Here is a 72,089-nt window from a genome sequence, read left to right as displayed (position 1 = left end):
TACTCGTTCAAATTTTACTGATCATCTTCATGTTGCTCTGCGCCGGAGAAGTCTTACAACATTCATAGACGATGTTCTTGAGAGAGGAGAAGGGATCTCGCCAGCGCTCATGAAAGCGATTGAAGAATCCATGATTTCAGTAGTGATTTTGTTCGAAAATTATGCGTCCTCTCGGTGGTGCCTAGATGAACTAGTGAAGATAATTGACTGCAAGAAAGGAATGGGGCGAAAGGTCTTACCCATTTTCTACCATGTGGATCCTTCTGACGTTAGAAAACAGACTGGGAAATTTGGGGAAGCATTTGGGAAAGTTAAAGAAAAATTTAAGCAGCGCTTGGACATTGTGGAGAAGTGGAGCACTGCTTTGATGGAAGCAGCCAATCTATCTGGATGGGATTCCAAAAACTACAGGTTAGTGTTTTTAGAATTAGACCAAACTGGTCGGTTGGACTGGTTAAATCAGGAATTAGACCAGGAAACTGGTTTGGTCTAATTCGATTTATTTATTTTTAATTCCCTCTTGAAAAATAAAAAATTTTCAAAATCTAAATTTTTATTTAACCAGTTTTTTTACTTAACTAAATTGCTTAAACCTTTCAAAACCTTGAAATAGTTAATAAATCGATTCAATGATCAATCTGGTTTTAAAGCCATTTCTACAGGTAATTTCTCGTCACAAGCATGCCTTTGGTTAATAATGTGCCAGATAGCTCATTTATGGATAAATACAACGAGTGTCCTTTAGATAGAAATATTTGCTAAAATTTAAGCAGAGCTTAGACGTTGTGGAGAAGTGCAGCACTTCTTTGATGGAAGCATCCAATATATCTGGATGGGATTCCAGCAACTACAGGTTAGCGTTTTCACAGTTGGAGCAAACCGGCCGGTTGGACTGGTTATATCGGAAACTAGACCAGGCAACTGGTTTTGTTTAATTCAGTTCATTTATTTTATCGATTTTAATTATCACTAGAATATAAAAAATTTTAAAATTTAAACAAATTGCTTGAACCTATCAAATTTCCTGAAATAGTTTGTAAATCGATTCATACATGTAACATCTCATATGATAAGTGTAAATCTAGATACCTCATTCAAAAATATAATGTTGGTCCTTTAGATAGATATATTTGCTGAAATAAGTGTAAATCTAGATTTATGTTTCAATAGATAATATATAAAGTTTTATTTATTTATTTATGATAGATATATTTTTGGGCTAATTTTCGAGCACTGAAATTAAGTTCGAATTCAAATGCCTTTGAAGTTTTCAAGTTTCTTTGTATCTCAAATTAAACTCATTATTACTTTGCTTTGTTTATCATGTTTTGCAAGGCTTGAATCGAAATTAATTGACAAAGTTGTCAACCAAATCATGAAGAAACTGTATCCCATCTCCTTTAGTGCTTGTCATGGTTTAGTTGGGATTGATGCTCACGTCAACAAAATTCTACCATTATTATGTATTGAGACAGCAGATGTTCGTTTTATAGGAATTTGGGGAATGGGCGGCATAGGAAAGACAACCACTACTGATGTTCTTTTTAGTCAAATTTCTGATGAATTTGATGTTTGCTACTTTCTAAGTAATGTTGGGGAAAATGCAGAAAAGAATGAATTACTGCATTTACGACAAAAACTTTTTTCCGAACTTGTAGGGGACAAACTTTTAAGCATACAAATGCTCCATGTGCTTCCCACTATTGTTCTGGATATACTTAGAAGAAAGAAGGTTTTCATTGTTCTCGATGATGTCAATGATTCAGAGCAGTTAGAGGCTTTAGCTGGATATCATGGTTGGTATGGTTCAGGAAGCAGAGTCATAGTAACAAGCAGAGACAAAGAAGTACTTGTTGGTGGAGTTGATCAAATATATAAGGTTGAGGGATTAAATTATTGTGATGCTCTTCAATTATTGAGTGTGAAAGCCTTTAAACAAGAGCATCCTCCAGAGGAGTTTATGAAGTTCGCAGAAAGGGTGGTAAACTATGCTAAAGGTGTTCCTTTAGCCCTAAAAGTTTTGGGTTCACATCTATGCAAAAGATCTCCAAAGGAATGGGAAATTGTATTGAAAGAACTAAAAAAAATTCCGATATCCAAAATTCATAAAATATTAAAAATAAGTTTTGATTCGCTAGAGCAAACAGAAAAGGCTGTATTTCTTGATATAGCATGCTTTTTCAAGGGCCAAGATAAAGACTGTGTAGAAGATATACTAGACGGATGTGATCTTACTCCAAGTTTGGGAATAATTCGTTTAGTGGAAAAGTGCCTCGTAATTGTTGTTAATAATAAGTTAGAGATGCATGATTTGATACAAGAAATGGTTCAACATATTGCTCGGCATGAACATAGTAGATTATGGGAATTCACAAAAATTTGTGATATCTTAGCAACTGAGAAGGTAAGACATGAAAAATCTTTTTTAATTCATTTGTCCTGTATACTTATAGCTTTTTATTCTTTGTATTAGGTGAACAAAGCAGTGGAAGGGATATGCTTGGATACTTCTAAAATGGGAATGACATGCTTGAATTCTGCAACCTTCTCACAAATGCCTAACTTAAGATTACTCAAATTTTTTAGGCATTCAAATAAAAAGGACTCAACTCCTGAAACCTTCATACTTGAATCTGCTTAAAAGAATCATCTGCAGAATCTTCCTAACAAGTTGAGTTTACTACATTGGGAGGAATATCCTTACAGTTCTCTGCCTTTATGTTTTTCCATGGAGAACCTTGTTTTACTCAATTTGGAAGATAGCGACGTTAAACGACTTTGGCATGGAGATCAGGTATGCTTTAAAATATTGATTTTTCAATTTGACCAAGAGAAAAAAGGCATAAATACTGACTTGAAAGTTGAATTTGTTGTGCCAATGTGCATGCCTTAACTTTAAAATCTCATTTAATGGAAAGTACAACTTTTTATATGTTTTTCTTTTGTTCACAGATTTATTTTGTTGGAATTTTTTTACTAGATTTTATGTAAACATTATGTTTATTGAGCAGAAATCCAATTTAAAAAGGTTATATTTTATGATCTAAGTTAGAATACTCTTTTACATAAAATTGTTCAGTAACAATTAATGCTACAATCATTTAAAATTAATTTTATAAATTTTAAAATGGTAAATATTTAGTTAAAAAAATTATTAGAAATTGATTGAAAAACAAAAAGTACTAGCAGTTCTAACATAATTATTACTGATGAAATTATATATGAGTTTATTCTTTTTTTTTTCCTCTTTGAAAGTTTGCATGTATATACTTTTCTGTTTTATCATGTGTAGTGTCCTCAAAAGTTGAAGTATCTCTATCTTTCTGGATCGAAGAAACTAGCCACCCTCCCAAATCTCTCCTCGGCTACAAACTTAGAGCGAATAGATCTTAAGGCGTGTGAGAGTTTGCTTGAGATTCCCTCTTCAATTCAGTTTCTCCACAAACTTAATTATCTTAATCTTGATGACTGCATAAATCTAAGGAATCTTCCCAGTCTCCTTCATTTGAAAAATCTGAAGGAACTTTCTCTGTCTTTCTGCATAAATTTGAAGAAAATGTCAGAAATTCCGAGTGGTATTAAACAGTTAGATCTAATATGCTGTGGAGCGGAAGAATGGTCCGCATCTGTTCAATCTTTCGACACTCTTAAATACATGCATATCTCGATGTGCAAAAACCTTAGAGGCCTTCCAAGCAGTTTGCATTTGACTTCTGTTGAGACACTTAAACTCTTCAGATGTTCAAATTTAAACAAGTTCCCTAATGTTACTGGATATCTAAAAAGAATACTGTTAGAAGAGGTCGCAATAGAAGAATTACCCTCAACCATCGGATGTCTCTTTTCACTTGTTGAGTTGAAACTGGAGAAGTGCAATAAGCTAGAGAGTCTCCCAGGCAGCATTTGTGAGTTGAAATGCCTTGAAGGGCTTTTTCTTAGGGGCTGCTCAAAACTTGGTAGATTGCCTTCGTTATGTGGTTTGTGCTCTTTAACACATTTATATCTAGATGACACTGCAGTTTCAGAAATCCCCAGCGACATTTTCTCTTTATCATCTCTAAGATTATTGAGTTTAAACAACTGCAAAAGACTCCAACATTTACCAGAGCTTCCAGAGCGAACAACAGTGCTCCAAGCGTTTAATTGTACATCACTAGAAACTGTGAAATCACCTTTGCCCTTCGCACTTGTACCAAAGTGCAATGGTTGCAGGAGGCAAAAAGGAATATTCAATTATTGCAATTGCTTCAATTTGGAGCATAATACACTTGGCAACATTTTGACAAATGCACGACTGAGAATTGAAGAAAAGTTTGTAAGTCTCTATCCTCCCCTCTTTCTAATAAAACCCAAGGTTTCTTTTCTAACTAATTTTTCTTCTTTTTTATTCCCTTTCACGCAGGGTTTTTCAGAATTTATTGATAGTTTTCTTGTTGGTTTACCTGGAACTGAAATTCCAGAATGGTTCAGCTATGAGAACCTAGGATCTTCAATAGCTTTTGTGTTCCCTCCCAAATGCATTAATGCTAAGTACCTATATTTGGCTTTTTGTGTTGTTCTAGAATTCAAGGTTCCTCTTGCTATGGAAAAGTACAATAATTTCGTGCTTGCATGTGAATTGCATCTGAAAAATGCTGATGGCAATGAAGTGCCCTTAATAATGGTTGCTCCTAAGATTTATCATGATAATGTGCATTTCGGGGCCGCCATTGAATCAGATCATGTGTTCCTTTGGCACAATCGTTACTGTATTAAACGATGGCTCAAACACAATTGTTCTGACGTCAACAAGCTTTCGATTGAGTCTGAGTTCAAAGTAGACAATTTGCATAAAGGTAATGCAAGGCATATTGATTTAGTAGAATCAAAGGTGAAAAGATGTGGAATCCACTTGTTATATGCTTTCAAGGATGAGGAGTACCAATGCAGCCCCAGCACAATCCAAACCAAGCTCTCTTTGCAATATTCATCAGCCGTTTCTAATTTTATGCAACAAGTGAGAGGAAACACTGGGTTTTTGAATGGCTTTTGTTTTATTCTTTCGTGCAGTTTTTGGTTACTCTCCTTTTGGGTGCTGAAGAGTTTTGGTTCTGCGTCCTTGTTTTAGGCTATTTGGTCAGCGGCTGCTCTTTATTTTTTACTGGTTTCGGCTCCTCTTTGGTGGATCCGGTTTTGATAATTTGATCTCTGCATTCAGCTTGTTTCGGGTTTCCATTGCTGTACTGCAGTTGCTTTTTGTCTCTGCTTACTGTTTACTCTCGGATGGGGTTGCTGATGCTTTTCTTAGTCTCTGTTGTTCGTGCTTTGTTGTTCAGTCTATCTTTTGGTTCTGCTGTGGTCTAGCAATTCTGGTTTTTTGCTGTTTGTGCTTTTTGTTCAATCTATCATTTGGTTCTGCTTTAATTCGATGCAGCAATTTTCATTTTTTTTGTCTTGGTGTTTTTTTTTATTTTATTTTATTTTTATATATCATGCCATTGTCTAGATTGAGTATGTTGGGGGAGCCTATTTGATGCAGCATGCAGCGCAGAAAGAGATCGACATACAATCAAACCTTTGAAAGTAAATAAGATCTAGGATAAAATAAAGTAAACTGGCTTTATGAAGAAAAAAACTTTATTGAAATAAATCTTAAAAAATTTGTTCATGATGAAAATACTATGAGTATTTATAGAATTCTAAATCCTAATATAAGTAGGAATGAATTAAAGAGTTTTAATCTAAATAGAAAACATATTTAAAGACCTAAATTAAATATAAGTAATATTTTACGGTCTTAAATAAATTCAGAAATATAAAGGAAATCTATCTAAAAAAATAAAAAATCTCATTAGAATTAGGAATACTTGTGAAAATAGGAAAACATAAGTTTTTGGATCTGGTGTGGATTTGAGCATCGTGTTATTTACCCACACTTTAGAGAAAACTTGATCTCGAATTTTAAAGTGTGGAATAATAAAAAACTCCATTGAAAGATTATACTATATCTTGTTGAATGGTATGAACAATATTGACTTGAATAAAATTGAATTAAAGATCTTTCACGTTATCCTTTGCATCTATCGGAATATTTGGACAAATAAAATCAATGAAAGTAATGTGAATTAAAGGATTATAAAAATTTTCAATCTCCATTGATTCTTTCATTGCTGATTGTTCTTCAAGTTCCATTGACATCTCCAACACTCCGTGCACTTCTTTATGTATTTTAACTTCTTCCTCTGGAGTAGATGGTTCAAGAAATTCTAGCTCAAACACATCATCCACCATAGCGAAATGCAATATAACTAAAGTTTTAGTTTCTTCAATTTCAAATCCTTAAAGCTTAGAATCTTTAGCTTCGAGTTGTTTTTCTAATGTAGGTTTATATCTTTGTTCTTGCTTCAAATCTTTAACACCTTTTGATGTCTCAATAAGATTTGCTTCTATCTCCACATTCTTTGTTTCTGTTGAAGTAGACAATTTCTGAACAACACTTCGCCAATATTCATCATTAGTAACAAATGTTCTTTTAGAATTAAAGAAAACAAAATCATAATTAACTTTACTATAGTTAACTCCTACGACTTGATTCAATTTATGGCTTCTCTTATCAATACCACAAATTCCCAACAAGTGGTGAATCTCTTGAGGTTGATGATCTATATACGTATTTAATTGTTTTATAGTGTTTGTCTGCTCTTTGATTGCTCGACAAACAGCATGCAACCCCTGATCATGTGATGAGGTTGATTGCCACCACTACCACCAGTATTGGCCATCGTAATGAGGGTAAAATCCCTGCTCTGATGTCACCTGACACAGCGTGCAGCGAGTAAAAGGATTAACACACAATCAAACCCTTAAAAGTAAAGAAAATCTAATCCAAGATCTTAAAATAAACACAAGACTTAATCCAAAGTTTAGAATATAAAATAAAGCAAAATACTTTTATGAAGAAGAAAACTTTATTGAAATAAATCTTGAAATAAATCTGAACTTGTATATAATAAAAATACAATGAGTATTGATAGAATTATGAATCCTAATCTAAGTATGAATGAATTAAAGAGTTTTAATCTAAATAGAAAATATATTTAAATATCTAAATTAAATAGAATTAATATTTTAGAATTCTAAATAAACTAGGAAATATGAATAAAACCTATCTAAAAAAATAAAAATCCCATTAGAATTAGGAATTCTTGTGAAAATAGAAAAACATAAGTCTTTGGATCTGGTATGGACATCCATTTTAAGTTTTTCTTGAATTTCTATTAATAAAATTTCCACTTGTCTAAAAAAAAAAAAGATGGGAAGCACAGAGACCAGCCAGAAGAGAAGATCCAATCAGGCCAATATCATTGCAGATGGCAGATCTGATAAAAGATTGAAAGAATTTTGATTTGTTTACTCTTCAAATGCTTAGGATGAGACTGATCAGTAGTTGCTACTATTATTGTCACAACCAACCTTGCTATATCAGGAAACATATATAACATGAAAAACCTAATATATCTATATTACAAATCCTATCACATGGTATCAAGTTAACCAATTCTTTTATGATATAAAATGAGCTTTTAGACCCATCCCTTCTTGGATAGTTTTATTCATTGCTCCCCTCAATTAACAAACCTTCTCCCTCACCATATTAGATGTAATGGCCTCCAATTTCAGGCTGCTAGAGTGGAGAAGTAGGTCTTCAATACTTTCAGGCTTGTACCATTTCCAATCCTCGAATAGGCAAACAGCAACATTTGCCACTCGAGTTAATTTTTGTTACCTTAAACAATTTGGTTTTCCTAAATGGACTAAGTGAGGATTTGGGGAGCCATAGAGATCAAAATCACTTTGCCAAGTATAGTTCCCCTTGATATAGGAGCCACAGGAGGATGGAGATCATTAGTAGATCAAATTGGCCTAGGTGGCGATACCATTTGAATTTGCACCACTTAAGGAATTACAGGAGCAGAAGGGTCTTTGACCCTAATCATCTTAGATGGGGGAGGATTCATCCTACTAGCTTCAATAGCTTTCTTTCTTTTCACCTCTAGAATAATCTAGGTGGTCTCCTTGTCTTATTGAGACTTCATATTCTTATCAATTGAAGAGCCCGCCATCCTTGCATAAGAAACACAATCAATAAGCACCGGTGATTAGAGGTTAAGGATTAGGAAAATTACACTTTGTGGGTCCGAACTCAGCTAGTTCCATAGTGGTCTTAGTTTTAGCCACATAAGTGCTCAACCACCAATTTAGTTTAGCCTTCACCATATTAGAAACCATATATCAATCTCTCTTTGAATGGTAATGGTCTTTGAGTTCAACCATAGAAACTTCTTCGACTAAGTTCACTTTAGGAACACCCTTATTTTTTATCAATTATGTAATTCCAATTCCCTAGGATTCCTTCCCACCCATTCCTTTCCTTATTGTGGAGAATAAAAAATTGTCCTTCCTAGTTCTTAAGTGAAAATGGGAGCTTAGAAAATAGCTGGCAGTTTGGGCGAGCTTGAAAAAAATCAAAATTCATCATTCTTCTTAGCCTCCTCATTTTTCTTTGTACTTAGACGATATAGATTGGCAAAAATCATCTTCGTGACTACAACTGTTTAGCTTGATACATTTCTTAAAAGCCCACCAATAATTTTCATGAGTTCAAATGGAGCTAGATGATCGACAACTGATGATATTGAAGTATCTGGATGTAAAAAGGATCTAAACACAATCTCAAGCCAGCCTTTAATTGTTCTTTATATATAATGATCCGATCTCCTCCTTCGAAGTGATGATCAACCCTTAGGTATCACCACAACCTTCAGCCTCATAAAGTTCTTTGAGGATAAAGTAGCTCGTCATCAGCACTGACAATTTGATCGAGCCTATTTCCTAGGCGATCTCATCTATAACCAGGGAGCTCGGCTGCAGTTTTTCTTGAATGCCTAACCCCACCCCTTATAGCAACATTTCTTACTTTTTTATAGCTATCTGTCTTTTCAATGGAATCTGTAGACTCAGGTGCCACTTCATTACTGTTGCCAGCATTGGCGCTAACCTCCTCTACTGTAGTTTTTTACCATGAGCCTACTACTACTTTTATCCTCTCCAGCTTGTCGTAGCTTCGAGACTATCTCATGAACATACTTGCTTAGGTCTCCTAGTTGTCCGTCTCATTCATTTTTGTTGAAAATAAGGAATACAGAAAGAAAATAGTATGGAAAGTAGTTTTTACCCTTGATTATGCTTGACAGAGCCTTATTGGAAACATAATAGAGAAGAATAGAAATTTTTAGAGTATAATACCAAGTGAAAATACAAAGCAAACCAAAATGAAGTTTTTTTCTCACAAGGTCACATTTATAGGTGCTGCAATTAATGCATGAAATTTGAAATCTGTTGCCAAAGTGTCTCGAACACCAAAATGAGGCAATTTGGCGTTTTGTGTTAACAGAAATAGCTGCTCACACCATCAATATCATCATAATAGCTCAACACGTGTCGCATCACTCTCGAGGCACAATTGTCCACCATACTAAACCTAAAGAGTCTAATTAGAAGGGACTAATTGTGACAACCCTTACCCGTCTACAGTATAGCCGAGTAAGATATGTCACACAGTGTACCAGAACACCCTATTTTATTTCAATCATTTTTATCCTTCCTAATTTTTTTTTTCAAAGTTATGAAGTACAATTTGTGAAATATAGTTCATTTAAGTCATTTATTGAAATTATAATTTATTTGAGGTTCCTCAAATTTTATAGAAAATTCGGCAGAGTACCGGCTAAAAATAGAGAAAACAGTTCTTCGGAACCTGTGAAAAACACTTCCAATATTTTCAATCAATCCCAAACTCCATTTCATCAACAAAATCTCAATATGTTTTTCAACAACATTTCCATTTCTTAATCATTCATCTCATATGATAATCATGTAAAAGTCATAAATAAATATTCACTTTTTCATTCATAAACACAATTTCCACTATTTACATTAATACCAAAATACATTACATAAGTTTCAATTACATATGAGAAAATAAAAGTTAATTACAAAATATCAAAATAAAACCTAGTGTTCCACCAATGCACTGATGATGATGAGGTGACACGGACACTATGCAGAGCTGCAGATGGTCTCACCCAGTCTGTGGTCTACTGGGCTCTCGATCGGTCTCTCCAGAACCTACGCGTGGCAAAAGCAACGCGCTAAGCAATAATGCTTAGTGGTGCCAATAATAAAATAAAAAGAAATAACAGAAAATAAATATGCAGTGAATGTATTGATGTCTCATTGCAAATAAATTTTCATTGAGTATTTGTAGTCTTACTTATTTTGTACTTGTTATATTCATTATTTCATTAAATTTATCCACTTTCATTTTTGGTTGCCCAAGTAACCTATCTTTGGGATCGGATGGATAAACGGGTAAACTGGCACTAGGTATCAAGTACCTTGGGCCGTCACACCATCGGTCACATATGTATCTCCCGGTGTGCAACAGAACAGCTAATAAGCTGTAATAACATTAGGCACAAGGCCAAGTCTCAACACAATGTCAGAATGGCTAAAAGCCATGAAATCACAGAATGGCATAATGCCATGTGCAGTACTGCTAACTGAACCCTATTGGCATGCCAAGCTATCCAAACCAATATTGTTAGATATACTAGGGCATTTCACACTTTTAAGTTTCACAATTTTTGGAATTTAAGTTTTAGTGTTACTATTCCATTCATTGGTCAACAAAAATGTTGACTTTTGTATAGGCAATAGGTACATTGGTTTTAATATCATCAACATACCACATTTTGCATTCAAAATTTGTTGGTATTGGTTGCCAATACCATTTCTAAGCTTAATGTTAGTTGGGCAGAATTTTCAGTTTTTATGCCTTGTTTTACTATTCCATTGGTTAATTTTGCAGTGGAAATTTGGCAAAATGATCAACATAAAAGTTGTTCCTTATTTTGTCTAGTTGAATTTCCTTTTTTGAATAACTCCATTTGGAGTTTTGTAGCTCAAGTTATGGTCCAAAAACCACAACTGGCCGGATTGAAATTTTCTGGATTGACCATATCTACAGTGCAGTGAACAGTGACTTCAACTCACTTGTTGGATAGGTTCTGGTAATAATTTGGGTTAGATTTCTTCATGAAAGTTGTTGGTCTATATCTCAGCTTATTGTGGATAAAATTTCAGGTCAATTGGACTATTCTATACTGAGTTATGGCCAAATGACCAAACACTGTTCATTTGGTCATTCTGCAGAAACAGACTGCAGGTCATCCGGATTGGGGCAAGCTTTTGGTCCACTTGGTTTGGTCTTATGGGCATGGTTTCTTCACCAAAGTTGTGCCATTATGTGTCTAGTTTCATGTCCAATTGGCCAAACACCAATTGTACCTCTACAATTCAAGTTATGGCTGCCCAAACCTGCTGGACTCATGTCCAATTCTGCAGGTCACCTAGGGCAGCCACACTAAACCCAAATCCCATCACTAAACACACTTTATTTCTTGTTTACCCATAACCAAATGGTCACTAATTGACCATTAAAACTTCCATTTACCATCAATATGGCCAAACTCTAATATAGCTCAAAACCCTAATTTTCAAATATCCATTAATGCACATACATCAATTCAACATACTTAATGATGTTTATGTCTCATACTCATGTTCAAGACCACCCATATACAACTTAAATTCATTCAAAACTCATTAACACTTCCATCACTAAGGCTGCCAACAAATTTTAAGTGGTCCATGCATGGATATGTTCTTTTAATTTCATGAATTTCTAACTAAATCCATATACCTAACTTCAAATTTAAAGAGAAAAATGGAGAGATATAGCACTAACCTTAGTGGCAGAATTTTCTCTTGACCCAACTTACATTTTTGCCTCACTTTCTTTAGTTTTCTTGGCTGCCAAACACCTTCCCAAGAGGTAAGGATAATTTTTAATGAAGAGAACTTAAGGTTTAGTGGTGAGAATTCAAGGTTTGGAAGAGAGAAAATGAAAGGAATTTTAATGGAGGAAGAAAAGGTTCACGGCTGGAAATGGGAAGAAGAAGAAAGCTGGATTTTTCTTTCATTTTCTGCCCATTTTATTGATTTTAAATGGGTTAAGGACATGTGTCACAATATGATTAGTCATTGGGGTTTTAATGACATCATAATGATGTCAAAATTCTCATTTATTCCATTTTCTTTTCTTTTTTCTTTTCTACTCACTTTCAATTCAATTTTTTAGCAATATTTATTCATATTTTATGTTATAATAATTATTTACTTAACTGGACAAGTCGGCCAAAAATCATCTCTGAAGACGAAATGACCAAAATGCCCTCCGTTTGGCTTATTGAGCCAAAATTGTCTGTACCGATTGAAAAATTTTTCTAAATATTTTCTTGGCATTCTAATGCCATAGGAACCTCAATGACCCTTCTCTGGAGTCTCAAAAATTATTTTATGAATTTTTCCCCGGGTCTAGGGCTCCTAGTTGCGAGAACCGCAACTTCCCACTAGGTTACCCATCGCTAGGGCACCGGCTCATTTAACTTGGTTGTATTTTATTTCTAAAATTTTTTCTAAATTTTTCTTATTAATATTTGAGTTAATTATAGTTCCTCACTTTAGTTTAAATATTTTTCCGGACGTTCTAGCTATCCGACCAACATCGGTCACCGAATGAGAATGTATGGAGTTGCTACAGGGAGGGTGTTACAACTCTTCCCCTCTAATTTAAATTTCGTCCTCGAAATTTACCTGATGCAAACAGTTGAGGGTACTGTTGCCTCATCATCTCTTCACTTTTCCAAGTTGCCTCCTCGGTGTTGTGGTGCCTCCAAAGCACTTTCACTAGTGGAATCTGCTTATTCCTCAACTCTTTCACTTCCCGAGCCAGGATCCGTATGGGTTCTTCTTCATATGTCAAATCTGGTTGTACTTCAATTGCTTCCATGGAGATGACATGTGAAGGATCTGAGCGGTATCTTCTTAACATAGATACGTGGAACACATTGTGGATCTTGTCCAGCTCTGGTGGTAAAGCTAGCCTGTAGGCCACTGGACCCACACGTTCAATGACTTCATATGGACCAATGAACCTAGGGCTTAACTTACCTTTTCTTCCAAACCTCAGTACCTTCTTCCACGGTGACACCTTGAGGAACACTTTGTCGCCAACCGCATACTCTATTTCTTTTCTCTTCAGGTAGGTATAAGATTTCTATCTATCTGAAGCAACCTTCAGATTGGCTTTGATTAGTTTTACTTTCTCCTCAGTTTGTTTCACCAGGTCTGGCCCTACCAGTTTGTCTTCGTCCAATTCAGTCCAGCACACTGGAGTTCTACATTTCCTCCCATACAGTGCTTCATATGGGGCCATTTGGATGCTAGCTTGGTAGCTATTGTTGTATGCAAATTCTGCTAGTGGAAGATATCTATCCCAACTTCCCTCAAACTCAATGACACAACTCCTCAGCATATCCTCAAGGACCTGACATATATTTCATGTTATTATTATCATTTTAGTTCAATATTTGTATTAATTCAATTGGTTTCAATTATTTACCTGGATTACTCTTTCTGATTGCCCATCCGTTTGAGGATGGAAAGCTGTGCTAAAGTGGAGTTGTGTACCCAAGGATTCATGCAACTTCTTCCAAAATCTTGATGTAAACCTTGGGTCTCGATCAGATATGATGGAAAGTGGAATTCCATGCAATCTAACTATCTCACTGATATACAATTCTGCTAACTTCTCCAATGAGTAGTCAGTCCTAACTGGCAGAAAGTGTGCTGACTTCGTCAATCTATCTACTATCACCCATACTGCATCATGCTTCTTCTGGGTGAGAGGTAGACCACTTACAAAATCCATGGTGACCCGATCCCATTTCCATTCAGGTATGCGTATAGGCTGTAGCAATCCCGATGGAACTTAATATTCTGCCTTGACTTGCTGACATGTCAAGCATTTAGTCACATAGTTAGCTATGTCCTTCTTCATACCAGGCCACCAATACTGAAGCTTCAGATCATGATACATTTTTGTACTTCCTGGGTGCATAGCATAAACACTGGTATGTGCCTCTTTGAGGATATTGGCTTTCAATTCCGCATCATCTGGTACACATAATCTTCCTTTGTAGTACAGACACTCATCTGTTTTCACTTCATAGTCAGTTTCTTTCCCTTCTAGGATTTTGCTCATAATAGCCTTTAGCTTCTCATCTACCTTCTGCCCATTTAAAATCTGCTGTAGCAGGTTTGGCCTCACTTGTAACTCAGCCAAAATAGCTCCATCTCGAGCCAAGGATAGACGGGCATTCAATGATCTCAAAGCTGTGATGGATTTTCTGCTCAAAGCATCAGCAACTACATTTGCCTTCCCAGGATAGTAGTCAATTACACAATCATAATCCTTCAGGAACTCAATCCATCGCCTCTGTCTAAGGTTGAGCTCCTTCTGAGTTGGCAAATATTTTAGACTTTTGTGGTCTGTGTAAATGTAGCACTTTTCACCATATAAGTAGTGCCTCTATATTTTCAGTGCGAAGATAATTGCTGCAAGCTCTAGATCATAGGTAGGGTAATTCTGTTCATGTGGCCTTAGCTGCCTGGATGCATAAGCGACCACCTTCCCCTCTTGCATCAATACACACCCTAACCCATTATGAGAGGCATCACTGTAGACCACAAAGTCCTTTTCTCGACCTTGTGTGCACACCGTGCCTCTATCAACATAGCCTTCAACTTCTCAAACTGATCGACACTTGTCATTCCAATCAAATCGACATTCTTGTGTAACAACTTGGTCATTGGAGCGGCTATTAAGAAAATCCCTTTACAAATCTTACGTAATACCAAATAGCCCCAAGAAACTTCTGACCTCAGTTGTATTCCTGGGAGGCTTCCATTCCATCACTGCTTCTATTTTCTTGGGATCCACTCTAATCCCATCAGCTGACACTATGTGTCCAAGGAATGCAATCTCATTCAACCAAAAGTCACACTTGGACAACTTAGCATACAGCTTCTTTTCTCTCAGGGTTTGCAGAACAATCCTCAAATGTTCATCATGTTCTTCCCTGGTCTTGGAATACACCAAAATATCATCAATAAAGACCACTACGAACCGATCTAGGTATGGATGGAAGATACGGTTCATAAGGCCCATGAATGCTGCTGGTGCATTTGTTAGGCCGAAGGGCATCACTAGGAACTCATAATCGGGTAGGTTGATGCAGATGTATGAATGAGTGGATCCTGGATCCACCAATGCATGCACAGATGTATCGTAGAGGGAGAACGTACCCCTGATGACGTCCGGGGCATCTTGCTCCTCCCGAGCTCTCATGGCATAGGCTCTGGCAGGTGGTCTGTCCTCAGGCCTCTCTGCTGGCTCAAATGCAGGCCTCTGTGATGGTCCCACTGCGTCAGATTTGCCAGATTTCCTACCCCTTTGTGGTGCAGGAGCAGGTCTGTCTGCTTGTGTTGAAGCAGCTATAGTAGTTCTGCGTGGATAGTTCCTCAACTGATGCTCTGTCAACCCACACCTTAAGCAGGCACCAGTCACTCTCCAACACTCCCCCTTATGCCACTTCAGACAATGTGGACATGCAGAAGATGCTGGGGCTGGTCCCCTAAACCCCGTCCCTAGAGAGCTGCCCACTGATGGTGTGGACTGACCTCTCCTAGGGGTGAACTGTGGCCTGGGCCCCTGAGACTGACCCTGACCTTGTGGTTGACCTGAACTCTGTGCAGGTGGACCTTTGAACTTCTTTCCAGGTGCAGGAGATGAACTAGATTGACCCGGGCCCCTCTTCTGCTGTCTCTCTCTTCTAGTCTGCTCACTTATTCTAACCTTTTCAACTTTTATTGCAGCTTCCACTAACTTGGTGAAGTCTGTGATTCCCAAGGCAGTAATCATGATCTTTATATTGTCATTTAATCCCTCTTCAAATCTCTTACACCTTTCAGCTTCATTAGGGACTATCTCCCTTCCATAGCGGCTCAATCTGACAAATTCTTTTTCATACTCGGCCACTGTCAACTGTCTCTCCCTCAGGTTAATGAATTCCCTTCTTCTCTCTTCTAGGTATACACTACCCACATATTTCTTCTTAAATTCGGAGAGAAAGAAGTCCCAAGTTATTACTTCTGGCTGTACTTCACTGGACACAGTATCCCACCATTCATATGCATCATCTTGCAATAGAGATATGACAGCTTCTAGGTTTTGCTCTGGAGTGCAGTGGAGTTGTTTTAAAACCCTTCCTGTTCTGTTCAACCAATTTTCAGCTGCAACAGAATCATCTTCTCTCTTGCCAAAGAAATCCACTGCTCCAAATTTTCTTAGTCTTTCCAGGTGTGATTTCGGTTGTGGAGGTGGTGGTGGTGGTGGCATTACCCCAGCCATTTGTTTGAAGAATTCGGCCATTTGCAGGAACACGGCTTGTGGAGGTTGAGCAGGCTCTGATGGAGCTGGTGGAGCAGGTTCTCCCCTACCCCTAGTCTCAGCTGGTGCAGGTGGAGCATGACTCTCCACTTCCTCCTCAACTGCTCTCTGTGATGTAGGGTCCATATCCTATTCAAAATAACAAAGACAAACAGATCTGCATTAGTGTCACCTCGACTCTTACAAATGCAATGCATGGTATGGACTCGATCTAGGCCCAGAAATGCCTAAACCGTGCTCTGATACCACTAAATGTGACACCCCTTACCCGTCTACAGTACAGCCGAGTAAGATATGCCACACAGTGTACCGGAACACCCTATTTTATTTCAATCATTTTTATCCTTCCTAATTTTTTTTTTCAAAGTTATGAAGTACAATTTGTGAAATATAGTTCATTTAAGTCATTTATTGAAATTATAATTTATTTGAGGTTCCGCAAATTTTATAGAAAATCCGGCAGAGTACCGGCTAAAAATGGAGAAAACAGTTCTTCGGAACCTGTGAAAAACACTTCCAATATTTTCAATCAATCCCAAACTCCATTTCATCAACAAAATCTCAATATGTTTTTCAACAACATTTCCATTTCTCAATCATTCATCTCATATGATAATCATGTAAAAGTCATAAATAAATATTCACTTGTTCATTCATAAATATATTTTTCACTATTTACATTAATACCAAAATACATTACATAAGTTTCAATTACATATGAGAAAATAAAAGTTAATTACAAAATATCAAAATAAAACCTAGTGTCCTACCAATGCACTGATGACGGTGAGGTGACACGGACACTATACAGAGCTGCAGATGGTCTCACCCAGTCTGTGGTCTACTGGGCTCTCGATCGGTCTCTCCAGAACCTACGCGTGGCAAAAGCAACGCGCTAAGCAATAATGCTTAGTGGTGCCAATAATAAAATAAAAAGAAATAACAGAAAATAAATATGCAGTGAATGTATTGATGTCTCATTGCAAATAAATTCTCGTTGAGTATTTGTAGTCTTACTTATTTTGTACTTGTTATATTCATTATTTCATTAAATTTATCCACTTTCATTTTTGGTTGCCCAAGTAACCTATACTGGACGACTGGACTAGATAAACGGGTAAACTGGCACTGGGTATCAAGTACCTCGGGCCGTCACACCATCGGTCACATATGTATCTCCCGGTGTGCAACAGAACAGCTAATAAGCTGTAATAATATTAGGTACAAGGCCAAGTCTCAACACAATGTTAGAATGGCTAAAAGCCATGAAATCACAGAATGGCATAATGCCATGTGCAGTACTGCTAACTGAACCCTATTGGCATGCCAAGCTATCCAAACCAATCTTGTTAGGTATACTAGGGCATTTCACACTTTTAAGTTTCACAATTTTTGAAATTTAAGTTTTAGTGTTACTATTCCATTTATTGGTCAACAAAAATGTTGACTTTTTCATAGGCAATAGGTACATTGGTTTTAATATCATCAACATACCACATTTTGCATTCAAAATTTGTTGGTATTGGTTGCCAATACCATTTCTAAGCTTAATGTTAGTTGGGCAGAATTTTCAGTTTTTATGCCTTGTTTTTACTGTTCCATTGGTCAATTTTGCAGTGGAAATTTGGCAAAATGATCAACATGAAAGTTGTTCCTTATTTTGTCTAGTTGAATTTCCATTTTTGAATCACTCCATTTGGAGTTTTGTAGCTCAAGTTATGGTCCAAAAACCACAACTGGCCTGATTGAAATTTTCTGGATTGACCATATCTACAGTGCAGTGAACAGTGACTTCAACTCACTTGTTGGATAGGTTCTGGTAATAATTTGGGTTAGGTTTCTTCATGAAAGTTGTTGGTCTATATCTCAGCTTGTTGTGGGTAAAATTTCAGGTCAATTGGACCATTCTACACTGAGTTATGGCCAAATGACCAAATACTGTTCATTTGGTCATTCTGCAGAAACAGACTGCAGGTCACCCGGATTGGGGCAAGCTTTTGGTCCACTTGGTTTGGTCTTATGGGCATGGTTTCTTCACCAAAGTTGTGCCATTATGTGTCTAGTTTCATGTCCAATTGGCCAAACACCAATTGAACCTCTACAATTCAAGTTATGGCTGCCCAAACCTGCTGGACTCATGTCCAATTCTGCAGGTCACCTAGGGCAGCCACACTAAACCCAAATCCCATCACTAAACAAACTTTATTTCTTGTTTACCCATAACCAAATGGTCACTAATTGACCATTAAAACTTCCATTTACCATCAATATGGCCAAACCCTAATATAGCTCAAAACCCTAATTTTCAAATATCCATTAATGCACATACATCAATTCAACATACTTAATGATGTTTATGTCTCATACTCATGTTCAAGACCACCCATATACAACTTAAATTCATTCAAAACTCATCAACACTTCCATCACTAAGGCTGCCAACAAATTTTAAGTGGTCCATGCATGGATATGTTCTTTTAATTTCATGAATTTCTAACTAAATCCATATACCTAACTTCAAATTTAAAGAGAAAAATGGAGAGATATAGCACTAACCTTAGTGGCAGAATTTTCTCTTGACCCAATTTAGATTTTTGCCTCACTTTCTTTAGTTTTCTTGGCTGCCAAACACCTTCCCAAGAGGTAAGGATAATTTTTAATGAAGAGAACTTAAGGTTTAGTGGTGAGAATTCAAGGTTTGGAAGAGAGAAAATGAAAGGAATTTTAATGGAGGAAGAAAAGGTTCACGGCTGGAAATGGGAAGAAGAAGAAAGCTGGATTTTTCTTTCATTTTCTGCCCATTTTATTGATTTTAAATGGGTTAAGGACATGTGTCACAATATGATTGGGCATTGGGGTTTTAATGACATCATAATGATGTCAAAATTCTCATTTATTCCATTTTCTTTTCTTTTTTCTTTTCTACTCATTTTCAATTCAATTTTTAGCAATATTTATTCATATTTTATGTTATAATAATTATTTACTTAACTGGACAAGTCGGCCAAAAATCATCTCTGAAGACGAAATGACCAAAATGCCCTCCGTTTGGCTCATTGAGCCAAAATTGTCTGTACCGATTAAAAAATTTTTCTAAATATTTTCTTGGCATTCTAATGCCATAGGAACCTGAATGACCCTTCTTTGGAGTTCCAAAAATTATTTTATGAATTTTTCCCAGGGTCTAGGGCTCCTAGTTACGAGAACCGCAACTTCTCATTAGGTTACCCATTGCTAGGGCACCGGCTCATTTAACTTGGTTGTATTTTATTTCTAAAATTTTTTCTAAATTTTTCTTATTAATATTTGAGTTAATTATAGTTCCTCACTTTAGTTTAAATATTTTTCCGGACGTTCTAGCTGTCCGGACCGACACTGGTCACCGGAACAGTAGAATGTACGGAGTTGCTACAGGGAGGGTGTTACACTAATGATATAGTCCATCCCTAATTCTGATCTAATTCGACTTGATCCTTATTAAGCTGGCATGCTTGCTTGACCCAACCTAACAAAGATCGGTTACTCTAATTAGGAAGACCATGTGTAGATTAACCAAAAGACATTGTTTCCAAGCATAAGGAGATTGGTCAAGACCCCAACTCATTATGGCATGTAATGATAACTGCGATCACCGTCGAAAATTGCACTGATAGGATATGGTTTCGTAGCATACGAAAGCTAATAACATGGCATTAACTAACAAAATTCCATGTTTAGCGCCACATTATTTCTCAACATATCATAAATAAGCATTCGGTGCCTACACAGGTATATTTTACATTGAACTCTATGCTTTCATTGTTACATTGTTTTCTAAAAGCATTGTAAAAGCACTATCTAACTTGGGCATTAGAGTGACTGCCATTAGGTCGCCAACCTCACCCTATTTTTGATTTCAGGTAACTCAAGATTCAATCACGATCATTTGGTGACCGAGAATACTAGGCAACATCAAATGGTTTTAAAAATACTAAAATTTATTTAAGTAGTGCTAGATCTAAATGGCATTGCAATTGCAGAAATCCCCATTGACATTATATCTTTTCATCATTAAGAACTTTATATCTAAACAATTGTAAGAGACTCCAAGGTTTGCTAGAGCTTCCATGCCAACTACAACATTTTAGTGCAATAAATTGTACATCGCTAGAAAGTGCAGTATCAACTTCATACGTTGCACCTATGGAAGAACACAAAGAAGAGTGGGAAATTATTATAGGATCAATTATTCTAATTGCATAACTTTGGATCAGAATTTACGTGACAACAATATGGCAGATGTGCAGCTCATAATTGAAGAAAGAGTCATGGCTTACAGTACAGCAAGCCTCTCTTTATTCCCTCTCTCTCTTTCTTGCCTTCCTAGTAAGGCCTATATATTAAGATCTTATTTTCTTTTCTTTTGCATCCCCTTTTCATATTGAAGAGTTAAAAAGAAGATTTCTCTAATTCTTCTTTTGGTTTACCTAGAAGTGAAATTCTAGAATGGTTCAGCTATCAAAACTTAAGATCTTCAATAGATATTTTGCTCCCTCCATCTTGCTTTAATTCTATGTTCTTAGTTTTTTTCTTTTTGTGTTATTTTGGAATTCAAAGATACTATTTCACTAGATTATTGTTACACCTTTACATGTGAATGCCACTTCAAAAACTCTAAAGGTAACAAAGAGGTTGATATCAGTGGTATTTTATGGCCTTCGGAGGCTGTCCTTGAATCAGACCATTTGTTCTTTTAGCACAATTGTAATTCAAGTTGTGAGCTAAATAATTGGCTTAAACAAAATTGTTGCAATGTCAACAAAGCCTAATTTTGAGTTCAAAGTGAAATTGGAACTTCTCAAAAGAGTTTGTTCAATTAAAGCTGAATATGTGTGGAGTCCAACTGTTGTATACCAAAGATGAGTCACAAGAATGCAATCCTTGCATCATCCAAGCTGAGCTATTTTCAATCTAGATTTCCTAGAGCGAGTGATAGAAATAGACATCAACAACAAGAGAAGTAGGGAAAACTACTCCCAAATTGACCAAACCAATATTAATTATTGCATATGGTGATCCTGTTCCCAAGGCTCCACAAAATAATTCTTCTTAGCTTCTTTAATTATATGAAACTTCACATCACCTTGCTTGATTCTCCCATACTTAAAATGACTTCTTGCAACTGAAACAACATATTTTTTTATTGCTGGAAACATAAGAAACTTTAGCTTGCTTAACTAAACTCTTATTGAACCAAATAACTTGATTTGTTCTTGAGGCAATAACCATTCTCCTACCGTTCTCATTTTGAAATTTTGTAGCTAGTTTAATCTTTTTGAACTCCTCCTTGATTTCATTGTAGCAAACATCTAATTTTGAGTCTTTAACATCAAAAATAGCATCAGAAACAACTACTTTGCACCACCCTTCTTTTGTTTCAACACCTGCAGAATCACTTTTTTGTACTAAAATTTTCTTTTCACTTTCACCTTTATCACAATCAAGTATTTCATTAGCTACAACACTAAATACATCATATTTCAAATTTAAAACAAAGCTATTATTCTCCAATCTTGCTTCAATAGCCTTATAGTCATGTGAGTCATAAATGGAATGAAAATCCATTTTAAATACCATAGAGTATCCCTTCTTTATCATTTGTGCAATACTAAGAAGATTTTGATCAAGCTTTGGAGTAAGCAAAACATCAGAAATGAGCTTCATACATTTCTTCGTTTGGAGTGAAATTGAACCTTTTCCTTTAGCTTGTACAATTTCTCCATATCCCTTTCTCACTTTAGTCTTGACAAATCTATCCAAAAAGTTGAAAAAACTTGCATCATTGGCCATGTTATTTGTATAGCCACTGTCAACATTATAAATATATTTTTTTGTTGACTCACACACTTGAAATGCAACAAATAAAGATTCTTCAGCTTCTTGTTGATCTTCACTGAAATTGGCTTGTTGAGCAGGTTGCTTTTGATATTGATTTTGCTTTGCTTTCAAAAACCTTTCAATTTGACCTTGCTTCTTGCAAAAATTGCATTAAGCCCTTTTCTAGTATCTATTTTTACTATGTTTTGTCTTCCCATAAGTACCACAAGGTGGAAATTTTCTTTTCCCACTATCATCTCTGTTTTTTAGCTTCATTCTCCTTTGTGCTTGATGAAGTTTTTTTCTTTATTCTTGGCTCAAAAAGCTTAGAAGGCTCCTTCAATAACTTCTTCATTTCTTATTGAAGTTCTTTGCTCTTGAGCCTAAAGTTCGCTAATTAACTCTGCAATTGTGAGTCTCTCCACATCCCATGACTTTTCAATTGCAGAAATTTTTGTTTCAAACTTGCCTGGCAAAGAAATCATAATATTCTCTACATTTTCCATTTGGAAAATCTTCTCAAAAAAGCCTCATTTGTTTCATAGTCTCCATTAATTTGGTAGAGTATTTTTTATTGATTCACCATCCTTCATTTTGAGCATCTCAAATTCCCTTTTAAGAGTGTGCAATTTGACTGATTTCACCTTTTCACTCACTTGGAACTCTTCTCTGAGCTTATCCCAAGCTTCCTTGGCTATTTAAGCACCAACTATTCTTGGAAAGATTGAATTTGAGACAGCTTGATGAATAAAAGTTAAAGCCTTGTATTTCTCGGCACATTCATCACTACCATATTTGATTTATGCCAAGGTTAGATTTGGTGGTAAAGGTGTTGGATCTCTTCTAGTATCTACCACGTCCCACAAGTCATGAGCTCTAAAAAATGCTTTTATTTTTACGGCCCAAAAATCATATTTTTCACTTGTAAAAATAAGTGGAGTAGGAAATAAACCATTGCTAGAGGATATTTTGTGGATAACCTCTCAAATTTTTGGTGAAACAACTCTCAAATCCCTCTTAAAACTCACAAAGATAGACATAGGCCCCTTAAGATGGAAGCTTTAATACCATTTGTTAGATTTTCTCATAGCAAACTTACAAAGAGAACAGAGGTTCTCTACCTCACACAATATAAGATTGAAAATGCATAATTCACATATTGATTTCATTAGATTAGGCTGCATATATAGCAAAAAAAATATTATAAAAAGCATGGTCCATATCTACTATAGCAAGTTTCAACTTCTTTCTAATCAATCTCTTTAAATCAAGGAGAGACATACAATTACACCTAACAAATTTGACAGTAGAACTTTAAAGATTACAAAAAAACAAAAAGTGATCTTACGTCTTGTAGAAAAATCTCAAAATTTTAACACATTGCAATACTTTTATTAACCTTGATATCAATTACTGCCCGAATCACATCATGTTTCCGCAGATTATAGGAAGTTCAGAAGTATTGCCCTCATCAAATGGTTGTCATGATTCACTTGTCGAGTTCAATTTGGGCAGATGTGAAAGGCTCAAGAGTCTCCCAAATAGCATTTGTGAATTGAAATGGCTTGAGGCTCTGTATTGCTACCTATATGCTGTATCGACATCTTCCAAATTTGGGCATTAACTTTCTGATCTGTCGAGTCTCATTTGTTTTGGGCATTAACTTTCTGATCTGGTGAGTCTCACAAGCCCATCTCGCGACTACAATGGCATTTTCCATACTCACGCTACGCTAACCCCAACCTTCTCAATCTCACTAGTTCGTTTCTAGAGTCGTTTACGACACCAGCCCTTTTCTATCTCTTGTGATTTTTTTATTTGGAGATGTATTGGTAATTTATTTTGATCTGAAGTGTTGGGTTTGCTTTGAAATCTAAAGATTTATGTTTGATTTGTTTCAATTCTTGTGATCTGTAATATTGGGTTTGTTTTGTTTTGGTTATTGAGATTTGAAGAACCAACGAATTGAAATGAATTGAACCAATTTATTTTGGTTTGATTTGACTCAATTAGTTCTTTACTTTGGTTGGATTTTATTTTCAATAGAAGATAATTCGATGCTAAAAACATCTTTTTAAATCTTCATTTCTTGAAAAAGTCATTTGCATGTACGTACCAGCATTTATCTAAAGCCAACATTTCAATTTTCTCTTCTAGCCTCTAAAGGACACCACTCATCTTTTTAAGCCTATAATAACTCATCTTCCTTCTATAAACAACAAAGCAATCGCTGCCAACGTGTTCTCAGCAATCCACAACCGCTTTTTCTTTATGAGCTTGATTATTTTCCATTGAAGCAAAGTTATCTATCTGAAAAATCAATTTCTAATAATTCTTAATATGATGTTTGGAAGAAGACTAGAAGAAAGCAAACGTTTTATAGAATTAAATGAAAATCCGAGTGATGAGAGTGAAGGTACAGAGTTGGTGGAGCTACAAAAATTTCATTGGAAAGGCAAATCAAGGGTATTCATTTGGTTACTCGAATTAAATCAAACTGAATTTTTTACTAACTAATTTTTGAATCAACTCTAAAATATTAATCGAATTAAATTAAAATTGAGAGAAAATTTAACTTAATGGAAATAAAAAATGTTCAATATTTATAATTATTTTTATTTATACAAAATAAAAAATAATATTTATCATTAATAAAAGAATAATTATAAATTAAATATTATTATTAAAATTATAGAAAATCATTTAACATCAAAATATTATGCCAAATTCTTGCATATAAAATTCATAATAAACCCTAAATAGTTAGACTATATGATATAATAATATAATATTTAAATAAAGATAGAAAAACTTACTATTTAGTGAATTTTACCACTAATCACCATCTGGTCCACGTATTTTGAAAATTGAATGATTTAGTCGTGACTTTGCTTCTGTTAAGGTCCTTTCGTCCATTCTATAGTCTTACTAATTTCAGTGGTGGTCCAATGAGAGAGAAAATTTTTAGACGATGAAATTACCCTTTACTTACTTTCTCTCTCTCTCTCCCCCTTATTCTCTTTTTGTTTTTATCTGTCAATAAAAATAGTGTACATTATTTATACAAAAAAATTAATTAGTTTCTTTAAATTACTAAATAATTAAGGAAAATTATTTCTAAGAAGAATTCTAAATAATTAAGGAAAATTATCTCTAAGAAGAGAAAACATAAAAATGATGTCTAAAAAATTAAAAAATATATATAAATTAAGATTTAGTCTCCACATAACAAAATTTATATTTTTGTTTGAGAACATATTGTTCAAAATGTATGAATCAACTAATTAATTTCTCTAAAATATAATTGCTAAATAATAATATTTTTTAAAATACAGGATGCCCTAATGAACTCACCTACCGTGACCAATTAAAATTTTTCTTTTTTTTGAAAAAAAAAAGAAAATTAATTCTTCTACATATATGAGATAAAACAATGTCATATAAGCTTCCTTTGAAATAAATCATTTATAAGAAAAGAATTCAATTAAATTCTCATAAAATCATATTTAAATTTTATTTTTTTAAAATAATTTTTTTAAATTAAAAAGAATTAGTATTAAAATTAATAAAAAAAATTAATTAAAAAGAACCAGTAAACCTTTGGTTAATTAGATAAAAGTACATTGTGGTTCTTTAGATAGATATATTTATTAGAATAAGTATAAATTTAGATTTGTATGTTAATTGAAAATGTATAAAATTAGGCTTTTATACCTCTGCGTTGCATGAATATAATAATTGTCGTTATGTTAAAATAAAGCAGCATCTCAAAATTGATAATTTGTTTATCTAAGTTAATATTAATGGAATCCCAATTAGCTCATGCTATTCAAAAATTGAGGAATTCAATCGTCTGTTGTCAAATTCAATTATTGTGGCAAGCTATAATTATCTCTATTCATCTTCTTAGTTTTTAAAATTTTAAAAAATAAAATAAAATAGGAAGTTTCAATAGAGATTAACACAGTTGATATGATAAAAATGACTTAAATTTAATGTTGAAAACTGCAAAACCAATATCATAACTTGACTACACTCCAATCAACCAAGTGCCAGAAGAATATATATTTGTGATATCAAAGCTCACAAATCTCTCCATTTAACAATATTCAAAGGTATGCACAAAGAAAAAAGTGTCATCAATTAACCTTTTGGAAGCATTTTATCAAATATGTGATGCCAGTACGTGAGAGTTGATAGCTTATGCTGTCCTCTTCTATGCAAGTGGTTTCATTAAAGTCAATAAACCATTCTATTTATAAACTGTGTCCGTCATATATAGTCAATGTTGTAATATTATTAGGAGAAAATGGGTAAAATAGACAAATCTAATAGAGTTTTATGTATATACAGATTATATAGGTATAGATTTCAATACAATATGAATTCTAATGCCTTTGAAATTTGCCAAGTTTCTTACCCATTATTACTTTGCTTCTTTTATCATGTTTTTGCTAGGGTTGAACAAAATTAATTGCCAGCCTCATTAATTGAATTATTTTTTTATTCAGAGAAAGAAAAAAACTGAACTGAATCTTTTAGGTTTAATATACATAAAATTATTAATATTTATAATATAATTTCTGATTACATTAATTTTTATAAAATTAAATTAAAATTCAGTGAGTTTTATAAAAAAAAATTAAAATTTAATAATTTTTATAAAAATAATTATAAAATTAAGTAATTGTGTGCAATAATTGCCCTGTTTCATGAGAGGAAGAAGGAAGAGTTTGACAATGTAAAATTAGGAATTTCGGAGGTAAGTTGGGCTTTAAGAAATTGGGATGCTTAAATATTGAATAGACTCCAAGGGATATGAACTCAAATTGCTAATGGTTCTCTGAGCCCAATTATTTTATTATTATTTTTTAACTCTGAAAAAATCTAGCAAGATTTAAAATAAATAATATATTAAGTTCAAGAGTTATTATTCAGTGTTCCTATAACTATTTAGAGAAATATATTTATCTTAAAATTTCATTGATTAAAATAAGGATTAAGGCTCAATTCCACTTCTGTGTTTATTGGAAAATTTTAATTTAATTTATTTTTAATTTTTTTTTGTCTAATTTAGTTTAAAATTTTCAATTTAAACTCATTTTAGTCTAAAAATCAAGAAAATTAAGAAATTAAACTTCTTAATTTTTGGACTTAAATCAAGAAATCGAGAAATTAATCCCAAAATCAAGAAATTAGACTTTTTAATTTTTAATTTAATTCAAAAAATAAAAAAATTTAGCTCATAAATTTTAAGTTTTAGGCTAAATTAATCTTAAATTAAAATTTTTAGGCTAAATTAAACAAAAAGTTAAACACGAGTTAAATTGAACTTTTCCGATAAGTACCAGGGCTAAATTAAACATTTTGCCATTAAAATACTTTACATGAAATTTGTCTTTTTTTTAAATGCTTCTTGATTAGCATCTTAATTTTTTAAGTATATTACTATGTTACTTAAATTTAATTTTTGTAACAGTATTTAATATAATTCCGCAATCTGATTTGTTATTTAATGATTAAAAAAAGTAATTTTATTGAAGAATAAAATAAAATAGACATGATTTACTCAAATAAAAAAGTATCCTGATGCTGCTGTCTAAAAAAAATCCTGATAATAATATTTTACAATAAAAAGTAAATTTATATAATGAAAAATAAATTTTAATATATTAAGGCTCTCTTTATTTTAAAAAAATACTTTTTTAAAAAATATTTTCTACATTTTTTAGAGTTTGAGGCACTCAGAAAAATTGATCAACAAAAAATATTTTTTTAATTAAAGAAAAATATTAAATAAGAAAAATAACTTTTATTTTTCAAAAGAGAAAATTATTTTCTATTTTATAAATTTTAATGAAAATATTAAAGTAAAAAAAATCATATTAATATACTAATAATATAAATTATTAATAGTATTAATTATTTAAATTAGAAGTTCGTGAAATTAGATTTATTTTATAATTATTTTAAGTTAATAGTTGAAATCGCAACATTCATTTTGTGGTTAAGTGGAAAGGCACACAGAAAAGTGACAATTCAAACAAGGTTTGAATCCTCGTCCCAACATCAGGAACAGTTTCTTTTAATGAGAAATCGGACCAATTGGATTAAATTCAACTGAATTTATCGATTTATTAGTTAATAAAGCGGTTCATTCCAGTTTAGAAATGGGTTTATATAAAAATAGATTTGTGAATGAATCAAACTATAATTGCTGATTAAATTAATCCGATTGATTCATCCGATTCGAATTTGAAAACCTTGCTCCTACAAGCATTGTGTTATAGTGAAAGCTCTAGTGAGAATGTAATTAAGAAATGAAGGACAAGTAAAAATAACTTTTGTAAATAAATGTTTGAATATTTTTTTTTACTTTTATTATTATTATTATTATTATTATTATTATTAATAAGGTTTTGATTGAATTGAAATTAAAGTTTTAAAATTAGTTGTAATTTTATAAAATTAAATTTGAATGGTTGTGTATGATAATGGAACAGTGGTGCATATATATATATAAAATTAATTGAGTTAAAAAGTTTAAACATAAACGAGAAATTACAAAAAGTTATCTTGCAGTTCTACGCAATTGTCGATTTAATTTCTTAATACAAAAAGTACATCGGTTTGATATGCCATTAACAAATAAAAGAAATTACTTAGAAATTAATATATTAATATAATTTAATCTTTCAATAAAAAATAAATTAATATATTAAAATTTAATACAACAATAAATATGAAAAATATTAAAGTAAAAAAATTCATATTATTATACTAATAACATAAATTATTAGTACTATTAATTATTTAAATTAGAAATTAGTGAAATAAGATTTATTTTATAATTATTTTAAGTTAATTGTTGAAATCGAAACATTCATGTTGCGATTGAGTGGAAGGCGCACGGAAAAGTGACAATTCAAACAGGGCTAAAATCCTCGTCGCAGCTTCCGAAGCAATTTCTTTTAAGGAGAAATCAGACCGGATTTATCAGTTCACCAGTTAATCAAGTGGTTCATTCCGGTTTAGAAACAGGTTTATATCAAAAATAGATTTATGAGTGAATCAAACCGGTCTAAGCTCCAATGATAATTAATTTATATTAAATATTTGATAAAATTTTATTTAGCTACTGTTGCTTATGTGTAAAATGACTAATAAGGGAGTGTATATATATAATTATTTTATTATTAAAATAAATATATAATTTTTAATTTATTATATTCTATAATTTATTTTAGGGAGATTTAAAATTTCATCCTTGAATATTGCCATTATTTAAAAGTCAGTCCCTCCATTTTCAAAAACTTATTAAAACATCCTTGTAATTTTCCATTATTAACAGAATGGTCCTTTCGTCTATTTTCCATCCTCTTTTCTATCTAAAAGGAGAGAGAAATTTTTTAAAATCTCATTTTGCCCTCATAACCTCATGAATTGAAAAAAAAAAACCCTTTCCCCAAATTTTGAAATCCCTAACCCTCTCCCATGTCACTCTCACCTACATGCTCTCTGTCCCACAAGGAGATTTTGTCCTCTTCACAATCAAAAGCTTCATTATTTACCCGAAAACTTTCTGTCACTCGACTATCACATTGTACTCGAGGATAATCTTGCAAAAAAAGGAAGGAGATATTAACTTTGGTACTAATAATTCCTAGGGTGTAGAGTGTGGTCCCTGTGTGTTGGATTGTTGTCGACAAAGGTGGGGTAAAGGTAACATATTTTATAGAGATTTATTGATAGAAGGACTTATCAGTATACACCAGTTGGGGTCCGCTTGTAAGACTAAAAAGGAAATAAGAAATCAAAGTAAAGTTCTTGTAAAATTCTAAAAATAAACTAAAAAATTAAAAATTATAGTTAATTGAGTTAAAAAGTTAAAATAAAAATCCCAAATTATGGAGAACTTCACAACTACCATAAAAGAGATACAGCAGACACCTCAAATTTATGAATCCACCTTTCATTTCCAGTATCCAATTAAATTGTTTCTATTTTTTTTTTTTTAATTTAATACTACAAATTTGTCCTCATGAAGGAAATTTTAAGTAATTCTTAATTATTTTGCATAAAGATTACCACCTACACGGATTCACTTTACAATCCTTTTCTAAGACTCCAAGAAAGAAAGAAAAAATACTAAAAAAAAAAAAGAATTAAAAAAATTAGAGGAGGAGTGTATAGGTTCCTTTGTAAGAGTTAAGAAGGAAACAAGAAATTACATTAGGAGTATAGGTCATTCTATAAGACTCCAAGAAATTATAATTGAAGTGTAAGTTTTTTATAAGACTCAATTAAAAAATAAGAAATCAGAGCAACAGTAAAGGTTGTCCTATAAGTCTTCAAAGGAATCAATAAATTATTAAGAAATTAGAGCATAAGTGTAGGCCATTAAATAAGACTTTAAGAATAAACAAAGAAATTAGAATAATAGTATAAGTTCTTTTGTAAGATTCATGGAAAAAAATTAAGAAAAGACTCAAGAAGAAACTAAAAAAATTAAAGCAGTAGAATAAGTCCTTTTGTAAAACTCAGCAAAAAAACCAAGAAATTAATGTGGGGAGGTGACAGGAATTACATCAAATCAATAAAGTAAATTGTGGGTCTAAGGGGTGACCTATTCTTCTCAGTATGCTTCTTTCCGAGTAATTTCATCATCTATATATAGCTATAGGTTTCAAAAGTCTGGAATTTAAAATTTCATTGGAATTTCCTAAAAACTATAGAGGAATAATGAATATGACTTGGGGAATCATATAATATAAAGTCTACACACATAATTATCATTTCGTTAAGTTCAGTTTACTTTAACTTCTAAGAGTCTCATGTCATCCATATTGCTTGTCTTTCTTGCTAAATAAATAGCTTCTAATTCATCTTCTGTCATCTCAAAAAATGACATTTTCTCGTCTGTATTTAAAAGAAGGTAGAAAAAAAACAAAAAAAGAAAAGAAAAACTGAAGAAAGTACAAGGTCCAATTTGGTAAAGTTGTGTACATTATTCAAGAATAGGAGAAAAGTCTTGTTTCTTAATTTTTCTTTTTTCAATAAATTATCATTTTATTTATTTTTATATACAATTAACTAATTACAGGCTCTCTCAAATACATAAAAAATTATTAACTTCAATTATTAATTTTTTAATTGATTTCCGATGAAATTTAAATTAAAGAACTTATAATCTTAACATAATATGTTTGATACCACTTTGACTGCAATTTCTAATATTGTTAGAATAGTGTTGATTTTGGGTATTTTATAATTATAGCAAAAAAGATGGGCAATTTGGAGGGGTTGCTCCCTTTGCCACAGTGTTCTTCCTTCTCCCTTCCTATAGCTGTAGTTTTTCTTCTTTTCACATACCTTCATTCCCTCTCTCTTCCCACATGCGTAGCAGGAAAAACGATGATGTTTTTCCTTGCTTCTGCTTCCTCCATTTGCTCTTCGCTCTTTTACGCACTGAAGGTTTGCCTACTCTTATTCAAATTTCGATTTTGTTCACCTGCTCTCTTTCCTTCTTTCACACGAGAGATTAGTTGAGTTTTCACCTACTTGTATCATATGAAGATCCATCACCCACAAGAAATCACTTTACAATGCTATTAAAAGACTATAAGAAGGAATCAAGAAATTAGGGTAGGAGTGTAGGTCGTTTTGTAAGATTCTAATTAAGGAGAAACCAAGAAATTAGAGCAAAGTGAACCAAGAAATTAGGAGTATAGGTCCTTAATTTTGTAAGACGTAAGAAAACAAATAAATTAATGGGTCCTTTTGTAAGACTTTAAGAAGAGACCAATAAATTAGAGTAGAGTATAAATCCTTTTGTAAGACTTCAAGAAGGAACTAAGAAATTAATATAGACTCTAAGTGCTATACAATTGGCTAAAAAGAAACAAATTGTGGGTTCAAGGAACTATATAATTTCTTTTTTTGGCATTATTTTGTGAATGTTTTTGTGCGTATTTCTTTTATTATTAAGGTTTTAATAGAATTTAAACTTGAAATTTTATAACTTTAAAACCAATTACAATTTTATTAAATTAAAATTGAATGATTTCAATGGTTGCGTGTGATGATGGAACAATGGTTCATACTTAATTAATTATAAATTATAATTACTTGAGTTAAAATTCTTAAAATAAAAATCATAAATTATAGAGGACTCTACAATTGCCACAAAAAAGAGATACAATGGACACCTCAAGTTTATGAATGAACCCACCTTTTCCTTTCTAGTATCCAGTTAAATTATTTCTTTTTGTTTTTTAATTTGATACTAGAAAAGTTGTCCCATGAAAGAAAATTTTAAAAATTTCTTAATTATTTCATATAAAGATTCACTGTCCACTCGAATTCATTTTGCAATCTTCTAGTAAAACTCTAAGAAACCAATAAATTAGAGCAAGAGTGGGTCTTTTTGTAAGCCTTATGAATGAACAAAGAAATTAGAGTAATAGTGTAAGGTGATTCTATAAGACTTCAAGAAGCAACCAAGAAATTAGAAAATTTGTATAGATCCTGTTGTAATATTCAAGAAGAAACTAAGAAATTAGAGTAAAAGTATAGGTCATCCTATAAGCTCCAAGAAAGAACCAAGAAATTATAACAGGAGTGTAGGTCCTTTTGTAAGACTCAAGAAGAAACATAGAAATTAGAGCAATAGTGCAGGTGATTATGTAACACTCTAAGAAGGAACCAAGAAATTAGAGTATTAGTGTAGGTCCTTTTGTAAAATTCAAGAAGGAACTAAGAAATTAGAGCAGGAGAGTAGGTTGTTCTATAAGACTCCCAAAAAGAACCAAGAAATTAAAGCAGTATAGGTCCTTGTATAAGACTTAAAAAGTAACTGAGAAATTAAATATATAATTCATTTATGCTATATTTGGATAGAGAGATTTGACCCTATAAATTTAGATTTGAAATAATCTATTGCATAGACTTATACCCTATGTATTCATGTCAAGTTTAAAAATTAAAGATTTAAAATAACTACCTTTACCATGTTATTTCAAATCCATCATCAAATATATTAGCTCTACATAATTTCATAAATTCTAAGCAATTTCATGAAAATTCTTTTATTAATCAAATAAAAAATTTTTAAATTTATGAATTTGAAATTCTAAATTTTAAATAAAAAATTTGAAATCCAAATTTCAAATTTAAATCAAAGAATTCAAATGGTGCTTTTATTTATTTATTTTAAAAAGAATCCCTCTTTTTATAAAGAATTGATTAATTTATATCCTTAAACAAAGCTCTACTCGATAACACAATTTCATATAAAGAGATCCACCGCCCACGCAGGTTCACTTTTGTGACTTCAAGAAGGAACCAAGCAGGAGCGTCGCACATCTGATCAAAAAGAAAGAAACTAATGGTCATATCAAAAAGCAAATTGTGGTTCAAGGGAGTCTTCAAAAGCCTGAAATTAAAAAAAAAAATAATAATAATAAATTGAAAATTCCTGAAAGCTACATAGGAATAACGAGGATGCTACATAGGAATATAATGAGGATGAAGGACAAATATTTTTTAATTGTCTAGTTCACAATCGTCATTTCAGCATCCATAGGTTTCAAAAGTCTGGAATGTAAAAAAATTCATAGGAACTTCCTGGAAGCTACAGAGGAATAACAAGGACGTTGCAGGCAATGATATAATATAAACTCTCTCACACAGATTTATCATTTTGCCAAGTTCATTCTTCTTTTACTTCTAAGAGTCTACTTTCTTTCATATTGCTTGTCTTTGCTGCCAAATAAATGGCTTCTAGTTCATCTTCTTTCAGCCCCTCTAAATTAAGCTATGATGTTTTCCTTAGTTTTAGAGGTGTAGATACCCGCCCAAATTTTACTAGTCATCTTTACGCTGCTTTGAATCGAAAAAATATTACAACATTCATAGATGATGCTCTTGACAGAGGAGAAGAGATATCTTTAACCCTCTTGAAAGTGATCGAAGAATCAAAGATTTCAGTCATCATTTGCTCAGAAAACTATGCGTCGTCTCGATGGTGCCTAGATGAACTCCTGAAGATACTAGAGTGCATGAAAGCAATGGGCCGATTGGTTGTACACATTTTCTATCATGTAAACCCATCTGATGTTAGAAATCAGACTGGAAATTTCGGAGAAGCATTTGCGAAACTTAAAGAACGATTCAAGGAGAGCATAGACAGGGTGGAGAGGTGGAGTAGTGCTTTAAGGGAAGCAGCCAATCTATCTGGATGGGATTCCAATAACTATAGGTAACTCTTTTCAGCTCTGGTTCTGCATAATATATATACATATATATAAACTAATTGCTCAACCGTTAAACTTTCCAGCCAAGAACTGACCAAAATGATAATAAAAATCTTTACTCAATTTCTGGGAAGAACTAACTTTTTCGATTTATATCTATGCACTTATTATAGAAAAGATATGATTCCTAAGTTTATATGCATCCCCCAATTCTTGGATCTTTCTAATCCCTCACTAGGACAGAAAAATCAGGAAAAATAGAACAAGATCTGTTTGGGGAATGAAATTTATGATGTCAAATCTCACTGATATATAACTCGAATGCTATATATTAAGTTGTTAAAATTATGCTCTTTCTCTGTTCTTTTATTTATTATCACGGACTAGTTACATCGTCTATTCATTTTATTGCTTTAGGCTTGAATCCGAATTGAGTGAAGAAGTCGCTGATCACATTCTGAAGATATTGTATCCCATCTCGTTTACTGCTTCTACTGGCTTAGTTGGGATTGATTTACACGTTGAAAAAATCAAATCATTTTTAGGGATTGACCCAACAAATGTTCGGGTAATAGGAATTTGGGGAGTGGGTGGTATTGGAAAGACCACCATAGCTGAAGTTCTAGTTAGTCAAATGTATAATCAATTTTATCGTATTTGTTTTCTTCGCAATGTTAGGGCAAAATCAGAAAAACTTGGGCTAGTTGATTTAAGAAAAATCTTTTTTTCTGAACTCCTAGGGATTGAAATTACAATAGAAATGCTCCAAGTGCTACCCACTTTTGCCAAGGATTCACTTAAGAGAAAGAAAGTTCTTGCTGTTCTTGATGATGTTGATGATCCTGTACAACTAGAAGCTTTAGCTGTTAATGATGATGATTGTTTTGGGTTGGGAAGTAGAATCATTTTAATAAGCAGAGACAAACAAGTCCTTAGCAGTGCTGAAAAAATATATGAGGTTAAGGGATTGGATTGTAGTGATGCTCTTCAGCTGCTAAGTATGAAAGCCTTCAAACAAAACCATCCTCCGGTGGAATATGTAGAGTTGTCCAAAAGGGTAGAAACTTATTGTAAAGGTGTTCCATTAGCTCTCAAGGTTTTGGGTTCCTATTTGTGCAGAAGGACTTCTAAAGAATGGGAAAGTGCATTGAATAAACTGAAGGTATCTCCTGACTACAACATTCTGAAAGTCTTAAAAGTAAGTTATAATGCTTTAGATCGAATGGAAAAAAGCATATTTCTAGATATTGCATGTTTCTTCAAAGGATATGACAAAAGCTGGGTAGAAGATATATTAGATGATTGGGTTATAATTCGTCTAATGGATAAGTGTCTCGTAACTATTGTCAATAACAAGTTAGAGATGCACGATTTGATAGTAGAAATGGGTCAAGATATTGCTCGGTGGAAGGGTAGCAGATTATGGAATTCTATGGACATCTGGCAAATATTGACCACAATTGATAATAATGTAAGTATGGGAATGAGTTTATATATATATATATATATATATATGGAATTTATTAATGCTATAAAATTTTATGATATTTTCTTGCCTAGACCCACTTCATCAAGCATTCAAGATATAGTATATATGATGGGACCCACCTATCAAATATATAGTCTCACACACACACACATATATAAGGAATTTATTAATGCTATAAACTTTTATAATATCATTTAAAGGATTTTTTTTTGCTTAAACCCAGTTCATCATGCATTCAAGATATTTATCAAATATATGATCCCACATATTTTTGTTTTGGATTAATGGTAAATAAGAATTTCCTTCATTTAAAAAAAAAATTATTGATTATTGATATATAAAATTCCTGTGCCTTTGCATTGTTGATTGTTAGGCAAAGAAAGCAGTTGAAGGCCTATTTTTGGACATATCTAAAGTTGGAAGGGTGTATTTGAATGATGCAGTCTTCTCACGAATGCACAACTTGAGATTGTTGAAATTTTATAGGTCTTTTTCTCATTTAAAGAAGGAAGGTACTGGCTTCATATTTAAGTCAAATTGTCTGAAAAGTCTTCCCAACAAGTTGAGTTTACTTGATTGGGAAGAATACCCTTTCAAGTCCTTGCCATTAAATTTTTACATGGAAAACCTTGTCCGCCTCCGCATGCGAAATAGCAAATTTGGTAAGCTTTACATGTTTTTATTTTTTTTCTCTTTTATAATTTCATCAATTAAATATTTTACTGTGAAGCTCTTAGACTAAAACCAAAAACTATTTTAGAGTTCACCAAACTAAAAATTTCAAGATTTTTTAATTAATTCTTTTTTATCATTTTGTAAATAACTTAATGAATGTATTGAATAGAAAATCTTAGGATTCTTTAAAAAAATTTTAACATTAAATTTAAAAGTAAATTTTTAATTAACATTAATTTTTTAAAAAATTAGATCAAACTGAACTTTTAAATTAGTATATATAACTTTTTTTTTATTTAGAGAAATTTTCAAGAAAAAATTCATTTGTAAATATGAAAATGTTTTCAAACATTAAATTAACGTATTGTTGCCACCTCTATAGTCTAAAAAATATAATAAAAATAAATAATTTAATTACATTTTTGTAAATTGATTATTTATTTCTTATAATTAATGTAAATATTTGTAGCTAAAAAATTAAATTAGTTAAAATATAACTAGGCTTTTTATTTACTTAATTAAAATTTTAATTTTAACTAAAGATAAATTTTACTTCGAAAATGCAGAACAAAATAATGAAAAATATGAGAAACGGATAGGAATGAATGATATAAAAATTATGAAAAATTATAAGTTGTCCCTCCTTGCATGCCACTGAGTGTCTATATATAGTCTTTGCGAGTATTTATAGTTAAAAAATATTTCATTTATTTGTGTTATGCAGTGTTTGCTAAAGTTAAAATCACTTGATCTTTCTTACTCAAAGCACTTGAAAATTCACCGCCCATGCTAAGAAAGGTACTGCAAAAGTTGTCCTCATCATGAAAGAAAATTCAAAGTTTTTTTTTTTAATTATCTCATATAAAAATTCACCGCCCATGCTAAGAAATGAATCAAGAGAGAATTAAGAAATTAGAGCAGAAGATTGTGGCGAACCTCTGATTAAAAAGGAAGAAAGATCATCAAATCAAATTAAGAAGCAAATAACAAAGATCTCTTTGATTTAGTTCGATTATTAAATTAAAAAACACCTCCCAATAGACGGCAGACATTCCTCCATCTTCGCATACGTCTCTAATTCGCATTCTATCTGTGATCTTGGCTCTTTTGTCCCTATCACCACCAGCAAGCTGCGTCGACGTCTTCCAAATCTGAGCATCAACTTTCTGATCTGTCGAGTCTCATTTGTTTTGGGCATCAACTTTCTGATCTGGCGACTTCAGTGGCGTCTTCCGGACTCACTCCACGCCAACCCCGGCCTTCTCCATCTAGCCAATACGTTTCCAGAGTCGTTTCCGATACCAACCCTTCTCTATCTCTTGTGATTTTGTTATTTTTGGATGATATTGGTAATTTATTTTGATCTGTAGTGTTCGATTTTCTTTGAAATCTAAAGATTTGTGTTTGATTTGTTTCGATTCTTGTGCTTATTAATGTTGGATTTGTTTTGTTTTGAAATTTAATTTGTAAAAATCTGCTTCTCAAAAGAAATTTGAATCACTAGTTGCAGAAACTTAGGCATTTGAATCTGTTTCTGTTATTTAAAATCTGCAAAATATATTATGCTGAACATTCACTATGTTGTATATGATTGAACCCACATGTCAATGTTACTTTCTTCTGTTGGTGCAGCCTCCACCTTTTGTTTGACTTTTTTCTATTTTTGTTGCATCACCACTTTGAGAGAAAATTACATTATCTCTTTGCAGGCAATTTGTCTACAATTATAAATTTTTTAAAATTTGTAGCTGGCACCAATAACACCTCAGTTATTGTCCAACTGTCCATAGTCATAATATTACGCATTTAGAAGAAAGGAGTTTTATACACATAGTAGATTCCTTGACTCTGCTCTTCCTTGCTCCTCCTATGCGCATGCAGTATTTAAATTTGTGTACATGCCTGTACTGTGATGTTTCTTTCAATGTTTGTCCATGTTATTGTTTATCATATAGATCTCTTCTTACCATTAGAGAATGTTAGTGTATGTTTATTATGCTTTACCCTCTTCCGTGGAAAATTTTTGTTGGCTGAAAATGGAGGGGAAAAATAAACTCACAAACCCATTTTGGCACTTGTTAAGGTTGTTGCCTCCTCAAGTAAGTTTCAATATAGTGCTTTGTGATTTTTCTCTTGGTGGTTATGCTAGTTGAGCTCATAGTACCATCAAAATTTTCTAACACTCTTTCTGAGATTAAGTTGGTAAGTGGGGAAAGATTGAATTGCCAAGTGGAAGCAGCTCCTGGGTTTGTGTCACCTTAGAAACAAAAATCTAGTCCTTTGCTTTGTACAGTAGTTAAAGAAAAAACAAGTAAAAAATCTTGGGTTTGTATTTTTTTTTCCCTTTGATAAAGATTCCAATCCTTCTGCTAGCTATTTAATTATAAACCTTCCTTTAGGCAGCCGTTAAATGATTTTATATAGCACTTCTTTCATCAAAACCAACTTTGAAGGGAGTGTGTGCCTTCTTTTAAGATCTTTTAGGGCAAGGATACACAAAAAAGAAAGAAAAAAAAAATTCATATTGCATTTTCTTTTAACTTCTCTTTGATTTTTATTGGACTCTTTGAGGACCTATCTCTGATTATTATATTTTAGTGCTCTTGGCCAAATCCATTTGAATCATACCCTCTAGCCATGATTTTTCATTTGGTGCATTAATTCAATGGGATTATGAATTGCTCTGTTTATGAAGCTAAAATCATCAACTTCTTGATTAGTAAACCAATTTATTTGATTGCTAAATCTGTGTTCTATTTGTCCTAATTGCAAAGTGATTTATTTCGGAATTTGTTGAATAATTGACATATGGGCTGGAGAAAGGTGGTTTTAACATAAGGATGGATGACAAATTTTAATAAATAATTCAGTCGTGTAATTCCTGCTGTTAGTTGCAAAACCGTTCAATCATTCGCCAAATCTCAGGTTCTGCTTTTGCTGATCACTAATGCTCACCATCATTGTTGTCCCTTTTTTCCCTATGCTCCCCATCAGTGGTGTTGTTTGTTTGTTTGTTTGTTTGTTTTTTTCTTTCCTTTTGGCTTGATTGAAGTCCTTAAGATAATTTCAATATCACTGTTCCTTATATTCCTAAAAATAATTTATAGACATTAAAACTTATTGACAAATAATCTTCACATGGATATGGATGGTATGGAGTTCACCGAATGGTATAGGAGAATAAAGATTTTTTATTTTTTCAAATGGATTTGGATGGTATGGAGTTCATAATAAATAGCGTCCAGATTAATTCAATTATATTTGTCTTTATGATAAATAATATTTTTTTTCTAATCATCCTACAATGCTAGTGTAGCTTAATTAAGATATTTTTAGTCTAAGAATTCCGATCATCCATATGCAGTATCATATTTAAAAAAAAAAAAGATATTTTAATGAATATAGAGACAATTATTCCATTTCAAATCCAATTTAGCTCTAAAAAGAAATTTAATTAAGATGTATTTGTTGTTAAATTTTTGGGGAAATTACAATTTAGCAACCTGTTTTTTGTGCTTTTTCAATTCAAGGATTGAAGAAAATTTCATGATAAATCTATTATTGAATTATCGCATCATTAACAAATCGAGAGAAAAGGGCTAACGCCATTAATTGCGCTTATGGGTATGGATACAATTATTTGAATAAATTTTGAACAAAAATTATTATGAAATATTAATTTGCATATTCATATCTAGAGATCTATGTATGTATCGGGGCTTTGCTTTCTAGTGTATCCCACACGCCTATAACTAAATTAGTTTCTTCACCTCCTAGCAAAGTGACATAAAGAAATAATTTTTCCTTTAATAAAATTTTGATCTTCTAATTTATTGACACCATCAGCATAGAAGGCTCTATAATTTATGAAAATGCTCTGCAATTTATGATAAACTCTAGTTTCCACCATTTTAAAATCCTTTTTATTCACATTCATATTCAATTTCTTGCATGGATCATGAAATATGTGTATGTATATTCAACTTTTTTTAGCTAAAGTTTCATCTCTAGCATGATTTCCTTTCTTGATGGAGTGTACTTAGTTTATGTTTTCAGGAGAAGAATTTTACTGCTGATTCTTTAAGACATTGAAACTTGTGGCATTGAAATTAAGGCTCTTATGTGAAATTGCATTCTGTAGCTCATGGTGTTCAATTCTGGTCTGATCCTCCAAATGAGATATTGAGTTTCCTCACAGAAGATGCAGTGATAGTGACTTTGTGTTAACTCAGGTTGCGAGCCTATTCGTGTGACTATAATTGAGTTTCCTCACAGAAGAACAGGAACGAAGTGCTTTGGAATGCTAATCAGATTACAAGCTCTGCTTCCTCCTTCTTGCATTAGTGGTTAGCTGCCAAAGTTAGTGACCATCCAGCCCATTTTGACTACTCTTCAACAGTTTCTGTGGCTGATTTGTTGAAATGGCCCAAGCCTGCTTCGAGATTCTTGAAATGCAATACAGAAGCTTCTCCCCGTCCGGATCATAACCAAATTGAGCGGGTTGGGTTCTTTGTGATTAGAGAGGACAGCTGATTAAGACTTGCTAAATTGAGCTTCTTGGTCCACATGATCCGAAAATCGCTGAAGCTCTCCATCTCCAAGAAGCTCTTAGTATGATTGATGAAAGAGGCATGCATATCACCTAGTTTATTAACTTATTCAACCTTGATTGAATGCTGATGTTATTCCTTATACTGATGTTATAGATGCCCTGTGCAAGAATGGATTAGTGAAATCTGCTGTAACTTTATTTGATGAGATGACTAAGTAGGGAATCAAGCCTAATGTTGTCACAAGGGAACTCAAGAAAATTACAGTGGCAAGCAGGAAATTTTGTCCATCTTAAATGCTTGCAGGTGCGTAAAATGCAACAATTGTTGTTGTTTTCTATAATAAGATCACTGCCATGTTGTGAATGTTTAAAAATGAGAACATGCTATAATTACACTGTAATTTTGGTGCATTTGCATATGAGGGAAATTTATATCTGTTGCAAATTTTTATCATATATAAAAAATAAAACCTGCAAACTGATAATAATAGTTGCAATGTGGATGAAGCAAATATTATATGTGCTTCTGTAATTTTAATCTTATTTTAAGTTCAGAATTAGCGGGGTTAATATTGATGTATTGTTTTTCGCTCATTGAGGGAAGTATTTACTTTTTATTTTTAGTTTCATTATTGTTCCTTGATGATGCATGAGGCTCGTGGTCAATGCTTAATCAGGTCAAGAATTGAGATTATCAGATTTTTGAAGCGCTAATATATTTCTTGCCTGTGACCTTTCTGCCTGCTTTGTATCATGCAGGTGGTTTTAGATACATCAAAGATATTAAACATCGAATGTGGATATTTTTTGATTTGTGCCTTTCTGGATGCAGTCCCTGAGATTCCTTTGAAGATGCTTCGATTTTATTGGAGGAGCTTTGATTGTTTGATAATCAGGCGTATGGTGTAGCACACGTACTTACAATGGCTTTCGCAATGTAATTTTAGAGTCTGATTCTTTGCTGTTGGTACAAGCTTTCCACTCCAATCAGCCTGATCTCTCTTATTTTGATTCTATTGTCACTGATTGTAAATTTTCTTCTTAATTAATTCTGCTCTATTTCTTTTACTCGTCCATTGCTCAACACATACAATTTAGTTTTTTTGTCAAATCTCCGGGAGTGGGTTCCTGCACTGTTGTCCATTGCTTTCCTGCACTGTTGTCCATTGCTTTCCTGCACTGTTGTCCATTGCTTAACATATAATTAGTTTTTAGTTTAATCTCCAGAAGTGAGGTCTTGTCACTCGTGATTTCTTACGATAATTTATCTTAATGCAATTTCCTTTTGTTTATATATATGCTACAATTGCCACAAATGAGATATAATGAGCATCTCAAGTTTGTGAATTCACCTGTCCTACCCAGTTAAAGTATTTCAATTTTTTTCTTTTTAGTTTCATTCGTCTACCTTGCAAGGGAATTCATTCGTCTACTTTGCAAAGGAAAACTTGACAATTTCTAATTATCTACTTGTATCAGTATTCCGCATTTACATATTATTCTCATTCAAACTTGCTGGAAGCAACAGTATATAATCACAGCACAAAAATTCATTGGCCCTTTCACATATTTACCTTTTCTCGTTGGTTTTTAAAACAAGGTAGAAAAAAAAATCTGAAGAAGATACAAGGCCTAGGTTAGTATAGTTAATTGCATTGATAACGCAATCTCATGTGAAGATTCATCACCTATTTGGATTCATTTTACAATTCTACTCTTAAGACTCTTAAGAAGTAACTAAGAAATTAAAGCAAGAGTACAAATCCTTTTGTAAGACTTCAAAAAGAAACCAAGAAATTAGAGTGTGAATGCAGGTTTTTTTTTTAAAACTTCAATAAGGAACCAAGAAATTACAGCATGAGTATAGGTCCTTTTTGTAGGACTCTAAGAGGGAACGAAAAAAAAAATTATGGATAATAAAAAAAAAAATTAGAGCAAAAGTATAGATTCATTTGTAAGATTCTAAAAAGGAACTAAGAAATTAGATGATGAGTGTAGTTTCTTTTGTAAGCTTTCAAGAAGGAACTAAGAAATTAGAAGGAATTCTAGATCCTTTTGTAAGAAACCAAGAAAAACCATGAAATTAGAGAGGAATATAGAACCTTTGGTAAGACCCCAAGAAGTAAATAAAAAATTAGAACAGGAGTTTAGGTCCTTTTGTAGGATAGGAGCTTAGGTCCTCTTGTAACACTCTAAGAAGGAATCAAAAAATCATATTACTTTCATGTAAAATATATCATTTGTTCATAATATATTTTTTATGATTTATTTTTTAAAAAAGATATATATATTTTTTTGTAATTCTCTTTTTATTTGCATGAATATATGTAAATATATTATCTAATGTGCCATATTGCCATTTATTCCCCTTCCTTTACACTTTAATATATATTAACTTTTTAAGGCTTCATTTTGAATAAATAATTTGTAAGAACAGAATTTAATTAAATTTTCACATAATCATATTTGGTTTTTACTTTTTTTAAAAAGACTTTACATAATTTATTGTGTAAAAGATAATAAAATGGAAAAATAATTATTATTATTTTATGTTAATATAATATAGTTTAATATAATATATATAACCTGCATTGCTTGTTGTCTGTACTTATTTGTCTGTATTCATTATTTAATTTTTTTATATGCAATTTTGGAAAAAATTACATATTAATTAATTAATAAATAAATATTGAAACAAATAGAAAATTTTCTTCAGGGAAAATATGATAATACAACAAAATTAAGAAAAATAAAGTAAAGATTTAAATTAAAAAAAAAACTATATAGACAAAAAAAACACTTCATTATATTCTAGTAATATATAATTAAGTAACAATATGTATTATTATTTATCAATAATATCTTTTATTTTTGTTTTTCAAAATATCTGTCTTATTAGTACAATACTTTTTCTCCCAATTTTTTTATTATTGCATAAATTCTCCTATTCATAATTTCATATTTGTTATTAATTTTTACATATAATTTTGTATATATTAATTAAAAAATTTAATGAATTGAAATTTTATAACAGAAAAGTATATATCATAAATGCGTTGATGAAAAATTTAAGTTATATAATTTAAAAATATATTGTACAATAATTTTTTTCTTTAATACAACTTTTAATATTTATATAAACTTATTTAAATATATAAAATTTTGAAGTAAATGAGCATTTAAATATGATTTATGATAATATAAAAATAAATTTATTTTATATTAAGTGGTTAATTTTCGAAATAAAGTCTAAATGATTTTTATGAATGATATTTTAATTTTTATAAATTTATAAAGTAATATTTTACACGCTAATATATATATTCCTTTTTTTAAATTAAATAGTATTTTTATTAATTCAATTGGTAAATCATTTTTAGTGTTTAGTAAATATTATTTTCATTTAGAAAATATCTCATAAAGATATGTAATAATATTAAACTTATAAAATTAATATTTTATAATGGGTTGAGTTGGGCGTAGTGGTGGCCACGGTCCGGTTTGGAACCGGAATCGAACCGAAACCGGACTGATCAAATCCAGACCAAAACCGGTCAAAATTGAAACCGTTATTAAACCGAACCTAAATCGTTCCTCCATGGTTTGGTTCAGATTCAAGATATTATAAAACCGTTGAACCGTCGATTTGATTCGAATTAAAATCATCGATTTGATTCGAATTAAAACTGTTTGTTTGAAATCGAATCGAACCGGTGGTTCCATTAAAACGTGCAGAGTACACACTGCAGCAGTGCAGCCCAGTGCCCACCTACTCCTGCGCAGGCCTAGCACTCCACAGCAGCCTATCCATGCAGCCTGCTAATGTCCATTCAAATGTCATTTCTTTTTTTTTTTAAATTTATAATCATTTATTAAATTTCAAAATCAATTGTTTTTATTTTTTTAATCTCAAACGGTAAAAATATTTTCTGTTACAGTTTTTTTTTAATTGTAAAATTACCCTTTAGTCCCTAATAACAGTAAAAAAGTAGTTACTTTTTGGGGATAATTTTAGAAATAAAAAATTTATAAAAACTCTATAAGTGCCCCAATTCATCCACTTAATTCATTTACACAACTCTTAAATTCTCTCAAATCTCTCAAATTCTCTACATAATTATTCTCAAATCTCTCTTTAATTCTCAATATTCTCTAAATTTTTACACTTTATTTTTTTTTTACACATAAAAATTTCTTATATCCCATTATTTTATTCAATAACTCTATTATTATTTTTTTATACTATCATTAAAATTTAATATTTTCTTTATTACTCTATTTTTTTATATACTCATAAAAATTTCCACTATCTCTACTTTTTAATTTAAAATTTTACACTATTTTTTTTGTTTGCAAATTTCTAATTTTTTTTTGTTATCTTCTACACTTCTTTTTTCAAATTTCTAGTACCTTCTATTTTTTTGTTATCTCTACACTATTTTTTTTTTCAAATTTTATCATAGTATCATACCTTTTTTATTTTTTTTGAGAAAATATCAAGTAGTGGATTTGGAAGTTCATCAAGTAGCAAGGGGAAAAGTAAGGTTGGTGAATCAACATATCCAAATCCAAATGAGCTTACTGCAGTTGATTTATACAACATAATGGAGCAAATCGGGGATGATGATAATGATGTTGAAGTTCAAGAGTTATTCTACCACACTCAAGAAAGCCAAAATCAACAAGTTGAGAAAGAAGAAGCAAAAAAAGCACTCACATTCAATATTTTCAAAGTCCACTTTACAAAAAAATGAAGATTTGAAAATACATTTGATATAGTTTGCAATTACTGTGGCCAAGTCTACAAGTTCAAAATGGGAGGTGGATATGGCACATTCAAGAGGCATTTGGAGCAAAAGCATCCGACCAAAATTGGGTATGATAAGTCTCAAATTCAAATATCTTGGTACACAGATTCTAAATCTCAATCTTTATTTCAATATTCTGATCAAAAAAATAAAGAGGAATTAGCAAAAATGATTTGTGTTGAGCATTTATCATTTAATTTTGGTGAAAAACTTGATTTTATTAATTATTGTTAAAATGCTTTAAATCCTAATACAAAACATATTCCTAGAAATACTTTGAAACAGAATGTTTTTTCTTTATTTAAAAAAGGAAAAAAAGAATTACAAGAAATTTTTTTAAATATGAGTGCACAAGTTTCCATTTGTAGTGATATTTAGAGTGATCATTGGTAAATGCATTCATATATGGGCATAACATGTCATTGGATTAGTGATGATTGGATCATGCAAAAAAGAATAATTGCATTTCATGTTTTTGATGAGAGACATACTGCTGATAATATTTATAGGATGATTAAAAATATTTTAGAAGAATATAGATTAGTTTATAAAATTTTTCAATTGGTTTTGATAATCCTGCTGCAAATTCTGCTTCAATTAATGACCTTAAAAAATTTGCCAAACCAATTTTGGGGGAAAATTTTTTCATATTAGGTGTGCATGTCATATATTAAATTTGTGTGTGCAAGAAAGTTTAAGAACCCTAGATGAATTTATTTCTCTCATCAAAAAAACAATTTCATTTTTATGGGGACATCCTCAAATTATGAAAGAATAGGCTAAATTTTGTAAAATAAATAATAAAAGACCAAAAAGATTTCCAAGAGATGTTCCCACCCGTTGGCACCCGTTGGAATTCAACATATGAATTACTAAACGAGTCATTTGGATATAGAGATTTATTGTGCACATTTTATTAGCAATAATGTGCCACAAGTTCAACTATATCCATAAAATTGGGATATTTGTACAAAACTTTTGGATATTTTAAAAGTTTTTAATGATGCTACATATACATTGAGTGGTGTTTATTATCCTACATCTCATTTATTTATGATTGAATGTCTTAATATTATTGGTGCATTGCAAGACCATGAAAATGATGCTAATTTAAAAGATTGCATTTCTAACATGAAAAAAAAATGGTTGAATTATTTCAAAAATATTCCTCCACTTTATCTTGTTGCTTGTGTTTTTGATCCTAGATGTAAATTAGATGGTTTAAATGATTATTTGTCTCTTTATTATTCATGTTTAAATCTTGATGATGAGATTGATTTTGATGTTCATGCAACAATTGTTGAAATTAGAAAATTAATTTTTGATTTATATAGTGAATTTTGTTCTTCTAGTCAACAATTAGTTTTTCAATCTCAGCCTTCTAGTCAAGTTCAGAATGAGCCAACCTCTAGAATAAGCATGGGTGATCATGCCTTATTACAAAGGCAAAAAAGGCCTAGAGGATCCCTTGGTAATAATTCTGAATTTGATATTTATTTAACCACTATTTTTTAGTTTGGTGATAGTAGTGCAGGTAAAGAATTTCCAGTACTTGATTGGTGGCGTCGACATACAAATACTTTTCCTACCCTTGCACTAATTGCTAAACAAATTTTAGCAGCACCAGTCTCCACAGTTGCAGTTGAACAAGCTTTTAGTGCAGGGGGTAGTATATTAGATGAGACACGATTTAATATGGTTCCTGAATCATTAGAAGCTCAAACATGTTTAGATGATTGGATTAAGGCAGCCTTAAGGCAACAAGAGATCACACGTGAAGAAAATGAAGATTTATATGACATAGGAACCGATGGAACAACAACGGAATCGAGCGGTTGTGGAAGTGATTATGGTAAGGGGGTTATCTAACTCTAAATAGAAGGTAAGAGAACTACGTGGGCTTTGATTCCACTAAACTCCAAGAGGATACGTAAGCAACTCAATTTCTACAAAATTAAGTTCAAGCCCTTCTTCCTTTTTTTTTTTTTTAACTAAAATTAATTTAATCTCTTTTCATTTCTATAATTTTTTTAAATTAACTCTACACATTTCTTATTAATTTTTATTACAAATACAAATAATATCATTTTCTTCTTTTCTTTTTTTTTTTGAAATATTTATTTTACCAAATTTTTTTCTCCCATTTTTGATCAAACCATCCTAAACCATCCCCCGAACCACCCTAAACCGCCTCTTGAACTGCTCCAAACCGCCCAACTCTAAATCGCCTATTAAACCGTTTTAAACCGGGGCTCAAACCAGAATTGGCGGTTGACAAACCACCCTTCAAACCATCTCTTAGCGGTTCGATTCAGGTTTAATATTTCTCTGAACCTAAATCGGCGGTTCAAGAACCATAAATGTAACGGCCCTGATACCACAAATGTAATGGCCTGGCCCACTAGTGATATTGTCCGCTCTGGGCGAAAGCCCTCACGATTTTAAAACGCGTCACTAGGGGTTACAAACTACCAACTTATAAACCCAGCATCTCTCCCATGTTTTGCCGATGTGGAATTTGCCTAGGGTGTTACAATCTTACAGTCCACTTGTAATTCAAAAGAATCACTTTAATAAAGAGAAAGTGCCAGCACACTAGGGTAGTACAAATAATGAGTATTGGATAAGTTGCCAGAATTCAAAAGTGCGCAAATGTTAAAGGTGAAAATGTGTGGGATCCAACTATTGTATTCCAAAGATGAACAGCACAATGCAATGCAAGCATAAAACAAAGGAAGTTCTTATTACAATATGGAGCAACCAAGCCAGAGTTCCTACAAGCGATGGAAACAGACACTAATAAGAAGAGAAGCAGGGAAAAATCCTTCCCCTTGGATTGCATTACTATCATTGCAGATGGCAAATCTGATTATGCGGAAGAAGAACAACCACAACCTAAAAGAGTAAAGTGAACACTTGTACCAAAGTGATTGTATGTCAACCCCCAAATTCCCCTTGTTTTTGACACTAATAAATATTACAATCATTGAATTCTTACCATGTCTTCTGTTATTTGTTCTTAGGTGGCGCTTTCAATAGCATTAGCCACACGTTGCCTCAAGTATAGAGAAGATATGAAACTAGCTTTTAAAATTGTAAGGCTATGTTTGGATGTGAGACATGTTGACATTTTTTTTCTGAAGTACATAATTCAACATTTTATGATTTGAACCCATGATCTTAGATTGCAAAGTATTCAATTTGCATATTCATTATATATATTCAAGTGAACGAGCTGCTCATTGAATATCAAACCACAGAAAATTTTGGCATTATATATACACAGTGAAATTTTCATGTCAAATGTGATTTTCTTTCTTGGTGGGTATATCAAAAACTTCTACAATTCCTTGAAATTTTGGCTGCTTTTTGTCTTTGATGATTCACTGATATGTGCATGGATACAATAGTTTGAATGAATTTTGAACAAAAATTATTGTGAAATTTTAATTTGTATTTTCATATCCAAAGATGTGTGTGTATAGGAGCTCTGCTTTCAAGTGTATCCGACACACCTGTTACGAAATTAGTATCTTCTTATCATAGCAAAGTGACAAAAAGAAACAACTTTAATATACTTCTTATCTTCTAATTGACGTTATTCACATAGAAACGCTTTTCATTACTCTCTAGGTCCTCTAGCTTCCACCATTCTATGATAAACCCTGTGATTTATATGAATGCTCTGCATGATATAGTATTACCATTAGCTATGTTTGTATATTTATCAATATAATATTCACATTCATAGTCAATTTCTTGCGTGGATCATTAAATATAGGTATGTATATTTTCTATGAATTATTATTATTATTATTATTATTATTATTATTATTATTATTATTATTATCGTCATCATCATCATCCTAACTGTAACTCACTTTAGACAAATTACTGCATGTGAGATGGTTTCAATGAATTTGTATGAAAATTATGTTATATCAGGCACGCAAATTTAAGGCGCACACACAAATCGCACAATCACACAGTATAGAAAAGAGAAGAAGAATAATACAGGATTTAATGTGGTTCAATCGTAAGGTTTACGTCCACAGACAAAACAGAGAAAAAGTTCAATTATGACGAAAAGAGAGCAAGATATAATCAATTAGAACTTTCAAACCCTCTGCTACCATCACAGATTTCACTTTTTAACTCAATCAGGTCGCAACGCAAAACTTTTGGGTTGGGTCACAATTCGAATCCATGAAAAACATAACGAATTAATAACAAAGAGCAATAATAGTTAAAAGTGTTTGTGCATACGCTGATCTTGAAAGTTGAAAACTAAAATTGACTCTTGCATTAACATCACTTCCCTTTAAAATTCATTAGTCAATTAGTGTTAGCCTGTTAAGATTGGTTAATCTTCTAATTGAACGATGCAGGAGCTCTGAATAACAAAGTTCCCTTGTAACTGAAAAGTGAAACAAAGCATTACCGTGATTTTATCAATAATATCTCAAATAGAGCACCGTAGTAATACATTGTCAATTAAAAGAATTGAGCTGCAATTTTTTGCAGCAAGAGAGTCTAAATTTTAGCTGACTTTGTTCACTAATAATTAGGATTCTTTCTGGTGGAATAGACTAATTGACAAAAGACTTGCAGAGCTGAAGTTAAGTCAATAAAAGAAGCAAAGTTGGTTTAGAAGAAGCATATGCATTAAAAGAAGTATGAATTCATCTGCATGATAAGGAAAATTCATATATATTTAACGTTTCTTTTCTACCAAACGAAACAGGTCAACATACTTATCAGATGGCTTGTACTTCATCTTCTATCATTCCTCTAAGATTGATGCATGGTTGTACATGAAGTTGTATATTTAAGCATTTATGAAAAGTAATCTTCAACTCAACTCAACTCAACTAAGCCTTTATTCAAAAAATTTGGAGTCGGCTATATGGATTCTCGTTTTTCACTCTAAACGATTTTGGGTTAAATCCTCGAAAATATATAATGCTTCTAGGTCATGTTGTACTACTTTCCTCCAGGTCAGTTTAGGCCTATCCCTTCTTTTCTTTCTATCATCTAACCTAATATACTCTACTTATCTAACTGGAGTCTCCGTATGTCTACGCTTCATATGACCAAACCATCTTAATCTCCATTCTCTTAACTTATCCTCAATTTACGAAACATATACAAGAGAGTATCCCTTAGTGTATGATGTTTGCGAATGATATAGTTCTGACAGATAAGATGCGAGAAGGAGTCAATAGAAAGCTAGAGCTTTGGAAAAGTACGTTAAAGTTAAAGGGCTTTAAGTTAAGTAGAACGAAGAGAGAATACATTTTAATTAGTCCCTATTTTACTTCTCCTTTATGATGATCTTTTAACTAGAGAAATGTTCTCTAATATAGTACTAATTCATGTAATATTGTTTTAAGCCTATTCCTTTCTTGGATATTATTATTATTATTATTATTATTATTATTATTATTATTATTATTATTATTATTATTATTACATGGATAATATTAGTATTTTTAATGAATTTTTAACTTTCAAGTCGATAATAGAATTAATACTAATTTGAAAATTTTTAAAAGAAATTACCAAAAAAAATATTAACCATTTTAATTTTCAATAATTAATTAAAAATTATAAAAAAAATACCAACCAAATTGTATGGTATGTATTTTATTTTAATATTATATTATTTAAAATAAAATTATTTAAAAAAATTAACTACCATTTATTTAGTTGGTAATTTATTTTTTAAAAATTAAAAATATCATTGTTCATTATTTTAATTTAAAATTATATTATTTAAAATAAAAATTAATGTAAAAAATTACTCATTATTTATTTAGTCGGTAATTATTGACTAAAACGTATTAGTCAGTAATTACCAATAAATGGTCATTAATTCTCTTGTTTTGTACAATTTGGCCACCAATTAACTATTAAAACTTTAGTCGGCAATTTTAACAAGTAATAAATTAGTTTGTAATCTAGTTGGTAATGTATGATTTTATTTGGTTAAATGAAAAAAAAAAAACTTTATGTCAATTATTAATTTTAGCCAAATTTTTAATTTTATCAATTTAATTATAAATCTTTCTAATTGTTTTTAATTTTATCAAAAAATTTAATTAAAAACAGTTAAATTTATTAATTGATAGAAATTATTCAAATTTTTTTATTTATTATCAATTTTAGCTTCTCTTTTTAAATTTAATAATTTATTCACTCACCTTAGTATTTTCATTAATTTCAATGAACTAAAAAAAATATAATAAATAAATAATAAATCTAATATTATTAACTTAATTTTTATTTTTCTCTCCCTTTCTATTTATAGTTTTAATTTACATCTTTTTCATTATTTTATTTCAAATTAAAAAAAAATAAAATTAAACATAAAATATAAATAAATAATGTAATCAAAATAAAATAAATGTAATTATAATTTTTAAAATGATAGAGAAATTAATTAAAATAATATTCTCATTGATTTGAGAATAAATGTTAATTAAAATTGTTATAAAAAAAAATTGGCTAACATTAATATAGGTAAATATTTGAATTACTTTTGTTAATGAAATAATCCAATTAAACTAATTGTTAAAATTGAAATTAGTATATGAAAGTTTGTGGTTAAATTGATAAAATTAAAAAGTTTAGTTAAAATTGAAAAGACAAAATTTTATATTTTTATTTATTTAAATTTTTATTATAATTAGAATTATATAATAATAACAACAAAAGCTTATATACGGGATTCTTAATTGTAGCTGCTTTAAGAATGTTACTTATATTATTTAAATTTATATAATGAGATAAATAACAAAAAAAATTATATTAAATTCTCTAAAAAAATAATTAGAAAAATAATGTCTTTTACTTATGAAAAGAAAAAACGTTACTTTTTGAAAAATAAAGTTTTATTTATATAAGAGTCCTTTATATAAATATTAAATTAGTATTTCTCATTAATTGTATAAAATTTTTTATTTTATTTGATTGGATTAAAATAATTTTGTAATAGAATTATATTGCTTAATATAATGGAATTTAAATTTAAATAAAAAATCAAACTAGTCATCTAAATTACAAAAAATTTAAATAATAATAAATACTTATATTTTTTTAACCAATTAAAATAAAGGATAATTTGTTATTATTAAATTTAATTATGTCTTCTTGCCCATTTCACTATTTTCCGTCTTGTAGGTCAATAGTTCCTTACACATACTAGCTATCTATGTTACAATTAATTAATTTATAACTCTATTCAAGTAATTATTTAATGGTGGTGTATTTTAAAATTTTAATAGCATTGATAACACAATTTCGTATAAAGAGACCCATCGCCCACGCAGGTTCACTTTACAATACTTTAGGAATTAGCAGGAGTGTTCCAAGAAGGAACCAAGCAGGAGTGTTGCGCCTCTGGTCAAAAAGAAAAAGAAAGAAACTAATGATCATCAAATCAAAAAGCAAATGGGTTTTGTGGACCATGATCTGTCTCAGTTTTTCAATGAAAGTCTTATTCTTAAATAAATAAATAAGCAAAGTGTGGGTGAGGGGGGCCTTCAAAAGTCTATAATTCAACAAAAAAAACAAAAGAAAATTCTTGGAAGCTACAAAGGAATTACAAGGATGAAGCAGGGAATCACAAATGAAGGACAATTAAAATTCACTTTTGTAAATAAAGCAGAAATTCATAATATTTTTTGAATTTTTTGTGTTTATTTATTATTGTTGTTGTTATTATTATTATTATTATTATTATTGTTTTGATTGAATTGAAATTTGAAATTTTATATATTATTCTTATGCTAAGAAATGAATCAAGAGAGAAATAAGAAGCAAATTTGTGGGTCAAGTGGACATTCTACTATTTCTTTCCGAGTCATTTTATTTATAAAACTAACGAAGATCTCATTTCTTAATTTTTTTTAATAAATTATCATTTTATTTATTTTTATATGCAACTAATAAATTACAATGCCATCTTCCCTCAAATAAATAAAAAATTATTAATTATTAATTTTTTAATTAATTTCCATTGAAATTTAAATTAAAGAACTTATAATCTTAAAATAATAATTTTAATACCACATTCATTGATTATATTTTAAAATTTTAATCGTGTTGATAACACAATCTCATATAAGGATCCATCACCCACATTGATTCACTTTACAGTCCAACTAAAAAACTCCAAAAAGGAACCAATGAATTAGAGTAGGAGTGTAGGTCTTTTTCTAAGATTCTAAGAAAAAATTAAGAAATTAGAGCGAAGTGAATTAAGAAATTAGAGTAGGAATGTGAATATTTTTGTAAGACTGTAAAAGAATCAAGAAGCTAGAAGAGAGTATAACAAGACTCCAAAAAGAAATCTATTAGAATTATGATTCAAAATCTATTAGGATTTGGAGAGATTTTTTTCTAATTTAAGTGGGAGAAATATTCCTCAATAGGATAGAGGAATATTTCCTATATAGAGTAGAACTCTTATTTTTAGTGTTATTCCTAAATTGAGTGAGACTCCTAATCAGATTAGGATTGAGCGAATTAACACATATAAATAGAAGAATTGTGAAAAAGGTTATTTAGCTTTCAGCTCATGGAGTGAGGTTGTGGCCCATTGCACAGAGGAGCCTTGCCAATTGCTGCGGTTTGTTGAACTTTGTGTTTCCCTTTACAGGCACACACTAGCTTGATGGAATTATTTAATTGACAGAAGACTGCAAAGGTGAAGTCAAGTCAGTAAATTAAAGAAGAGCTGCTTTAAAAAACTAGTGTCTCTCAGTTCCCTTTCGGTTCCATCAGCATTAAGAGAAGCAATAATTCATGGTAAGGAAAATTCATGTGGACTTAACGATTTTTTTAGTAAATCATTTTTAGTATTTAGTAAATATTATTTTTAGTTAAAAAAATCTCATAAATATATATAATAATATTAAATTTACAAAATTAATATTGTATAATGGGTTGATTTGGGCGTGAGGTCCAAGTAGTAGAAAAGGGTGTATGCCTAGGAAAATGCTATGCAGCATCAGGTGAAAGAGCAAGAATAGTGATTGCGTGGAAAATGGTAGCTTCGTGCATTGCCCATTGAAGCTTCCTCGAATTGCCCTAATGACAGAAAACTCATTTATTTCTAATTATCTTAAATGTCAATATTCTGTATTCATAATTCTTATTGAAACTTCCAACGAGTTACATTACATAAATTATTTGAGATAAAACAATCTCGTGTAAATCTAATCTGATAATTGAAGGTACATTTCCGCGTGTGGTCCAAGTAGTAGTAAATCTTATAGGTGAAAGAAAATGGTGGGTTCATTGTAGTTTCCTCGAATATACAAAATCTTATAGGTGGTTTGATTCTGATCAACTATAAAGCCTTCGCCCAAGTTTACCATTCTTTTATAGCTTTCTCTGCAATTCCTCTATTTTCTTTCCTACCAAACAAAACCTGCTTGTCAAATATGGCTTCTACTTCATCTTTAGCCTTCTCCTCTAAAACTACCTATGATGTTTTCCTTAGTTTTAGGGGAACTGATACTCGTGACAATTTTGCTGATCATCTTCACAGGGCTTTAAGGGGGAAAAATATTAAGACATTCAAAGACGATGTTCTTGAGAGAGGAGAAGAGATCTCGCCAGCGCTCATGGAAGTGATTGAAGAATCCAAGATTTCTGTAGTAATTTTCTCAGAAAATTATGCGTCCTCTCGGTGGTGTCTAGATGAACTGGTGAAGATAATTGACTGAAAGGAAAGAATGGGCCTACGGGTCTTTCCCATTTTCTACAATGTAGATCCTTCTGATGTTAGAAAACAGACCGGGAAATTTGGAGAAGCATTTGGGAAAGTTAAAGAAAAATTTAAGCACAACTTAGACGTTGTGGAGAAGTGGAGCATTGCTTTGACGGAAGCAGGCAATCTTGATGAAGGATAATAACATTATCCCATGTATACCGGATACTCATCTACCTACAATCATTATCCCATGTATACCGGATACTCATCTACTTGAAATTCATTGTTATCTCTTTGTAACTACTAGATAAGAACTTTATAACAACCATGTACTCATGTATATATAAATGCATTGATCAACAGAGAATCATTAAAGCTCTGTTTTACACAAACTGTGGTACCCACATTTACAAATCTATCTGGATTTCCCAGCATCGACAGGTAATTATTTTCAGTATTGGCAAGATAATTAACGTGGGTCCTTTAGATAGTTAAATGACAATAACAATTAAATCTAAGAGTAATTTATAAATTAGTCCCTAAAATATGTTAAAAAAACATAGGTCAATCTCTACTTTTTTAAAGTTTGATTTCCTTAACAGAGTAGTTCCTCTGTCCAAATTCATCATTAACTTTGTTTATAATTATATATCCTAGTAAGAACTTAATTAATAAATAAAGGACAAATTAAAAAAAAAATTGAGTTAAATTAGATAAAATTAAAAATGGATTAAATTGGACATCCCTAATAAATACAGGGAGCAAATTAAACTTTATTTCAATTATTATATCTCCTAATGAAAACTTAATTAATAAATGAAGGACAATTACAAATATTTTATCCAATAAAACACAAATTCTGAATATTGTGTGAATGTTTTTGTGTGTATTATTATTATTATTATTATTATTATTATTATTATTATTAAAGATTCGATTGAATTTAGATCTGAAATTTTATAATTTTGAAGCCAATTATAATTTTATTAAATTGAAATTTAATGATTTCAATGATTGTGTATGATGAGAGAACAATGGTGTCTATAGATTATATAGTTACTTGATCTTAAAATTTTAAAATAAAAATCCCAAATTATAGAGGACTCCACAACTGCTACAAAGGATATATAATGGACGCTTCACGTTTGTGAACCCACCTTTCCTTTCTAGCATCCGGCTACATTATTTCTATCTTTTAATTTTATGCTATAATAGGGCCATTTTCTATTGTGCAAAACCCTCTGATGTTGATGGGATTCAAATAACTATAGGTAACTCTTTTTAGCTTTGCTTCTGTATAACATAAAAATTAATTGTGAAAAATTTAAATTAACTTTCCAGCCAAGAACTTATAATCCCAAAATGATAATAAAAACTTCACTCAATTTTTGGGAAGGACTTGGTAAAATGCTTATTTTAAAAATTTTTGTTATGGTATTCCATTTAGTTCTCGTTTGAATTATTTGATTATTATATTACTAATTAGTATAATTCAATTTAAAAAGGAGATAACATGCTCGATAAGGCATGAGCTACACATTTAGGCATATATTAAAGTAGTTTGCTTAAAATTGGATCTGTCTAATCCCTCATCAATGTTATGTAACTCCAATGTTAGATGTCAAGTTGTTAAAATTATGTTCTTTCTCTATTCTTTTATTTATTATCATGGACTTGTTACATTGTCTATTCATCTTATTGTTTTAGGCCTGAATCCCAATTATGTGAAGAAGTCGCTGACAAAATTCTGAAGAAATTGTATCTCAGATCGTATGTTGAATCTAAGGGCTTAGTTGGGATTGATTCACTTGTTGAAAAACTAATTGAGGCAAAAGATGTTCGGATAATAGGAATTTGGGGAATGGGTGGTATTGGAAAGACCACCATAGCTGAAGTTCTAGTTAGTCGAATATCTAATCAATTTGATCATATTTGCTTTCTTCGCAATGTCAGGGAAAAATCAGAAAAAAATGGGCTAGATGATTTAAGAAAACTCTTTTTTTCCAAACTCTTAGGGATTGAAATTAGAGATATAGAAATGGTTATAGAAATGGTAAGTGTGGTACCCACTTTTATTAAGGATTCACTTAAGAGAAAGAAAGTTCTTGTTGTTCTTGATGATGTTAATGAGCCAGAACAACTAGAAGCTTTAGCTGTAAATGATGATGATTGTTTTGGGTCGGAAAGTAAAATCATTTTAATAAGCAGAGACAAACAAGTCCTAAAATTGTATGTTCTTTTGTAAGAAACCAAGAAAGAATCAAGAAATTAGAGAGGAATATAGGTCCTTTTGTAAGACTCTACAAAGGAAACAAAAGATTAGAGCAGAAATGTAAGTCTTTTTGTAAGACTAGAATATAGGTTCTTTTATAAAACTTTAAGAAGAAATAAAAAAATCATATTTACTTTCATGTAAAATATATTATTTATTTATAATCTATTTTTTATGATTTATTTTTTTAAAAATATATATATATTTTTTAATTTTCACTTTATTTGCATGAATATATGTAAATATATTATCCTGATGTGCCATATTGCCATTTGTTCTCCTTTCTTTTCACGTTTATGTGTACTAAATTTTTTTTAAAGCTTCTATTTGAATAAATAATTTACAAAAAAAAATTCAATTAAAATATCCATCTTATTAGTACAAAACTTTTTGCTCTCAATTTTTTTAGTTATATATAATTTTTTTATCAAATCATCAATCTTTCTATTCATATTTTTATATTTGTTATTATTTTTATATATAATTTTTTATAACATTATTTAAAAATTTTAATAAATTGAAATTTTATAAGAAAGAAGTATATATCATAAATATTTTGGTGAAAACTTAAATTATATAATTTAAAAATATATTGTTATACTTATACATTATATATTAATTTTATTCTTTAATACAACTTTAAATACTTATATATTTAAATAATTAGATGATAATATAAAACTTATTTAAATAGACAAAATTTTAAAGTAAATGAGCATTAATATTTGATATTATGATATTTTATTATCTTTTAATGCAGAAATCAAAATTTATTTTATATAAAGTCTAAATGATTTTTACGAATAGTATGTTTAATTTTTATAAATTTATAAATTAAAATATTTTATTGATAAAAAATAATTTTTTTTGAAAATAGGACTAATAAATAAAAAAATTTAAGAAATTTTTTTAATTTTATTTAAATTTTTAATTTTATTAATTTTATCAAGATTATAAAATTAGTGTTAGTTTTATTCTGTCTAATTAAATTAGTCAAAATTCAAATGATATTCTAATAATTTTGTTATTTTTTCAATAAAATTATTTTTTAATTTATTATAGCTGAAAATAATTAAAGAATATAAAAATATTTTATTTTGAAATTAAAATAGTTAAAAAATTTATATATATAAATTCTAAATTTGGTTAAAATTATATTTTTGTCTGTATCAATAATTTTTTTTTTCAAAAAATAGCTATAAATTTAAAATCAATAAAGTTGTTGTTATATTTGAATTAAATTAAAAATTTAAATTCTCTGAATGCCCAGTTAAAGCTTATTCATTCAAAATATCATTAATTATATTTTATCATTTTACTTTTTTAATAAATCTATAAATACTAACTTTTATGTTTTGAAATTTAAATTATTAGACAATATTATTAGATCTTTTATTATCTTTTTTATCAATTTGAATAACTTTAGTAACTTTTTATTCATAATTCATTATTATTATTAGAATCTTTCATTACTAAAATTTCAACGTACCCATAAAATAAATTAGATAATTTTTTTTTAATTTTAAGCCATTTTAATTTCAAAAATTTATAATATTAAACATATATTATATTTTTAAATTAATAACAATTTCAATTAATTTTTAACAAATCAATTTAATCTAAACAAATTTTATTATCAACTTTTATTTATTTTATTTATATTATTTTTATAAATTATATATTTTAATTGGACACTTCATTTAATAAAAAAATTTGAACCCTCCTATTTTGAATTCCTACCCTCGACACCGGCAACGATTAGGTTATCGAGAAAATCATCCTATTCAAACCTAATTAATATTTTTAAAACTCGAATCCGTTCTAAACTTGATTAAAATTTATTATCGATTGTTCAAACTTATCATAAACCCAATTATTATTATTCGAAAAATACTAGCACTTATTTAATTTTATATATTTTAAATAATAAGTTGCATAAAAATTTATTTTTATTAATAAATTATTTTTTAAAATTTAATAATTTTATAAAATATTTAAATTCTATTTTATTGAAAATAAAAATATAAAATCAATCTCTACTTTTTTAAGGTTTAATTTCGTTTCTACCGTCTAAATTAATCATTAACTTTTTGTAATTATATCCCCTAGTGAGAACTTAATTAACAAATGAAGGACTCCACAACTGCATACTTAATGGTGATAGAACAATATATGGTGCATAATTAATTAACTATAGATTATAGTTACTTGAGTTTAAGATCTTATAATTAAAATCTCAAATTATAGAGGACTCTACAACTGCCACAAAAGATATACAACGGAGACATCAGGTTTATGAACCCACCTTCTCTTTCTAGTATCCAGTTAAATTATTTCTATTTTTTGATTTTATACTACAAAACCCACCTTTTCTATCTTGTATCCAGTGAAATTATTTCTATTTTTTTTTAATTTTATACTACAAAAGTTGTCCCCATGAGAGAAAATTTAAATATTTCTTAATTAATGAGGCGATTGGTTCTTTCGCGTAAGCCCCTCTGATGTTGATGGGATTCCAACTGTTTTTAGCTCTGCACCTGTATAATATAAAAACTAATTATGGAACCTTTAAACTTTCTAGCCAAGAACTTAAAATGCCAAAATGATAATAAAAAACTTCACTCAATTTCTGGAAAGGACTTGATAATTAAAACCTTAATTTCTGGGAAGTATTTGATAATAAAAACCTTACTTTAAAAATATTTGTTAATACATTTATTTCCTCTACATTTGTATTTGTATGAAATGATTCATGACCTGTAGTTTTAATCTATACTCATGCATATATTAAAATTATATATCAAGTTGTTAAAATTGTATATGTTCTTTCTCTATTCTTTTATTTATTATCATGGACTTGTTACATTGTCTGTTCATCTTATTGTTTTAGGCCTGAATCCCAACTATGTGAAGAAGTCGCTGATCACATTCTGGAGAAATTGTATCCCATCTCGTTTACTGCTTCTACTGGCTTAGTTGGGATTGATTCACATGTTGATAAAATTATGTCATTGTTATGTATTGAGCCAACAAACATTCGGGTAATAGGAATTTGGGGAATGGGTGGTATTGGAAAGACCACCATAGCTGAAATTCTATTTAGTCGAATATGCAATCAATTTGATTGCTTTTGCTTTCTTCGCAATGTTAGGGAAAAATCAGAAAAATATGGGCTAGTTGATTTAAGAAAAAGCTTTTTTTCGGAACTCTTGGGGAATGAAATTAGAAATCTAGATATGCTCAGTGTGGTACCCACTTTCATTAAGGATTCACTTAATAGGAAGAAAGTTCTTGCTGTTCTTGATGATGTTAATGATCCAGAGCAACTAGAAGCTTTAGCTATAAATGATGATGATTGTTTTGGGCTGGGAAGTAGAATCATTTTAATAAGCAGAGACAAGCATGTCCTTAGCAGTGCTAAAAAGATAAATGAGGTTAAGGTATATGAGGTTAAGGGATTGGATTGTAGCGATGCTCTTCAGCTGTTAAGTATGAAAGCCTTCAAACAAAACCATCCTCCGGTGGAATATAGAGAGTTGTCCAAAAGGGTAGAAACTTATTGTAAAGGTGTTCCACTAGCTCTCAAGGTTTTGGGTTCCTATTTGTGCGGAAGGACTTCTAAAGAATGGGAAAGTGCATTGAATAAACTGAAGGTATCTCCTGACTACAACATTCTGAAAGTCTTAAAAGTAAGTTATAATGCTTTAGATCGAATGGAAAAAAGCATATTTCTAGATATTGCATGTTTCTTCAAAGGATATGACAAAAGCTGGGTAGAAGATATATTAGATGATTGGGTGATAATTCGTCTAATGGATAAGTGTCTCATAACTATCGTGGATGACAAGTTAGAGATGCACGATTTGATAGTGGAAATGGGTCAAGATATTGCTCGGCGGAAGGGTAACCGAATTTAATTAAAATATCCATCTTATTAGTACAAAACTTTTTGCTCTCAATTTTTTTTAGTTATATATAATTTTTTTATCAAATCATAAATCTTTCTATTCATATTTTTATATTTGTTATTATTTTTATATATAATTTTATATAACATTATTTAAAAATTTTAATAAATTGAAATTTTATAAGAAAGAAGTATATATCATAAATATTTTGGTGAAAACTTAAATTATATAATTTAAAAATATATTGTTATACTTATACATTATATATTAATTTTATTCTTTAATACAACTTTAAATACTTATATATTTAAATAATTAGATGATAATATAAAACTTATTTAAATAGACAAAATTTTAAAGTAAATGAGCATTAATATTTGATATTATGATATTTTATTATCTTTTAATGCAGAAATCAAAATTTATTTTATATAAAGTCTAAATGATTTTTACGAATAGTATGTTTAATTTTTATAAATTTATAAATTAAAATATTTTATTGATAAAAAATAATTTTTTTTTGAAAATAGGACTAATAAATAAAAAAATTTAAGAAATTTTTTTAATTTTATTTAAATTTTTAATTTTATTAATTTTATCAAGATTATAAAATTAGTGTTAGTTTTATTCTGTCTAATTAAATTAATCAAAATTCAAATGATATTCTAATAATTTTGTTATTTTTTCAATAAAATTATTTTTTAATTTATTATAGCTGAAAATAATTAAAGAATATAAAAATATTTTATTTTGAAATTAAAATAGTTAAAAAATTTATATATATAAATTCTAAATTTGGTTAAAATTATATTTTTGTCGGTATCAATAATTTTTTTTTCAAAAAATAGCTATAAATTTAAAATCAATAAAGTTGTTGTTATATTTGAATTAAATTAAAATTTTAAATTCTCTGAATGCCCCGTTAAAGCTTATTCATTCAAAATATTTTTTTTTAAACAAAGTTATAAATATGTAACAAATAAAATAGTTATTAATGAATAGGATTATAATTTCATATCTATTTATATAAATGTAAATTTTTTATTTAATTAAATAATTAATCTTTGAATAATAGTTTTATAATTATGTTAATTAAAGAGTTAATTTATACTAGTAATTTTATAATTATGTTAAGATGTTTTTGTTTATCTTATTATTCTTCCCTCCTTCCTACACATATATAATTAAAATAAATTTTATTTTTTATATTATAAATTTATAAATATTTAGAACAATTAATAAAATTTAATAATAAATATATTTTATTAAAAATTATTAGTAACAAATTAATATGATATTGTCATTGTTAAAATTACAAAGCAAAGTAAATTATGTTACTAAAAATTACGAACCACGATATAATATGAATTGGTAATAATTTATAAATATAAATTTACATATACATCATGATAAATATATTTTATCGGTATTTTTGTAAATAACAAAAAGAGTTTTTTTCAAACCTAATATTCCCCTTCACATGCACAGACTGACTTAATGGAATTCACTAATTGACAAAAAGACTGCAAAGCTGAAGTCAAGTCAATAAATTAAAGAAGAGTTGCTTTAGAAAAGTCGTGCCTCTCAATTTCCTCTCACTTACCTCTTAGATCTCATACGCGTTAAAAGAAGCAATAACTCTCTTTTATATATGTACACAATCCGTCAGCTGAAAGAGAAAGAGTAGAAAATGGTGGGTTCATTGTAGTTTCTCTAATTGCCGAAAGTGATCGCACTGAAACTTCCTCCAATATACAAAATTATTACCTTTTTAAAATATAAATTATTAATTAAAAATAATTTTTATATAACATTTGAATATTTTTTTAATAATAATTAAGTTTGGGATATATTCAGATAGTTGAGAATAAATTTTAATTACGTTTAAGATAATATACAATTTTAAAAATATTAATCGAGTTTAGATGATTTTTGCTAGTAACCTAATTTACTATCCTTAAAAGAAAGTCTCGTTTCTTAATTTCATTTTTCAATAAATTATCATTTTTTTAAATTTTTTATACACAACTAACAAATTACAATTTCAAGATCCCTCAAATACATAAAATATTGTTAAATTGAATTATTAATTTTTTATTTATTTTCATTGAAATTTAAATTAAAGAACTTATAATATTAAAATAATAATTTTAATACCATTGATTACATTTTAAAACTTTTAATTGCATTGATAATGCAATCTTATGTAAAGATTCATCGCCTATTTGCATTCATTTTACATTCCTACTCTACTCTAAGAGTCTAACAAGAAACCAATAAATTAGAGTATAAGTTGTTTTGCAAGACTTAACAAGGAATTAAGAAATTAGAGAATGAGTGTAGATTGTTTTGCAACTCATATATTTTGTAATAGATTTTTTTTAATATTCCCCTTCACATGCACAGACTGACTTAATGGAATTCACTAATTGACAAAAAGACTGCAAAGCTGAAGTCAAGTCAATAAATTAAAGAAGAGTTGCTTTAGAAAAGTCGTGCCTCTCAATTTCCTCTCACTTACCTCTTAGATCTCATACGCGTTAAAAGAAGCAATAACTCTCTTTTATATATGTACACAATCCGTCAGGTGAAAGAAAAAGAGTAGAAAATGGTGGGTTCATTGTAGTTTCTCTAATTGCCTAAAGTGATCGCACTGAAACTTCCTCCAATATACAAAATTATTACCTTTTTAAAATATAAATTATTAATTAAAAATAATTTTTATATAACGTTTGGATATTTTTTTAATAATAATTAAGTTTGGGATATATTCAGATAGTTGAGAATAAATTTTAATTACGTTTAAGATAATATAGAATTTTAAAAATATAAATCGAGTTTAGATGATTTTTGCTAGTAACCTAATTTACTATCCTTAAAAGAAAGTCTCGTTTCTTAATTTTATTTTTCAATAAATTATCATTTTTTAAAATTTTTTATATACAACTAACAAATTACAATTTCAAGATCCCTCAAATACATAAAATATTGTTAAATTTAATTATTAATTTTTTATTTATTTTCATTGAAATTTAAATTAAAGAACTTATAATATTAAAATAATAATTTTAATACCATTGATTACATTTTAAAACTTTTAATTGCATTGATAATGCAATCTTATGTAAAGATTCATCGCCTATTTGCATTCATTTTACATTCCTACTCTACTCTAAGAGTCTAACGAGAAACCAATAAATTAGAGTATAAGTTGTTTTGCAAGACTTAACAAGGAATTAGGAAATTAGAGAATGAGTGTAGATTGTTTTGCAACTCATATATTTTGTAATAGATTTTTTTTAATATTCCCCTTCACATGCACAGACTGACTTAATGGAATTCACTAATTGACAAAAAGACTACAAAGCTGAAGTCAAGTCAATAAATTAAAGAAGAGTTGCTTTAGAAAAGTCGTGCCTCTCAATTTCTTCACTTACCTCTTAGATCACATACGCGTTAAAAGAAGCAATAACTCTCTTTTATATATGTACACAATCCGTCAGGTGAAAGAGAAAGAGTAGAAAATGGTGGGTTCATTGTAGTTTCTCTAATTGCCGAAAGTGATCGCACTGAAACTTCGTCCAATATACAAAATTATTACCTTTTTAAAATATAAATTATTAATTAAAAATAATTTTTATATAACATTTGAATATTTTTTTAATAATAATTAAGTTTGGGATATATTCAGATAGTTGAGAATAAATTTTAATTACGTTTAAGATAATATAGAATTTTAAAAATATTAATCGAGTTTAGATGATTTTTGCTAGTAACCTAATTTACTATCCTTAAAAGAAAGTCTCGTTTCTTAATTTCATTTTTCAATAAATTATCATTTTTAAATTTTTATATACAACTAACAAATTACAATTTCAAGATCCTCAAATACATAAAATATTGTTAAATTTAATTATTAATTTTTTTTTATTTTCATTGAAATTTAAATTAAAGAACTTATAATATTAAAATAATAATTTTAATACCATTGATTACATTTTAAAACTTTTAATTGCATTGATAATGCAATCTTATGTAAAGATTCATCGCCTATTTGCATTCATTTTACATTCCTACTCTACTCTAAGAGTCTAACGAGAAACCAATAAATTAGAGTATAAGTTGTTTTGCAAGACTTAACAAGGAATTAAGAAATTAGAGAATGAGTGTAGATTGTTTTGCAACTCATATATTTTGTAATAGATTTTTTTTAATATTCCCCTTCACATGCACAGACTGACTTAATGGAATTCACTAATTGACAAAAAGACTGCAAAGCTGAAGTCAAGTCAATAAATTATAGAAGAGTTGCTTTAGAAAAGTCGTGCCTCTCAATTTCCTCTCACTTACCTCTTAGATCTCATACGCGTTAAAAGAAGCAATAACTCACTTTTATATATGTACACAATCCGTCAGGTGAAAGAGAAAGAGTAGAAAATGGTGGGTTCATTGTAGTTTCTCTAATTGCCGAAAGTGATTGCACTGAAACTTCCTCCAATATACAAAATTATTACCTTTTTAAAATATAAATTATTAATTAAAAATAATTTTTATATAACATTTGAATATTTTTTTAATAATAATTAAGTTTGGGATATATTCAGATAGTTGAGAATAAATTTTAATTACGTTTAAGATAATATAGAATTTTAAAAATATTAATCGAGTTTAGATGATTTTTGCTAGTAACCTAATTTACTATCCTTAAAAGAAAGTCTCGTTTCTTAATTTTATTTTTCAATAAATTATCATTTTTTTAAATTTTTTATATACAACTAACAAATTACAATTTCAAGATCCCTCAAATACATAAAATATTGTTAAATTGAATTATTAATTTTTTATTTATTTTCATTGAAATTTAAATTAAAGAACTTATAATATTAAAATAATAATTTTAATACCATTGATTACATTTTAAAACTTTTAATTGCATTGATAATGCAATCTTATGTAAAGATTCATCGCCTATTTGCATTCATTTTACATTCCTACTCTACTCTAAGAGTCTAACGAGAAACCAATAAATTAGAGTATAAGTTGTTTTGCAAGACTTAACAAGGAATTAGGAAATTAGAGAATGAGTGTAGATTGTTTTGCAACTCATATATTTTGTAATAGATTTTTTTTAATATTCCCCTTCACATGCACAGACTGACTTAATGGAATTCACTAATTGACAAAAAGATCAAAGTCAAGTCAAGTCAATAAATTAAAGAAGAGTTGCTTTAGAAAAGTCGTGCCTCTCAATTTCCTCACTTACCTCTTAGATCTCATACGCGTTAAAAGAAGCAATAACTCTCTTTTATATATGTACACAATCCGTCAGGTGAAAGAGAAAGAGTAGAAAATGGTGGGTTCATTGTAGTTTCTCTAATTGCCGAAAGTGATCGCACTGAAACTTCCTCCAATATACAAAATTATTACCTTTTTAAAATATAAATTATTAATTAAAAATAATTTTTATATAACGTTTGGATATTTTTTTAATAATAATTAAGTTTGGGATATATTCAGATAGTTGAGAATAAATTTTAATTACGTTTAAGATAATATAGAATTTTAAAAATATTAATCGAGTTTAGATGATTTTTGCTAGTAACCTAATTTACTATCCTTAAAAGAAAGTCTCGTTCAATAAATTATCATTTTTTAAAATTTTTTATATACAACTAACAAATTACAATTTCAAGATCCCTCAAATACATAAAATATTGTTAAATTGAATTATTAATTTTTTATTTATTTTCATTGAAATTTAAATTAAAGAACTTATAATATTAAAATAATAATTTTAATACCATTGATTACATTTTAAAACTTTTAATTGCATTGATAATGCAATCTTATGTAAAGATTCATCGCCTATTTGCATTCATTTTACATTCCTACTCTACTCTAAGAGTCTAACGAGAAACCAATAAATTAGAGTATAAGTTGTTTTGCAAGACTTAACAAGGAATTAGGAAATTAGAGAATGAGTGTAGATTGTTTTGCAACTCATATATTTTGTAATAGATTTTTTTTAATATTCCCCTTCACATGCACAGACTGACTTAATGGAATTCACTAATTGACAAAAAGACTGCAAAGCTGAAGTCAAGTCAATAAATTAAAGAAGAGTTGCTTTAGAAAAGTCGTGCCTCTCAATTTCCTCACTAACCTCTTAGATCTCATACGCGTTAAAAGAAGCAATAACTCTCTTTTATATATGTACACAATCCGTCAGGTGAAAGAGAAAGAGTAGAAAATGGTGGTTTCATTGTAGTGTCTCTCATTGCCGAAAGTGATCGTGACCGAAACTTCCTCCAATTTACAAAATTATTACCTTTTTAAAATATAAATTATTAATTAAAAATAATTTTTATATAACGTTTGGATATTTTTTAATAATAATTAAGTTTGGGATATATTCAGATAGTTGAGAATAAATTTTAATTACGTTTAAAATAATATAGAATTTTAAAAATATTAATCGAGTTTAGATGATTTTTGCTAGTAACCTAATTTACTATCCTTAAAAGAAAGTCTCGTTTCCTAATTTTATTTTTCAATAAATTATCATTTTTTTAAATTTTTTATATACAACTAACAAATTACAATTTCAAGATCCCTCAAATACATAAAATATTGTTAAATTTAATTATTAATTTTTTATTTATTTTCATTGAAATTTAAATTAAAGAACTTATAATATTAAAATAATAATTTTAATACCATTGATTACATTTTAGAACTTTTAATTGCATTGATAATGCAATCTCATGTAAAGATTCATCGCCTATTTGCATTCATTTTACATTCCTACCCTACTCAAAGAGTCTAACAAGAAACCAATAAATTAGAGTATAAGTTGTTTTGCAAGACTTAACAAGGAATTAAGAAATTAGAGAATAAGTGTAGATTGTTTTGCAACTCATATATTTTGTCATAGATTTTTTTTAATATTCCCCTTCACATGCACAGACTGACTTAATGGAATTCACTAATTGACAAAAAGACTGCAATGCTGAAGTCAAGTCAATGAATTAAAGAAGAGTTGCTTTAGAAAAGTCGTGCCTCTCAATTTCCTCTCACTTACCTCTTAGATCTCATACGCGTTAAAAGAAGCAATAACTCTCTTTTATATATGTGCACAATCCGTCAGGTGAAAGAGAAAGAGTAGAAAATGGTGGGTTCATTGTAGTTTCTCTAATTGCCGAAAGTGATCGCACTGAAACTTCCTCCAATTTACAAAATTATTACCTTTTTAAAATATAAATTATTAATTAAAAATAATTTTTATATAACGTTTGGATATTTTTTTAATAATAATTAAGTTTGGGATATATTCAGATAGTTGAGAATAAATTTTAATTACGTTTAAGATAATATAGAATTTTAAAAATATTAATCGAGTTTAGATGATTTTTGCTAGTAACCTAATTTACTATCCTTAAAAGAAAGTCTCGTTTCTTAATTTTATTTTTCAATAAATTATCATTTTTTTAAATTTTTTATATACAACTAAGAAATTACAATTTCAAGATCCCTCAAATACATAAAATATTGTTAAATTTAATTATTAATTTTTTTTTTATTTTCATTGAAATTTAAATTAAAGAACTTATAATATTAAAATAATAATTTTAATACCATTGATTACATTTTAAAACTTTTAATTGCATTGATAATGCAATCTTATGTAAAGATTCATCGCCTATTTGCATTCATTTTACATTCCTACTCTACTCTAGGAGTCTAACGAGAAACCAATAAATTAGAGTATAAGTTGTTTTGCAAGACTTAACAAGGAATTAGGAAATTAGAGAATGAGTGTAGATTGTTTTGCAACTCATATATTTTGTAATAGATTTTTTTTAATATTCCCCTTCACATGCACAGACTGACTTAATGGAATTCACTAATTGACAAAAAGACTGCAAAGCTGAAGTCAAGTCAATAAATTAAAGAAGAGTTGCTTTAGAAAAGTCGTGCCTCTCAATTTCCTCACTTACCTCTTAGATCTCATACACGTTAAAAGAAGCAATAACTCTCTTTTATATATGTACACAATCCGTCAGGTGAAAGAGAAAGAGTAGAAAATGGTGGGTTCATTGTAGTTTCTCCAATTGCCGAAAGTGATCGCACTGAAACTTCCTCCAATATACAAAATTATTACCTTTTTAAAATATAAATTATTAATTAAAAATAATTTTTATATAACGTTTGGATATTTTTTTTAATAATAATTAAGTTTGGGATACATTCAGATAGTTGAGAATAAATTTTAATTACGTTTAAGATAATATAGAATTTTAAAAATATTAATCGAGTTTAGATGATTTTTGCTAGTAACCTAATTTACTATCCTTAAAAGAAAGTCTCGTTTCTTAATTTCATTTTTCAATAAATTATCATTTTTTTAAATTTTTTATACACAACTAACAAATTACAATTTCAAGATCCCTCAAATACATAAAATATTGTTAAATTGAATTATTAATTTTTTATTTATTTTCATTGAAATTTAAATTAAAGAACTTATAATGTTAAAATAATAATTTTAATACCATTGATTACATTTTAAAACTTTTAATTGCATTGATAATGCAATCTTATGTAAAGATTCATCGCCTATTTGCATTCATTTTACATTCCTACTCTACTCTAAGAGTCTAACGAGAAACCAATAAATTAGAGTATAAGTTGTTTTGCAAGACTTAACAAGGAATTAGGAAATTAGAGAATGAGTGTAGATTGTTTTGCAACTCATATATTTTGTAATAGATTTTTTTTAATATTCCCCTTCACATGCACAGACTGACTTAATGGAATTCACTAATTGACAAAAAGACTGCAAAGCTGAAGTCAAGTCAATAAATTAAAGAAGAGTTGCTTTAGAAAAGTCGTGCCTCTCAATTTCCTCACTAACCTCTTAGATCTCATACGCGTTAAAAGAAGCAATAACTCTCTTTTATATATGTACACAATCCGTCAGGTGAAAGAGAAAGAGTAGAAAATGGTGGGTTCATTGTAGTTTCTCTAATTGCCGAAAGTGATCGCACTGAAACTTCCTCCAATTTACAAAATTATTACCTTTTTAAAATATAAATTATTAATTAAAAATAATTTTTATATAACGTTTGGATATTTTTTAATAATAATTAAGTTTGGGATATATTCAGATAGTTGAGAATAAATTTTAATTACGTTTAAAATAATATAGAATTTTAAAAATATTAATCGAGTTTAGATGATTTTTGCTAGTAACCTAATTTACTATCCTTAAAAGAAAGTCTCGTTTCCTAATTTTATTTTTCAATAAATTATCATTTTTTTAAATTTTTTATATACAACTAACAAATTACAATTTCAAGATCCCTCAAATACATAAAATATTGTTAAATTTAATTATTAATTTTTTATTTATTTTCATTGAAATTTAAATTAAAGAACTTATAATATTAAAATAATAATTTTAATACCATTGATTACATTTTAGAACTTTTAATTGCATTGATAATGCAATCTCATGTAAAGATTCATCGCCTATTTGCATTCATTTTACATTCCTACCCTACTCAAAGAGTCTAACAAGAAACCAATAAATTAGAGTATAAGTTGTTTTGCAAGACTTAACAAGGAATTAAGAAATTAGAGAATAAGTGTAGATTGTTTTGCAACTCATATATTTTGTCATAGATTTTTTTTAATATTCCCCTTCACATGCACAGACTGACTTAATGGAATTCACTAATTGACAAAAAGACTGCAAAGCTGAAGTCAAGTCAATAAATTAAAGAAGAGTTGCTTTAGAAAAGTCGTGCCTCTCAATTTCCTCTCACTTACCTCTTAGATCTCATACGCGTTAAAAGAAGCAATAACTCTCTTTTATATATGTACACAATCCGTCAGCTGAAAGAGAAAGAGTAGAAAATGGTGGGTTCTTTGTAGTTTCTCTTATTGCCTAAAGTGATCGCACTGAATCTTCCTCCACTTTACAAAATTATTTCCTTTTTAAAATATAAAGTATTACTTAAAAATAATTTTTATATAACGTTTGGATATTTTTTTTGTAATAATTAAGTTTGTGATATATTCAGATAGTTGAGAATAAAT

The 72,089-nt window shown here is 29.9% G+C and overlaps 4 protein-coding genes across 4 annotated transcripts in view; all 4 read left to right on the top strand.

Annotated features, from left to right (window-relative positions):
• The window catches only part of LOC110662844 (disease resistance protein RPV1), a 5,822-nt gene extending 419 nt beyond the window's left edge, over positions 1-5,403 (top strand). The window contains 5 exon segments of the mRNA XM_058131239.1: positions 1-411; positions 1,336-2,404; positions 2,474-2,794; positions 3,293-4,315; positions 4,403-5,403. The exon segment at positions 1-411 is cut by the window's left edge and continues 419 nt beyond it. Of these exon segments, the coding sequence (XP_057987222.1) occupies positions 1-411; positions 1,336-2,404; positions 2,474-2,794; positions 3,293-4,315; positions 4,403-5,107 (3,529 nt within the window). The 3' untranslated portion in view covers positions 5,108-5,403.
• A 28,680-nt stretch (positions 5,404-34,083) lies between these two features.
• On the top strand, positions 34,084-34,572 carry LOC131171074 (disease resistance protein RPV1-like). Its single transcript, XM_058130526.1, has 2 exons — positions 34,084-34,150; positions 34,313-34,572. Exons 1-2 carry the CDS (start codon positions 34,084-34,086, stop codon positions 34,570-34,572), a joined length of 327 nt encoding a protein of 108 aa, XP_057986509.1.
• A 616-nt stretch (positions 34,573-35,188) lies between these two features.
• Positions 35,189-41,260, top strand: LOC110662841 (disease resistance protein RUN1-like). Its single transcript, XM_058130571.1, has 6 exons — positions 35,189-36,034; positions 36,426-36,714; positions 37,494-37,525; positions 37,854-38,076; positions 40,869-40,933; positions 41,072-41,260. Exons 1-6 carry the CDS (start codon positions 35,198-35,200, stop codon positions 41,258-41,260), a joined length of 1,635 nt encoding a protein of 544 aa, XP_057986554.1. The 5' UTR covers positions 35,189-35,197.
• A 14,570-nt stretch (positions 41,261-55,830) lies between these two features.
• On the top strand, positions 55,831-58,226 carry LOC131171347 (disease resistance protein RUN1-like). The gene is made up of 3 exons (XM_058131238.1): positions 55,831-55,994; positions 56,226-56,249; positions 57,516-58,226. Exons 1-3 carry the CDS (start codon positions 55,831-55,833, stop codon positions 58,051-58,053), a joined length of 726 nt encoding a protein of 241 aa, XP_057987221.1. The 3' UTR covers positions 58,054-58,226.
• The last annotated feature ends 13,863 nt before the right edge of the window (positions 58,227-72,089 follow it).

Source organism: Hevea brasiliensis, chromosome 12 (genome assembly GCF_030052815.1).
Source record: "Hevea brasiliensis isolate MT/VB/25A 57/8 chromosome 12, ASM3005281v1, whole genome shotgun sequence".
Taxonomy (NCBI): domain Eukaryota; kingdom Viridiplantae; phylum Streptophyta; class Magnoliopsida; order Malpighiales; family Euphorbiaceae; genus Hevea; species Hevea brasiliensis.
This window is presented reverse-complemented; position numbering and strand designations above follow the sequence as displayed.

Bases quoted from the DNA above. Each gene is read 5' to 3' on its own strand.
- LOC131171074 (XM_058130526.1), top strand. From the start codon at position 34,084: ATGGCTTCTAGTTCATCTTCTTTCAGCCCCTCTAAATTAAGCTATGAT. The intron at 34,151-34,312 runs GTGTAGATACCC...TCATTTGCTCAG, and splicing joins TGTTTTCCTTAGTTTTAGAG to AAAACTATGCGTCGTCTCGA.
- LOC110662841 (XM_058130571.1), top strand. From the start codon at position 35,198: ATGTATAATCAATTTTATCGTATTTGTTTTCTTCGCAATGTTAGGGCA. The intron at 36,035-36,425 runs GTAAGTATGGGA...GTTGATTGTTAG, and splicing joins TGACCACAATTGATAATAAT to GCAAAGAAAGCAGTTGAAGG. The intron at 37,526-37,853 runs GTACTGCAAAAG...TATCACCACCAG, and splicing joins CACCGCCCATGCTAAGAAAG to CAAGCTGCGTCGACGTCTTC.
- LOC131171347 (XM_058131238.1), top strand. From the start codon at position 55,831: ATGGGCCTACGGGTCTTTCCCATTTTCTACAATGTAGATCCTTCTGAT. The intron at 55,995-56,225 runs TGATGAAGGATA...ATTTACAAATCT, and splicing joins TTGACGGAAGCAGGCAATCT to ATCTGGATTTCCCAGCATCG. The intron at 56,250-57,515 runs GTAATTATTTTC...TTATTGTTTTAG, and splicing joins GGATTTCCCAGCATCGACAG to GCCTGAATCCCAATTATGTG.